Raw genomic sequence first — 72,089 nt, 5'->3', positions numbered from 1 at the left:
TTGTCATAATCAAAGGAAAAATATATAATTCTTAGAAGAAGTAGTTTCTAAGGAGAACTACTCCGATTACATCATCAGACTCTGTCTATGAAGCCTCTAATACTCTTAGATGGTGCCAATGACATGTCCATGGCTACCTCAAAAGAAACATCACACTCAACAATAATAAAAGGATAAGGAGTTCCTTCGAATAAAAGAAGGACTCACCAAATAGCTGAAAAGAAATGATCTTCAACGATGCGCCTGTTGAGGATCTCTAACACCTGTATCTGCATCATAAAACGATGCAGGTCGAATGACGTCAGTACGTGGAATGTACGAGTATGTAAAATGGCAGGAAGGTAAGGACAGATATCAAGAAACTCCTCTCAAGAAAACTCAGCTCAGAACTCAACATCATCTCAACATGAATATGTAATGCAAGTTTAAAATATAATAATAAAAATAATAGTAATAAGCAATGCTTACTCAGTTGGGAGTTTCTCTAACCGACAACCATCACTTATGAGCTAGCGATGATACAACGAAGCGATGTCGTTGCCACATCCATCCAATACCTTGCCAGGGTAAAGGACATCACCATCTTGGATCCACTCATCAAAGTCCTCTTTTTGGGACTTAAGAGGCATAGCCTCCATCCTACGCTGGCTACGTAGTTCTGGGGTTTGAGTCAATTAAACTCTTACCCAACTCGGTGCTCAATACTACTCCCAAAATATGTGCTCATATTAAACTCATCATCTAGTCTCATTGGACTTTAATTTAAATCATCAAACTCATCTCATTTCATGTTCATCAATCATTATACTTCCAAAAAACATCATTTACATCTCAAAAACATCTTGCTCAAAATATCATTTGCTCAAATTCATTCAAACTCAACTCTTTTGCTCTTTTAAAACTCAATAAAATACATATATAGTATTAATTCATATAACTTTCTTTTTATCAATGAAAATAATAAAAAGCCAACATCTTTACTCAAAACATATGTAAAAATATTCATGAACATCAAATCAATTAGGATTCATGGGAAAATAGCCATGAACAATAATTCCAATAATATGAGAGATAACAATAATAATAATATTAATGCATAAATATATCAAACTCAATAGAAGAAGAATTAATTCATCTAGAATTCAAGATTTGGATAAAACTCAACTATAACTCAATTATAATGAATTTAAATATTGGGCGCATGGACGAACTCAATCCAATGCTATGAAAGCCTTACATACCTTAAATCCGAAGGTTTACTCCGAATTTGAACACTCTTGGACCCCTAGCCTTTTCTTCTCGCCGGAGCGTTTTGTGTACTACCCGGAGTATAAGAATAACCGGAGTAGTATTTTTATACTACTAAAACTAAAACTATATTTGAGAAGAAGTATATAGAGAGAAGAAATGCTTAGGAAAGCTTGATGAATAAAATGAGGAAATAAGGTGGGTATTTATAGGTGGGAAAGAGGGACCTAACAATAAATAAAATAATTATAAAGAAAAATCTGAAAATTTAATGGAATATATTGATGTCATGGATGATGTTAAATGGAGGACAATTTATGTCATGCATGATGTCAAATGCATCTAGATGTTTCCATGGTAGGTAAGATGAGTTCTTTTTAACAGAATACTCATTTTCGAAGCTACGTTTGAATAAGATAAATTCCTTATTAGGATTTGGTTTCTTCATAAGAATTGTAGATATGGAAGTCTAGTTTCATATCGTTCAAGAATCAACCAATTTGGAGCAACCTACAGTGAGATATGAATTTTCTTCTATCAACACTCAATTTCGTCACAGCACTATATCTTGCACAGATTAATTTATTTGACCTACTTATACTCCGAATTTGAAGTTATGTTCTTCATGAAAGTTGTAGGTAAGGATGTTGTGATTACCCAGAAATTTGAATCACCTAATTTGGACCAACCTATGAAAAGTTATGCCCAAAATACAGAGGCTGTATTATTTTTGTCGAGAATTGAAATACCGACATACAACATTTTAGGGGTTGTTACAGTATTAAACTATTCTGTGGGATTGACTTAGCACCGAATGAGGCATTGAGGTGGGATTCGGTAAGGGAATCCTAGTAGCAACCCCTTGTCTCATTAACTATGTGCCAACATAGGAGCCCTTGTAGGCTTAGGCTAATGGATCCATAAATAGCCCTTAAAGTTAAAGTTAAAGAAATGAATGAAGTTGACGGAGTTCTACCTGACAAGTAGTCTCCCCGGCCAACGTAGGGGGTTATGTTGGATTCCATGTAATAGCTCGCATGGTCTTAAATGTCGGTTATGGTTAATTTCCCACAAAATGAATGTTTTAAAGGATAAATATATGATTTATTATGCATACATTAAATTATGTTCCATATTACATAAATGTTTTTAATGTTTCCTCAATGTTCATGCATCCTTACATACTTAGTACATTCAAAGTACTAACGCATACTCTTTTGCCTAAATGATATCACCATGTAGGGATCGGTGCTCTTCCTCGTTCTCTTCCACGTGGCTAGTTGATATTCCATTGAAGACTACTTTTGGTGAGTTCCCATGTTCTAGGAACAATACTCCTTTATCTTTCTTGTTTATGATATGTTAAGATATTTTACTATGGAATTTCCTCTATTATGATTGAGGGTGAACTAGGGACTTGTCTTAGCCCCATTAAATCTAATAGTTAGAGTTATTGTTGGACATATGTAAGTTGAAGATTTACTATTATGATTTACGCTTATTTATTTATCATCATTACCTATGAAAGGCTAAAAGAATGCTAAAAGGCTTGATTGAGGTACTTTCGAGTTCCTCATTTGCCATGTCACGTCTAGGCCCTAGGCTTGGGTCGTGATGTCACGCCCCGAGAGGGTACCCTAGGCGTGGCCGGCACTCAGAAACCATTTCTGACTTCTGAGAGAACCACTTGGTCTCATTTCTTATTTATTCATGAGCGGAAGACTTAAGAATACTAATGTGGGCTTGTCATAATCAAAGGAAAAATAGATAATTATTAGAAGAAGTAGTTTCTAAGGAGAACTACTCCGATTACATCATCAGACTCTGTCTATGAAGCCTCTAATACTCTTAGATGGTGCCAATGACATGTCCATGGCTACCTCAAAAGAAACATCACACTCAACAATAATAAAAGGATAAGGAGTTCCTTCGAATACAAGAAGGACTCACCAAATAACTGAAAAGAAATGATCTTCAACGATGCGCCTATTGAAGATCTCTAACACCTGTATCTGCATTATTAAACGATGCCGGTCGAATGACGTCAGTACGTGGAATGTACGAGTATGTAAAATGGCAGGAAGGTAAGGATAGATATCAAGATACTCCTCTCAATAAAACTCAGCTCAGAACTCAACATCATCTCAACATGAATATGTAATGCAAGTTTAAAATATAATAATAAAAATAATAGTAATAAGCAATGCTTACTCAGTTGGGAGTTTCTCTAACCGACAACCATCACTTATGAGCTAGCGATGATACAACGAAGCGATGTCGTTGCCACATCCATCCAATACCTTGCCAGGGTAAAGGACATCACCATCTTGGATCCATTCATCAAAGTCCTCTTTTTGGGACTTAAGAGGCATAGCCTCCATCCTACGCTGGCTACGTAGTTCTGGGATTTGAGTAAATTAAACTCTTACCCAACTCGGTGCTCAATACTACTCCCAAAATATGTGCTCATATTAAACTCATCATCTAGTCTCATTGGACTTTAATTTAAATCATCAAACTCATCTCATTTCATGTTCATAAATCATTATACTCCCAAAAACATCATTTTCATCTCATCAAAACATCTTGCTCAAAATATCATTTTCTCAAATTCATTCAAATTCAACTCTTTTGCTCTTTCAAAACTCAATAAAATACATATATAGTATTAATTCATATAACTCTCTTTTTATCAATGAAAATAATAAAAAGCCAACATCTTTACTCAAAACATGTGTAAAAATATTCATGAACATCAAATCAATTAGGATTCATGGGAAAGTAGCCATGAACAATAATTCCAATAAAATGAGAGATAACAATAATAATAATATTAATGCATAAATATATCTAATTCAATAGAAGAAGAATTAATTCATTTAGAATTCAAGATTTGGATAAAACTAAACTATAACTCAATTATAATGAATTTAAATATTGGGCGCATGGATGAACTCAATCCGATGCTATGAAAGCCTTACATACCTTAAATCCGAAGGTTTACTCCGAATTGGAATACTCTTGGATTCCTAGCATTTTCTTCTCGCCGGAGCGTTTTGTGTACTACCCGGAGTATAAGAATAACCGGAGTAGTATTTTTATACTACTAAAACTAAAACTATATTTGAGAAGAAGTATATAGAGAGAAGAAATGCTTAAGAAAGCTTGATGAATAAAATGAGGAAATAAGGTGGGTATTTATAGGTGGGAAAGAGGGACCTAACAATAAATAAAATAATTATAAAGAAAAATCTGAAAAAATTTAATGGAATATATTGATGTCATGGATGATGTTAAATGGAGGACAATTTATGTCATGCATGATGTCAAATGCATCTAGATGTTTCCATGGTAGGTAAGATGAGTTCTTTTTAACAGAATACTCGTTTTCGAAGCTACGTTTGAATAAGATAAATTCCTTATTAGGATTTGGTATCTTCATAAGAATTGTAGATATGGAAGTCTAGTTTCATATCGTTCAAGAATCAACCAATTTGGAGCAACCTACAGTGAGATATGAATTTTCTTCTATCAACACTCAATTCCGTCACAGCACTATAACTTGCAAAGATTAATTTATTTGACCTACGTATACTCCGAATTTGAAGTTATGTTCTTCATGAAAGTTGTAGGTAAGGATGTTGTGATTACCCAGAAATTTGAATCACCTAATTTGGACCAACCTATGAAGAGTTATGCCCAAAATACAGAGGCTGTATTATTTTCATCGAGAATTGAAATACCGACATACAATATTTTAGGGGTTGTTACACGTGACATCTATGATGTTTCAAAAGGAAGATTTATTTTTGAAAATAATGAAAAGAAGGATGATGTTTAGATTAATTACTGTGGCATGCCACTTTATTTTGGTAAAAAAAAGAGTTTGCTATAGTGACTGAACTAAACTGTCATCCTCCTTCTCGGCCCATCCCTGATTATAAATCACCAAAACAATTCCGTAAATGAAGGACCGATCAAAAAATAAAAGAATTTAAGAAAATAACAAATAAAGAAAAGCCGGGTGATAAGGATTTGGTGTCCCTTGTTGGTCCAAGCTTCAAAATACCAGATTAGTATCTCTCTTAAACGAGGAAAACATCTCAAAAAAGCACAAGGAGATTCAAAATACCAGATTGTTTACTTTGGTTTGTACATAATATAGTTTTGCCCAAAAATATCCACAACATCATACTCTTTAATTTGGTGAAGTTCTCGATTGATATTGAGGCTTTTAACAACTATCATTGGGGTCATGAAAGTTACCAATTGACTGTCCAATATTTGTTGGCTCCATTATTTTCAAATATAAGCAACTTATTTGGTTTTTCATGGACTTTCATGTTGCAAAACATGATTCAGATGTTGTAATATATGAGCCATAATTTATAATATATGGTTAATATATTGCAACTGATGACTCATATGTTGCAACATATGATGGAGCATATGAGTCAACTTACAACTAATGAGTGATATGTTGCAACTTATGCAACTCTGTTTATGTTGGTACAAGCCATGGATGCACAACCTATAATAAATTTGTTTGATTCAACTCCACCATTTTTTGGGTATGCAAATAATATTATTACCGATAAATGTTGTGCTTGTCAATGTGAGAAGTGCAAGGAAAAAGACAATAATGTTGCTAAGACTCTTCAAATATTGACTGAGGCTGTGAAAGAATGTTCATGATCCGATTTCTCAGGTAATGATGACACCTACTATTAACCCACCAGTAGGTAAGCCTGACCCCATAGTCCAGAATCATAGGCAAAGAACCATCACAAGTGGAAGAAAAGAACCGAATAACAATAATAATAATAATAATAATAATGAGAAAAAAAGAGTAATAACAATACAACAAGATAACCCTCAAGACCTGATATCTGTCAGTAGTAGAGCTACTAAACTAAATAAGAAAGTACAAGGTTTATACATTTACAATAATAGAAATGGTAATACAGACTGTCTCTGAATACAAAATAAAGACTAGTCCAAGTTGAAATAGAAGGAGATAGGTAACTTTGAACGCCAAGAGCTCACTCAATTCTCCAAATTCAAGAGTTGCTTTGCACGATATCCAAATCAGTAGTGAAAATCCATACTATGATCTGCAAGGTGCAGAAGTGTAGTATGAGTACCAACAAGTGACACTTTGTAGGCATCGACCGATTGAATTTCAAAGATAAAGTAAGTATAAAAAACATGTAAGCAGGAAATATATATCACAAGAATAATAAAGAATCCTGCAATAAGAACATTTGATACAAGGGGAAAGATAGGAAACAATCAAAGAAACAAAGGACCTACCTGGTGGAGCCAGCCCAAGACCTAAACATGACAACATACTATGAAGGAGGACAACTAAGTGACAACCTACTAACAAAAATAAATACAAATATCACATGAGGGCCCAAAGGACCGTATCACTAAATTCCTACACAAAAGATAGATAAATAAGAACAAAAGCAGTAACTACCTTCAAACAACAAACCACCCTTTTATACCGCCACAAGTTTGAAAATAAGAAGATAATACCTCTCGAGCCCCTGTGTGCCCAAGAAGTTCACTCACAAATAGGTAATCCCGCACGGCATCCCATACTACCGACAGGTACAAACAACTATGTTGGTGATAGGCAATGTATATATGAGTGAGAGTAATGCAGAAAAACCAGTAGTACCATCTGTGCCAAGCACCTCATACCAAGATATATACACCTACTTCCTATCCCGGCCCAGGAAGTAGGACGCATGCGTCTCTATGGGATCTCCATGGGGGGCTCGGGAACACCCCTATATATCGTCTGGTCCTGATCCAAGTCTTATATCAATCTGTAATATTAGCGCATCCTCGATGCCTAGAGTTAGTATAATAAAATGAGTGTATCCTTGATGTCTCAAATTAGTATAATAAAATGAGCGCATCCTCGATGCCTCGAATCATGTATAATAAAATGAGTTCATCCTCGATGTCTCCAGTTCACTGAAAATAGTAGTAATAAAGGTAATACGATCCTTATTCGAAAATCAGTATAAATAGTTTGGGTTGCAACTCAGCTTTCTCAAATCAATGCTATGCACCGGGGTCAACTACATCCGTGAGAAAATAATTATCTAATGCAATGCATGCCATCACCAGCACCCAAACAACACACAATCACATACAATAATGATTCCACAAGCACCTTACCCTCTATGGCATAAAAACAAGGCTCACAAATACCACCGACCTCTAATTAAGGCCTAAAGCTCGAATCTACTCCTTTAACTCAACCACAAGGCTTAAAAAATAGCTAACCCTAACTAGTTAACAAGAAAGAGAAAAAAAGGAAACAGGTGCTCCGCTAGCCAATTAATACCTCCATATTCAACTGAGAATACAACCTTGAGATTTCAAAGAGTTCTAGCCTGCTAAACAGCAAAAGGAGAACATAGGGTATTCTAGCTCTAAATCCATAAATGAAATCTAATAGTAATTCACAAGCCTAACCGGGTGGAAATCACTACACCAAGGCTCTAATGTAAGTACTTCAATAATGAAGAATACTAATTATCATTAACTTCCACCAACAACGGCTACAACAACTAAAGGACAAACAACAGCTCAAATCTAAGGCACAAATCACCTAAAATAGGTTAATCAAAGCCATACTAAGACATAATCCCCAATCTTACCAACTAGACGAGAAAATTCAAAACGGCAACCTAGCCTAAGGATCACACCGGGAAAAGGAACTAAAAATCAAGGAATCAAGCCTAATCCATCACATACAATCCAAACTACAAGTTATTTATACTAAATCAATACCTTATGAAGCTCAATCAAAAGAAAGGAGACCGTAACCTACCTCAAAGCTGAATAGGTGCGCTCCAAGTCCACTTTCCGATAGCTTCTCACTCTAAAAATGATTCTAAATGCCTCCATGCTATATGATCACCTCGTCAATTCGAACGTTTTGACACCAAAAATCTATTTTTCGGAGACGGACCCGAAATTGGGTCTAAATGGGATTATGGGACCCACGATGGGAATAATAAAAATAACTTCGTGAAAATGTTCTAAATGTATTGTTGATATTGTATCCCAAAATAGAGTACAAATCGATGCTCAAAAAGTCCCAAATCAGCCAAACAATTTAAAACTCCATTAAAGCCCTAACTAAGCTTGGACAGCCCATTTGGGCAAGAAATTACCTCAAACCGATGATCTTCACGCTTCTGTGAACCTACCAACACATAGACACAACTCCCAAAATCTCAACGCACTTAGAATCTCCCAAATCGGTTCTCCCTAGATCCCAAAATTGAAGAAATAAAATAGGGTTGGGGCTGAGTTAGCGTCAGTGGTCTTAATTAAAAGACCAGTGAATTGCCCTCCACGAATGCGGAGAAAGAGGTATGTGAACGCTGAGGCTAAGGCCTCAAAGCTCCGTGAACGTAGAGGGACTATCACGAATACAGAGGCCAAGCCTTCAATGCTCCACAGATGCGACATGGGCCTCGCGAACGCAGAGGCTAATCTGCTAGGCCTTCGCGAATAGGGCCTTTTGCCCGCGAACGCGAATACCAAAAACCATAGATTTCATGAAAATGGCCTGAGTGGCGCGAACGCAAAGACCAAAATTGGTCTGCAGCAGCGGATGCACATCAGCTGGTTTTAGAAATTTTTCCAACTCCAGTTGGGTGCTCGGAATCCCGTGCATGCAAATGGACTATACTACCCCATAAAATTTAATGTTTCAGACTCAATGGCATAGTTAAAATTTCCATCCGAGGTTGTCTCGACAAAATGTGGTTCCTACACTAAGCATAAGTTTTGTCATTTCCACAAAAAGGCTTGAAATGAGACCAAAAGCCTCGGAACATGAACGAAAGGTTGTTCCAGACCAAACTCAATATTTCGGAGCTAACCGCCTTGACAAAATTTCAATCTGAGCATATTTTCCAAGAATGTTAACCAATGTCAACCTTAGGTCAAATTTCAAAGGCTAAAGAGCTAAATGGCCTCAAATTCACACCGATCGCATCGATACTCATGTCAATCATGCTACTAGCCTAATTTGGCCATTTTGGAGCTGATGGAACCATCAGAATTCTGTTCTGAGGTCATTTTCCTTGAGTTTTGACCGAAGTCAACTATTCAAACTCTAAGAGCTCCAAAATAGAGAATTGAGCATAAAACTCAAATGAACGACTAAGCAACCAAACTCTCAGAGCCAACAAGTCATATATAGCTTGAAGTCACTATATGAAAGCTCTAAACGCTGAAAAAATTGTAAAAAGATAAAAATGACTAGAGAGGTCATTACAGAATGGATATCCAAGAGGGGTGTCATTCTATTAAGGAAGCTTCGAGATCTATATACTACTTCTCAAACTTAAAGGAGAAAAAAATTCTTTGCCATGGCATTATCAAATATGAAATAAAAAGCTATTGGACAATTGCCGATGGCCACAGAGAAGAATACGGATCTAAAGAAGGTAAATGTTTACAAGTTGGTGACCAGAGAAAAAAAGGCCAAATTATTAGAATTGATGAAAATCAAGGATCGCCAAATGTACAACATGCACTACTCTGATGGAGACTATTTCAAGAAGATGACTACTATGAAAGAAAGGTGGGAGAACTAGGTGAGTTTTTTTAATATGACTACCATTTTAAGAATATCACTACTTTGTTTTATCTTTTCAATCATTAGTAACTAAAACTAATTGTTATTTTAGTATATTGATTAAAAATTTTAACTCATGTGGGAGAGGCATATCCAATTCATGATCACTATAATATACATGATAGAATCATGGATCTCAACTTCTATACTTCCTTCAATATTGCAAAGATCTTTGCGAAGAAGCAATAACTCCTAGTGGCAGAAGCTTAAAAGAGTTGCTTGCTGACTTTAAATGGGACGAAGATCTTTTTTATTATGTTAGAGGAAAGAGACCATATCTTGGTTCCATGGATTGGATAGGGGAAAAGAGGATTCTAGCAATCATGTGTGTAGAGAAAAAATATTTTGTGACACTTGAGATCGTCATGAACGAGGGAGTCATGAATGTTTATGATTTCAACACACGAGTTTTTGAATATTGTGAGTTTCTTCCCTTAATACAACCTATGTTGAAGTTGTTCCCTATCATGTTGAGGCAAAGTGGAACATTGAATCATTTTTCAAAAAAAATTGCTCATTGAACCATCGGGTTTTGAAAAAGAAAATTGACTTATGAACCTCCCCAGAAATTTCAGTAGTGCAGCGTATGGATCATACTCACTTGCATTTATTGAGTATTTGATAACCAACATTACTTTGAAACTCAATAAGACTTTATTAAATGATAATTCTATTAATAGAATGCAATGGGTTTGGGCTTCTGAATAGTATTTGGGAGATTAGAGCCTTGATGTGTAACGTGATATCATATTTATAATTAATAACAATGTTTATGTTTACTAGTTATTGTTTATTTTATCAATTTGATGCAATGTTTTATGTTTATTAGTTATCACAGTTATGTTTATTAGTCATAAGTTGTAACAAACGACAGTAATATTGCAACACAAGACTCATATGTTGCGACTCGTGAGTCATATGTCGCAACATAAGGCTCATGAGTCGCAACATGAGACTTGTTGCTACATATGAGTCTTATGTTGCAACATATAGCTCACGAGTTGCAACATATAAGCCTTATATTGCAGTATATGACTCTCGAGTTGCAACATATGAGTCTTATGTCTCAACATATGATTCTTATGTTGCAACATATGATTCTTATACTGCAACATATGAGATACTACATTAATGTATAAGCAGTCATAGCCAGTCACCAAAAGTGAACTGTTCACTTATTATTTTTATAACTTATCAACAAAAAGTTAACTCCAAAGGTACACGTAACCATATCCAACAGATCTACATGTATTCAATGGTCATAAAATTTTAATCTGGCAGTATGTTGTTTTTTCTAGATAGTCTCTGTGGGTCTTTATTGTCACTAATATAGCCATTTTAAGCCTTTCTAATTCTATAATTTCATAAAAGTGATGCATATCTGATGTAAAAGGATTCAGGGACAATACCAAAAGATGGTACTTGTAGTTCATAACTTAAAAACTCAGCATATGCAGCAATAAAAAGCCCACAACCCCTACATTATTTATCATATATTAAAAAATTAATAACATCATGTAAATGGTAAAAAAAAGTGATATGTACAAACTATCACTTGTTTGCTGGGCAATGCCATCAACATGTTTAGTTTCAAATAGGAGAAATTTGTTATTGTCCTTGTAACATTCAAGGGTTGAATAATCAATTCGATCATTTTGCTCAAAAACCCACTATATTGAAGAAACATTAGCAATGTTGTGTAAGACCCCGTAAGTCTAAAAGTCGGAACCAAGGAGAAAATTCTCACATATTGAACTGAACCCAAGTTTATGACTTTCTCTACAAGTCATAGGAGTTTACACGACTCGTAGAAATGAGTCGTGGAGGTCTTACGACTCATGTTGACGATCCGTTCTCACTTAGACGATCCGTAGACACAACTCGTAGGAAGAGTTCCAAGGCTAAGTTCCAGAAGTCCCTCAAGGTCAAGTCTATGACTTGACAGGACAACTCGTAGAAGCTATGATGGGTCATAAGAACCACCCGTCACAAAACTTCAGAGACTTATAATTTGCAGGTTTTTGGGACCTGCAAGATGGGCCAACAGGACGAACCGTAGATAAGATGACGGGGACGTAAACCTTGCCCGTCCCTAAACTTTAGAGACTTGATTTTTAATACTTTTCTCAGACCTGCAGGATGAGTCGTTTAGATGACTCATCAACACTTCGACGACCCGTAGAAATAGATCCATCGGGATAAATTTCCACATTTAATGAAGGATAATTGTGTCTTTTCTAAAGTTTGGTTCAATGAACCTAGACACTTTTATGGACAAGTTCAAAGTTTATAAATATTCAATTCTTCAAATTCCCCTCCTATTCAATTCATTCTCCTAAAATTTTCTAAGGCAAGAACAAAGTCTCTCAAGATTTCCTCTTCAAGCTAAAGCTAGGGTTTCCAGATTTCTATAAGATTTCTTCTTCAATTCTTATTGAATTCTAGCAAGGTATGTAGGGATCGATTCAAGTCTCTTTTCACCCATTAAGTCCCAAAGATTTCTCAAATTTTCATTCAATTTTGATGAATTGCATTGGGCTGGTTTGATTTCATTTTTAAATGTTATCAATAATCTTTATATGCATGTTCTCATATGAATTACATGATTTCAAGTTGAATTATAAATGCCCATGTATAAAGATATATTTTTAAGCTATATGAGTTCATGAGTTGATCATGAATTAGATGATTTTCAATGAAAATTTTATATGAGTTAAAGTTGAGATTTACAATTCTAAAGTTAAAGTTGTGATGATGATCAAAGTTAAGATCAAAGATGTTATTATAGTGTTATAAGTCCAATTCTCACACAAGCATGTTTAAGATGGTGATAAGGATAATTCTCACCGAAGTTATAGATTCGTATGAATCACCAAGTAGATGAGCTATTCCTAATATGTTTTAAAAATGGATTGATAGAAAGTTACTATCTTTCCCTACTATGTTATGATCATATTTATGAATTTTCGTTGGGATATTAACTAAGCACCGAGAGGGCTTCTAGGTGGGGTTCGGTCCGATAACACAGTTAGTTACCCAAGGAAATCCAAGTAGCAACCTAAAGTCCCAAACTACGTTGCCCACGTAGGTTGCCTTCATGGCCTAGCTAATGGATCCACATAGCCCAGTTGAATAGTTACTTTTGGAGTATGCCCTAGCAAGGTAGCCTCCCCTGTTTTGATGCAGGAGCTATCGGCCTGTATCGATGCAGAAGTCGTTGAATTCCATGTAATATCTCACATGGTCTTAGTGGTCGGTTAAAGGTCCTATCCCACACAAATTGGAGTTAAGTTATGATATGTCAAGTTATGAATTTATGATAAAGTTTTATGATATACATTGACCAAGAGTTTCTTATGTTTTACATTGCTTTTAAGCTATACTCAAGTTCATTATGATTGGTCATGCATCTTATGGCATATTGATTATATTTTTTTATTGTTCATGCATACCTCACATACTTAGTATATTCAAACATATTAACACATATTTTGCCTATATTATCTCATAATATAGGATCGGACGACGCTCACGATCATCCCACTCGTGGCTAGAGATTTCTTTAGATTTCAAAAAAGTTGGTGAGTCCTCATTCTATCGAGGACAAAACTTTTATTCATGATTACTATTGTCTTCACTTTCTCCTACTGTTAGGGTGAGCTAAGAGCTGGTCCTAAGCCCCTGTCGAAGATTAGATTAGAGGCATGTTTACACGATACTCATTGGTGTAGTCCGGATTGGACGTTATAAAGTTGATTTCCTTTAGTCTCATTCCCCACTTAATGATTACTTCCGCTCATCTTTGTATTGTTCTTTACCTTATGTATGCGATGTATGCTAAGATGACTTATGGTTGGGGTCTCTCACATCCCGATCGCCGTGTTATGATAGGCCCTAGATCTGGTCATGAAATGTGTAGCCAACATTTGAATCTCACTAGATCTTCTGATTCTCCTTGATGAGAAACTCGAATCATGCATCTTTATGCACCTTTCCTTCAATACAACGACTATCAATACGAGTGAAACTATAGTTGACTTGCTTACTTTTGTGCATGTTGCTTGTGAAGACCCTCGTGTGTCCATTCCGAGAATGATGCCATTAGTTGAGTTGAACCCTTGCCAGAAATGGGGTAACCTTCAAATGGATACTTTTTTTGCACATTAGAAGTGACTTTCTCCTTGACTATTAAGATTGAGTGAAAATTTGTCAAATGTATAACAGATAGTGGAGTAGCATGAGTTGATAGTGATCTTTTTTTTAATTAATTTTTGATAGTGATCTGTAAATTAATTTTTTCAAACTCCTAAACTTCTTCTTCAAAGGATGTGTATTCTTCTTTGGTGGAATAACACCCCTATTATGTGTCAATTTCTTAATAATATTTGTCAACTTAGTAACACGCTCAATAAAATTCTCATGTTTATGTTGACATTTTTTGCATTGACAGGCAGACATTTGTTAGAAGAGTAAGCAACAAAAGATTGAGTGGATTGTATTTCTCCTGACATTTTATCCACAAAGTAAAAAAAAGGTTACTACTGATTCAAAAAAGTTCAAAAAAACTTTTTAAAAATGGGTTAGCTGTTGCAACACATGATCTATCTGTTGCCACATATGATCCTTATGTTGCAACATATGACCCTCATATGGGTCACCAGTTACCAAATGATCCTTCTATTGCTGTAACACACGGATTACCTGCTGCAACATATGATCCTTCTGTTATTGTAACATATGGGTTACCTATTGCAACATATGACCATCCCGTGGGAATTTCTACAACATATGAGTAATATGTTGCAATATATGACCCTTCGTCCCCCCAAAATAGGATTTTTGGGTTGCTTGAGCTTTTTCCATAAATAAGAAAACACAAAATTATTAACCCTATTATTCATTTTTCTCAAATACAGAACGAGTTCAACAGTGTTCTTGTTCACAAAATCATAAAAGTTTTTTAAAAAAATGACTTACGGTTGACGACGATGAGGCAAGGTTGTTTGTTGAACAAGAGATATCTTTTGAGTGTTTGGACAGAGTCACAGAAACGACGATATGAGGTTGTTGGTTGTAGAGGAGAAGTTTGAAAGTTTGAATGATTTTTATTTTTTAAATGGGTATATTTTATTAAATGTGATAGTTGAAAAATAGAGTGTCTTTGAATTTTAAAAAGATTCAGAAATTTTAATAAAATATTAATTTGGTCTCAATTTAACTTAATTAAATTTTAAAATGACTTTGACTCTTTTCTTGATCAAAATGTCACTAATATTAAAAAGAAGACTTTAAAACAACTCTTGTTCAATTTTCACTACAAACAGAGCCTTAAATTAATGAAGCAAAGTTTCAATACCGCGGACACCAATTTCTCTGAAACGACAGAGAATTTGCTTCTCTTCCACTATGTCTCACTGTGAAAGCAGAGAGGAGATCTGCAAAGCGTAATTGTACCTTCAAGTCTTTGTTTTACGAGAGAGATAGAGAGAGAGAGGGGTTTCAAAAGAGATGGCTTTGATGGCAGTGTTGGAGTCAGATCTTCGAGCTTTATCGGCAGAAGCTCGCCGGCGATATCCTGCCATCAAAGATGCTGCCGAACACGCTATTTTGAAGGTTCTTTCTTCATATTCGTTTTCAACAGAAAATTAAAAATGATAGTGTTTCAATTTTAGTTTGTTGCATATATGCAGTTAAGATCTTTGTCGAGCCCGAGTGAGATAGCACATAACGAGGATATACTAAAGATATTTTTGATGGCATGTGAAGTTAGGACTGTGAAAATGAGCGTCATTGGACTTTCTTGTCTGCAAAAACTCATTTCTCACGATGTAGTTGCTACTTCAGCTTTGAAGGAGATTCTCGACACCCTCAAAGATGTAAGTTCACATATATTTCTCTATCTTTTCCATCTAACTGGATATAAAGAGGTGAGATTGACCAATTGCCATAAGGTAAGATTGCTAGCGCAGTCAAGTCTATGGAAAGCATCTAAACTAGAGCTGACAGTCATTTAGATCTTGATAGAAGTGGCTTTCTCTTGATTGAGTTCATCTTCATTGCAAGATATCTATAATTGATTTTGGGTCCTCTCTGCAATCTTTTGAGCCTTGTCATCATTAGGAAGCATGCTGCCTTAAATCTCTCAGAAGGAGCCTTTGAGCACCTTATGTAACATAAAAGGAAGTCCCTGCTCAAGAAAAATGAAAAAGAGACTTTTTGGATCAAAAAAGTATTTAAAGCAAATTATGTTGGATTTCAGGTAACCTAAAATAGTGTACCTGCTAGTTCTTCCCATGCTATTTCAAGGTCAGGTTTTAAAAAAATTATCCCCTTTGGGTACCTAAGAATTAACTTCCAAATTAGAAACCAATGCCGTAAGTGGATTCTGAGTTCAAACATAACAAATTGCTTCTATACTCTATATTTGCATCATATAAAGGCTGCCTCTTTTTCTAAATCTTTTCACAGCACGGGGAAATGGCTGATGAGAGTCTTCAACTTAAGACCTTGCAGACAATCCTCATAATATTTCAGTCTCGTTTACAACCTGATAATGAGGTAATTGTTTATTTCTTGCCTATCTTGATTATTATAGTAATTGGTTGGCTGTTCCATATGTGTATCTGAAATTTGGCTGAATCAGTGCTATGGGACATTGAACAACTTAGTGATTGCCTGATTCTATCGAAGCAGAGAAGTGCAAAACTTCTAATTCATGTATGCTTAGTCTAGTTTTGTATGTTCCTTGAAAAGAAAAACTGGAATTGGTCAGACTTTTGAGGGCCTGTGATGGACAACAATATCCTTTGTGGGCACCTTCCTGTTGCATCTCATTTGTGAATGTTGACTCCATGTGTAATATCTTTAATTTTCTGTCTAATGTGAATGACAGTATTATAAAGCACATAACTTTGTTCTAACATCTTTTATGTGTGTATGGAGTGTTGCTCAAAACTTATGTTCGTGGTTAATGAATTCAAAACATTAGTTTGATTGTGAAACCTGATATGTAGAAGTATGTATAACAGAAAAACATAATGCTGTATATTAAAGAATGATAAAACCCTAGGTTATCGCTAGTGAGTATGTGATAACATGTAATACAAGGAAGGTAGGTAGAGAAATGAGGGAAGTGAGGTTAAGAAAAATCCTTATTTTAATTCCATCCACAGTTCCCAGTTTCCTCTTAAGGTGGGAAATGTTATTTTGAGAGAATTGTGGTTGGTCTTCCTTTTCGAAATGGATATGCATTAACTTTTCTTTAACTTTCAGGAATACACCGCTCAAGCTCTTGGTATCATTCTTCGCCTTCTTGAAAACAATAGATCCTCTGATAGTGTGCGAAAGTGAGTTTAAAGGGTGAAATTTTAATGCATTTCAGTTGGCTGTTCGTTTCTAGTCTTGTTTCATTTGGGTGCTCATACTTGGCAAATTGTTTCAGTACTGCTGCTGCAACTTTTAGGCAAGCTGTGGCATTGATATTTGACCGCGTGATTTCTGCTGAGTCACTTCCAGCTGGGAAATTTGGTTCTGGAGTGTACATTTCTCGTAGCAGTTCAGTTACTAGTGATGTCAACCGCAATATAAATCATCTAGAGTATGACGCATCCTGATTTCTTTTTTTTTAATGATAAGTACACGTCCTGATAGTATATTGGATTTAGTTTTTCGGTCCTCTTCTCTGCATGTCTAGCAGCTCATTACTATATTCCACTCATGGTGATTCAGCAACTTAATAGATGTCTATTGGGTGGTCTGGCCCATCTTTGCTTCTTGAAGTTGAACATACCTTCTGCGTTAACTGTGTGTTATGTTCCCTCTGTCCATGCCTGCACATTTAGTCGTTATTAGTATTGCACCTAAACTAGTCCATGAGTGATCATGTAGAATTCTATTCGTTTGAATCTTATATTTTAACTATTTTGCCTCAAGGACATCTTGTCCTCTTCTTGTACTCTTCCTTCTTATTGACTAAATCATCTTTTCTTAATGAAAGAACGTTTTTCTCTGTGCAAACCATGCTGTTCTACTGGCATTTACGAAGTGTATGTTAGTGGTTGATCTAGTTGGGTAGTTTAAAAAAATTGTGTACTTGTCTTATGAAGTCTGATGTTAGAATTTGCGAATTTCAATTTCTGCGACATACTTGAACAGGTCATTGGAGCAAGAGTTTTGTTCCGGAGGTCCATCACTAATGAGGGATATCCTAACTAATTTTGGAAAGCTCGCACTTCGGTTGCTTGAGGACCTGACAGCTCTTGCTGCAGGTGGATCTGTATGTGCCGATATAAGTGGTTCTTCTTCTTGTTTGAAAGATATTTAAAATCTTTGGACTGTCTGCTTTCTGAAAGTGATCCATTATAATTGTGGTTTCCGTTGCAAATACAAGTGTTAGATTCCTCCCTGATTTATGTCTGTTTTGTACTTCAGGCTGTTTGGCTACGTGCCAGTTCCATTCAACGGACATTTGCACTTGATATACTTGAGTAATGATCTAACCTTTTAGATATTATACTTCTGTCCCCTTAGATATGAATTTTGCTTGATGCTTGTGAAGTGTATCCCATGAATGTGGATACTTAATACTTCAATCCACTTAGATAAGTCTTCTGCTTGCTGCTTATGAAGTGTGTCAAATGAATGTGTAGCTTTATAATAATTAACTCTTGAAAAATTGCTGTACTTGCTAAGTTTAGCTTGTAAAAACTGTTGCTTTTTCAACTTTTGAGAAATACATTAATTTCCTACATCCCCTAACTAGAAGAGTATTGAAAGTCTCCATCCTCTTCCAAAACACATATTCAGCTGAGTTATTGACATAGGTTGTTCTGTGTACATTTCGAAAATCGGTGATCCCGTTCCTCATCCTTCTGCACTTAGCTGATTGATTTGATTCTCCATGACTGGAGAAACTTGAATCTATATAAGAACAGGCCATACTTTAGAGCATGAGTTAAAGTAGCAGCTGTAGTATTTTATCCAGCGTTTGTAGGAGGAGGCGGCAACTAAGGGAACATGTTTATGTAGATGGCCTGAATGAGTCTGAAAGAGTTTGCTGTAGCTGTTGACTAACTTATATAATAGTTTTCTATGATTTTGATTTTACTTATGTTGCTTATTTCTTTTCAGGTTTATTTTATCCAATTATGTGGTGTTGTTCAGAGCGTTGGTTCCTTATGAAGAGGTATAGGGTTATCGTCTTTTGTTCTAGTTGTATTGGTTTTATCCATTCTCAAATTGGTAAACTTCAAACTAGCAGGTTCTCCGTCGCCAGATATGCTCACTTCTAATGACATCACTTCGTACTGATACTGAGGTGATAGTTCTTCCATCTGGAATTTAGTCTCAGTGAAGCAGATTTAAGCATTCACTTTGAACTGCCATCTTCGCAAGAATCTGCCTCATTATTTTCTTTGTATCTTATACATTCTCCTGTGAGCAGCTTGAAGGAGAATCTGGAGAACCTTATTTCCGGCGTTTGGTGTTGCGTTCAGTAGCCAACATAATCAGGCATTACAGTTCTTCACTTATCACTGAGTCTGAGGTAGAATTTTAACCATTTTATGACATTTGCTGACCCTTGTAGTGGTCATTATGGATTTTTTCTGAGATGAAATTCCATCTATGCTGACAGGCTAATCGCCTTATGTTAAGAATATTTTAAAGGACATTATTTATCGTTTTTCTTCTAAAAAAAGAATATTATAAATGATGCTGTGTATCAATTAGGACAGCCTGTTTGGATTGGCTCATTTTAAGTGCTTTTCAGCCAAAATAGCTTTTAAGTACTTTTGGAGTGTTGGGGTAAATTAAAAAAGTGCTTGTAATGATAAAAATAAGCCAAAAGCCATAAGTTAGGATTTCTAACTCATGGCCAAAAGCCAATCCTAAAAGGCTCTGATTCTTTCCTGTAATTAGGTAGGCAGTACGTAATGTACGTTTTGTACATTCACTATTTGAAAAAATTACAAAAATGGTTCTTTTTGTTTGGGGTAGGTTCAACACAGTCCCTTAGATATACTCCTAAACAGTTTTGGTTCTTTGCCTTTTTGGTCTATAATGTCCACAGGTGCAAAAACTTGTTTGGAGGCTGTGGGACCAACACCAACCCCATTCTCCCAATACCCCTCCCTGCTCTTCAAAGCTATTAAACCCTTTCATTTTGCATTTTTTGTTTATACGATAGGTGGCTAATTGATATGTGTGATACTCTATCCGTCCCAATTTATGTCACACGTTAGACTTGACACAAAATTTAAGAAAGAAAAGAAAAAAAAAGGGGAGCCCGGTGCATTAAAGCTCCCGCTATGCTCGGGGTCCGGGAAGGGCCTGACCACAAGGGTCTATTGTACGTAGCCTTACCTTGCATTTCTGCCAGAGGCTGTTTCCAAGGCTTGAACCCATGACCTCCTGGTCATATGGCAGCAACTTTATCAGTTACTCCAAGGCTCGCCTTCCTAAGAAAGAAAAGAAGACTTAAAATTTGTGGTTTAGATCACTCCTCGACCATTTGTTTGGCTATAAATCATTTCATTAAGGGTAAAATGAGAATTTTAAAGTTAAATTGTTTTCAATTATAAAAAGGTGACATTCTTTCTGGGACGGATTAAAAAGAAGAATGTGCCACATAAATTGGGATAGAGAGTAACTTTTTTGAGAAAGGTAACATATTGTATATACCCACATCTATACTACAACAGTGTAGTTCCCCTACAGAAGTATTACAACAACATATTGTGGTTCAATCCATCTCTACAGAAGTCTAAAACATCAAAAATGTCTTCTGTTTGAGCTAATAATTTTTGCTCACATCAAAAGTAAAATAGCCCTAAGAAATTCATTTTATGATTCTTTAAGCTGCTTTGTACTCCTTCAAAACACCTCTTAGTGCCTGTTTGGATTGTCTTTAGGCTTATTTTTATTATTTTGGCTTAAAAACAAGTGCTTATACCACTTTTTTATTTTACCCAAATACTATAAAACTGCTTAAAAGCTATTTCGGCTTAAAAGCACCTAAATCAAGCCAATCCAAACAGGCTCTTATTCCTCTCCGATCAAACTGACCACCAGAGACAAGCGGGGACAATCTTCCATCTCTCCTCCTTACTTACAATGCCTTGCTTGTTCCAGCATCTTAGGACACCTGCTATGCTTCCAGGTTTCACCCATCTGATCCTTTTAGGCAGATAAACATCTTCCATAGTTAGTCTGTCACTTGCAATGCAAAAAAAGATGGTTGATTGTCTCAGTCTGTTCCCCACATAGAAAACACGTAGAGGTTAATTGATGATCCCTTTTACTTAGATTTTCCTGTGTCAAGACTGCTTCTTTAGTCAAAAGTCATGTGAAACAGTTAACTTTGTTAGGAATCTTTGGCTTCCATATCATCTTCCAGGGCCCCTCTTTTTCCTTCACCACTTCTGATTCAGCTCCTTGTATTCTGAGTTGACAGAGAACTTTCCACTCCGGTCTTTGCTCCATTCCAGTCTCTCCTCCCCTCCATTGAGGTTATTGAAACCTACTACTGAATTGTAAAATTCTGCAATTCTTCCCATCTCCGAGTCATTCAGATGCCTCCTTAGGAATAAGTTCCATTTCTGGCCAGTCCACATCATGACAACTGTGGCATGTTGCTGTTGACTTAATGTGAAGAGTTCTGGATGTTGTTGTTTCATAGTTCCTTGCCCTGCTCATTTGTCATGCCAAAATGATGTTTGTTGTCCATTCCTAGTCTTCACCTTTGTTCTGATCTGCATCAATGGCCATAGGTTCCTGATAGCTCTGCAAACTGAGCGCCCATAGGGTGTTGTTACAGTCTTATTCATCCATTTGTCTTCCATTCTATATTTTGCAACATTGGCTTCTTTCCACAACATTCCTTCATCAATAGCAAATTTCCACAACCATTTATGGTAAAGTTTCTTTTTGGTTATCAAAGACTTTGTAAAATCACTTTGATATAATAAAAAAAGAAGAGCTTAGAGAATGATGTGCAGAAGAGCAAGTAAAACTTCATCTTACTGCTATGTTTTTGGTGTAATCGGATTAACTCTAGTGATGCTGTGTCTATCATAGAGGTTCTAGATTCTTTATAGCTAGAGAGGGAAGACACTGGAGCTCCATTGTAAATATGGTTTCGGTACTACCCAAGTACTGTTTTGATCCCTGATGTAATACAAAGTTACTGATTTAAAAAAAAAAGAAAAAAAAAGAAGAGATTATGTGAAGAAATTTAAAAACAAAAGATGGTAAGTTTAATGAAGGTAATATAGCTGGATTTTCTTCACTCAATAATTTAGGAATAAATATAAATGAATGGGGTGCACAATATTGATATGAAAAATTGAGAGTTCAATAATTTAACAGTTTATATTAAAAAGCAATGTGATTATTTGGTAGCTTTTTCCTTTATTTTCTGATCAGGTACATGGTATTAAAGCAGGGATAGTATCAAACTTTGAAGAAAAAAAGAAAAATATATATAAGTGAAACTCCTCCGATCATGTGTTTCTATTAGCAACAAGGCAACAAATCAGAAATCCCAGAGAGAAAGGATAATCTCCTATAGCACTATTATAATTTATGATAACTAAGGAGTATTGTACATTACAAGTTTCATTCAATAGTCATCATATATCATTCATTCAAAAACGCATGCTAAATGGAAAAAGAAATAACTATGTTGCGAATTGCGATCAAAACAATTATTTTTGACAGTGTGATTGGACCCGTGCAGTGCATGTGCTTTCCTTTTCTAGTACTATTTAAACATAATAGCTTGATGGAATCATCATTTAAGTTTTCTCTTAATATTCTTTCCCATGTTCTTTGTTTCTCACACATTAAAAGAAAGATAAAAGGATAATGCTGATACTGGGATACTCAGGAAAATCTAACTGAGAGAATACAATATTGATAAAGAAATAGAGAGTATGGAAGGAAGTAGGAGGTTAGGACTTGGGTAAAGAAAAGAGGGGATAGGAGGAAAGCATGGAGAACTAATGTAGAAGATGAGTGGCAAGATTTTGATTTTCACCAACTTGCAGTATCTTCTATAATCCTGAATACTGTCCTACAATTGTGATGCATAATGTTAGATAGTACGGGAAAGATGAAAGTAAGTTACATTTAACCTTAAATCCGTTATTGGAAACAAAAAGTAGAACTTCGAACCCTAACCTAAATCCTGGTAAATCTTTTTGATGAAGTATATCCATTAAAAGATTTGTGACGTGTTATTACACAAATTACGAGTACTTGTATTTCTTTCTTCAGATCTCTACTCCACGCTACTATAATACACGTTTTTCTCCTCATTCTCTAGTTTCGCAGAGGGCATGCTTACTTTATCTGATGCCAAATTTATGAACAAATCTGCTAATCTTTTAGTCTTGCTTAATATAAGATGTTTTGCTATTTATTTTTTATTTATGATTGGCGACTTTATTTCCTATTTATGAGTATCTTTCACCGCTAAACTAGTCAATCCTCTTCATGACAGGTATTTCTCAGCATGTTGGTGAGGGTTATATCTCTAGACTTACCATTGTGGCATCGGATTCTTGTTCTTGAAATCTTGAGGGTATTTCCCAAATCTTCTTCTTATTTTTTTTGAATAATTCTCCTGTTGTTATTGCTTCCAACCTTTACACTGAATCTCGGTTCTGGCCGGGGACCGTATACTGTACTAATATGTGTAGGTTCCCGTAGTCAAGTGAATACTAACTTCTATCTAATCTAATTTATAAGAACTTTTCTTATTTGGCAGGGTTTTTGTGTGGAAGCACGCACTATGCGAATTCTTTTCCTAAATTTTGACATGTAAGGTTGCTCAACCTTTTTTTTAAATTTTTTATAAAGGTAACTTGTATTATTAACAAAAGAATACATGGGGAGTATTCTAATAATACTTACATCCAGAAGTTGAAGAAGAAAGAAAAACTCCTATGTAGGTCATAATTAATCTAAAATACTAGGAATATCCTCTACATCTTGAGGATATTCATGTTTACACCCAAAAAAAAAGGACCAGACAATTCAGTTTCAGATTCCGCATAGAGCATCTCTTGTTTTTAAAACATCTCTTGCTCACCCTTTTGATGATTGGATCTTTCTTTGTTGATAATTTTTGGATGAAACATACTTTTTGCAAATAATTTTTTTGGCTGAAACCTACTTTCTGCAGATAATATAATCAAATTTTTTTTACTTCACCCCTAGATTGTGAAATTATGTGAACTACTTGTGTTTTTTCCGTCCAGTAAAGCATGTAGGATGCGGATGTGTGGGCACACTAGGAGAGATAAGTTAAGGTACGAATATATATGGCGCAAGATGGGAGTGGCGTCCATGGTGGACACGATGTGGGAAGCAAGTCTGAGATGGTTCGGACATGTAACGAGAAGCACAAATGTAACGAGAAGCACAAATGCCCCCGTGAGGAGGTGCGAGAGGTTGACAATGATTGGTCTAAGGAGAGATAGAGGTAGACCGAGGAAGAATTGGATAGGGGTGATTAGATATGACATGACACTTCTTCAACTAACCGAGCACATGACCCTAGATAGGAAAGCATGGGGGTTGAGGATTAGGGTAGAGGATTAGTAGGTAGTCAAGTGATTTCTCTTTTTTCCGTGGGAGAACATGGTTCTAGCTTAGAGCACCTTGTCTGCTCACTTTTCCACTTATCAGTTTCAATATTTTTATTCTATTATATTACCCTATTCTTCAATTGTACTACTATTGTTGTTTCTTTTAATTAGTCTATCTTTAGTATTTTTGTTGTCAGTACTTCTCTTAATATTTTCATCATAGCTTTTACTCTTGTAATTGTCAAACCTGTTTTCGTAAACACTTTTCTTGAGCCGAGGATCTATGAGAAACAACCTGTTATGGGGTCAACCCTTCCGGATCTAACCCACTTAGACAGTTTAGCTCCCTTAGACTCAACCATTTATTTTTCTCTCGATCTAGTTCAACACTTAGCCAATGCCTACGAAAGTAGAAGAACACAAACATTTACAGGAACAAGTCCCAACTTTGTATTAAACTCGTGCCACAAAGAAAGCACACAAATATTTCAGCCTACAAAATTCGACCTAGTCCTCTATGCCTGAGACCGATCTGCCTGTGCCAATAAATAGGGCACAACACCCGGTCACATGCCAAGCACATGCCTAATTAATTCTGTTGACATCCCCAACTGATAGGCCAACTCAAATTTCAAATAAACAAGTCTTATCTACAACGCTTATAAGCCATAACGGATAGAAACTGCCTTAACTGCCCAACTGCCCAACTGCCCATGCATGTACGAGGCATACGCGGGCAACCTTCAAATCTAGCGCCCAAATTCGATCTACTCGCCCAGCTTCGCGCGTGCCCATGTGCCTGCACTTTGTGCAGGTTCTGCCCCGCACAGCTTGCCATGGGACCAGTCTCTTGAGTCGTCTGCCCTTGCCCAACACTTATCCCTCTAGCTTGTTTAGCCACTGACATGATCACAACCTTGCCTTGCCTTAGCTTCGCCCAGCCCTTGCCATGTCTTAGCCACGTCAATGCCAAGGTCAATCTTCAATTGAACTAGATATTGACCGAAGTCATTGAGCCTTTGCTAGGTTCATCATGTAAATCCCTAGCCAAGCCCGAGCATCTCGAACCATCCAAGCGGAGGGTCTAACCCAACCTCTCTACCTCACACAAGGTAGGGATAAGGTTTGCGTAACCCCCCACCCTTTTTTTTGTTGGATCACACTAGGTTTGTTGTTATAAAGTATGCAGGTTTTGCATTTGTAGTAACTAATCACATTCTCTTTTTGATGAAGATGTTTCACTAACAAAAAAATCATCAGGTATCTACATGGTTGCTCGCATTTGAAATGCACACACAAAGAATTTGGTCCCTTTACAGTGTATCAATCTAACACCAGGGAGCTGACAAAATCCAAATATTAGTCGTTACTAATAATTGCAGTAGCTTACTTAATCCAACAGAAAAGATTGTAAGCATTTAGCTTTGAGATAGTGATTTGGAGTTGAGTTCCATCAAAACGTCTACTATTCCTCTCATTCCATAAACACCAAAAGTGGTTGCAGGCATCATCAACTAGATATTTTTGATGACTTATCAACTCTCCACAGGCTCAAACTCATATGTGCCTCTCTCATATTCTGTGGCATGACCCAATTCAAACCAAAAATACAGTAGAACAAGCACCAAAGATCAGTGGCCATTGTAGTGCAAATACAGATTGTGTAGAAGTTCTGTAATTCTATGCACCTACTTGGTGCTAGCTTCCATCATTAATACTAATGATTTTACCTGTCTATAAAGTTACCATGTTCCTCTATTCTTCAGTTCTCCTTTTTACGTATGTGTGTGTGTCTTTGATCGTATGCAGGCATCCAAAGAACACAAATGTGACTGAGAGTATGGTAAAATCTCTTGCTCGTGTTGTTTCTAGTATCCAGGTACACAATATGGGCTCTACACTCCCTTTATTCCTAATCCATTTTATTTACTTGTTTTATCTTTCTAAGTCCACTATCCTTTAAAATAAAAGAATAATGGTTTGAATCTACTAGTGCAAATTTGTGGTATTTGTTTCCATTACTGTTGCTGTGTCTTCCTCTTAAATTTGCAATAGGCCTAGCAATCTCTTCGAAGAGCTTATTTTAATTTTATAAGTAATATGTGAGAGAGAATGGATTCTAGAGAGAGACTCCTACTTCTATCTAGAAGCTAGGAAGCTCAAGACTCATCCTTATAAGGAGATTCTGTTTGCTCCAACTCTGACTTTGGACGGGTGGTGGGTGGTGGGGTGGTGGTGGTGGTGGTGGTGTAGAAGACTGAAGGGGAGAGGAAAGCTTTCATTGCAATGTACTTGGTGTGAAGGTTTGAGAAGAGGGTGACTTCGCCAGACTTTACAGGGAAAAAAAAAGAGGGTGACTTCGCCAGATCCAGAGCGTCTTGGGCAGTGAAGGCCTGGGATGTCAACCCATGGGTTGCCCAACCTTTATAGGTTCAACTTGAATTTTCGAGCCGATTTGAAGCAATTCAGATAATACAATTTGAATTTGGTTTACAAATTTAATTATAAAATATTATGGTTTCCTGGTTCGGATGTGGTTGGGTGTATTTACAATCCCAACGGACCCAGAAACCGAATTGTGTAAATGCTGTTAAAAGATACTAGTACCAAAACGTGTGGGTCAACATTTGTGAAAACCCCGATAGCAAGAAGTATTCATTGATTTATTTTGAGAAGGGTAGTAGAGTATTTTTGAGTGTGTAGAAATATACAGGGCGTGCCTCAATAAAATATGCTATTATGCTTGTAAGCTTGGAGTAGCACAAGTTTTCAAGCTCTTGTTTTTGCCATTTACATGCTATTATGTTTGCAAGTTTATGATGTTTTTGGGGTTAATATCTTGGTTATTCAAGGCTGAAATTTTAAGATTTCGTTACTTTTGGTTATGTTTGCTCGAAAATTCAAATGAAAACAGTTGTTTGTTTAAATTTTGAAACCGAACTAACCAATTTGTGTCACCGAATTAAAATAATAAAAACATGAATCAAATTGGACCTAGAAAGGATCGAGTTTGGAAATCAAAACTTGAAATTTCAAACTGACGATAGCCAAAACTGAACCGAACCAATTTGTGCACATGCCTAAGTGAAAGTGAGTCTAGCCGTGTCTTGAAGGAGGGAGGGAGATGGTTGGATGTCAATTTTGACTTTATTTATGGTCTGAGACAGCAACCCTGGAACTCCAAATAAAGGGAGAATGAACTGGGGCGGTGGTTGTAATAGGATTACCTTTACATCTTTGGTGTAATGAGCTCTTTAAATATATAGGTGATGAGTGTGGGGGTTTTCTTGAGGTGGACTGCAATCTTACTGATGTGTCTAGTGCTAAGAGTTTTGGTGAGAAAGGGTGGGAGAGTACTGGTGTCTATAGTGGTAGGAGGGGGAGGTGGACAAAATATTTAGGGCCTGGTTAACACCTGAGTTTAGCCCTGAAATTTTTAAAGGGGGCCCTGGTTGTGGAGGAGAAGAGGAGGGTGGGAGGAGAAAAAGAGGAGGGTGGAAGAAACTCGCACAAGGGAGTTAACAGCTCTCATCCACCGGAAGCTATGGAGGATACACAGATAATGGATAGGGGAAAAAGAGTCAATGGCCAGTTTGAATCTGATAAAGGTTAGGCACTGAGAAATTAGAAGAAGAAGAAGAAGAGATATTGGGAATAGAATTGTTGATTATTCCCTCAAGTTGATAGGATTAAATACTTGTTACAGATAATGTGAATAAGGAAAGAAATTAATAAATTATTACACAATCTCCTAAATGCTTAATTAAAATGATCAGGGAATATTCTCATATATTCTCATATCTACCCTATCTAATTATACCATAATTAACACTCCCCCTCAAGTTGGAGCATATAAATCATATGCTCCTAGTTTGTCACAAATATAGTCAATTCTGGATCCTTGGAATGATTTTGTGAAAATATCCGCTAGTTGATCTTTTGAGTTGACGAAACTCGTGGCGATGTATCCCGACTCAATTTTCTCTCGAATGAAGTGACAATATATCTCAATGTGCTTCGATCTTTCATGAAATACGACATTAGAAGCGATATGTAGTGCAACTTGGTTATCACAAATCAATGTCATCAGTTCAACTCCTCCAATCTTCAATTCTTGGAGAAGTTGTCTCAACCATATGAGCTCTCACGTCGCTAGTGCCATAGCTCGATGCTCTGCTTCTGCACTTGATCTAGCTACGACATCTTGCTTTTTCCTTTTTCAAGATATTAGATTGCCTCCAATTAGAACACAGTAACCTGAAGTGGACCGCCTGTCACAAGGAGATCCTGCCCAATCTGCATCTGAATATCCAACAATGTTGGTGTGTCCTTATCTTCATACAATAAACCTTGTCCTGGAGAGCTTTTGATATATCACAAGATGCGAATCACTGCATTCCAGTGACTATCACAAGGTGATTGCAAAAACTGACTAACTACACTAACAACAAATGAAATATCTGGTCGCGTGATCGTAAGATAGTTGAGTTTGCCAACAAGTCTCCGATATCTGCTAGGATCTTTTAGAGGCTCCCCTTGTCCAGGAAGAAGCTTAGTATTTGGATCCATGGGACTGTCCACATGTTTGCAATCCAACATACCAGCGTCATCCAAAATGTCTTAGGCATATTTCCTTTGTGTAATAGCAATACCATGGCCAGGCTGTGCTACTTCAATGCCTAGAAAATATTTCAGCTTGCCCAAATCCTTGGTTTGAAAGTGACTTGAGAGTGTTGTTTGAGTTGAGCAATACCTTCATGATCATCTCCTGTGATAACAATATCATCAACATAAAGAATTAAAAAGATATGCTTGCCGTGAGATGAATGCCTATAGAATACGAAGTGATTAGCTTTTGTTCGAATCATTCTAAATTGTTGGACAACAGCTCAAAAATGACTAAACCATGCTTTAGGAGACTGCTTGAGACCATAGAGGGATCGGCCTAGTTTACAAACTAGTCTGCACTCTCCTTGAGCAATAAACCCTGGTGGTTGCTACATATATACCTCTTCAGCAAGTTCTCCATGTAGGAATGCATTTTTGATGTCCAGCTGAAAAAGGTGCCAATGATTCGTTGCTGCCATAGAGATGAGAAGACGGATATAGGCAATCTTGGCAACCGGTGAGAGAGTATCTCCATAATGATGCCATAAACATGAGTGTATACCTTAGCAACCAGTCTCGTTTTGAGACGATCAATAGCTCTATTCGAACCTACCTTAATTGTGAATACCCAACAACAACCAACTATGGTTTTGCCTTTGGGTAAAGGAACAAGCTCCAAGTACCATTATCATGCAAAGCAATCATCTCCTCAATCATAGCCTGACGCCAAACTGGATGAACCAGTGCTTCTGCCACAGTCTTGGGAACTTTGACTGTTGATAAGCTAGTAATGAAGGCATGATATGAAGGTGACAAACGATGAAAACTTAAATAAGCATAAACAGGTGCTTGATTGGCAGTGGTTCTAGTGCCTTTGCATAAAGCAATGGTAAAATCATTGGGGAGATCATCTCATAAGTGGTCGATCGTAGCAGAAGACATTGTTGAAGTAGGCAATGAGTCACCAGGATTGATTTGTGTACCTGTATCAGAGTTAGAAATACTAACTGGATTATCAAGCTCAGAAGGAGGTTGAGGTCGTTGGGAGTAGACCTTAAGAGTCGGAGGTGGAGCTAGGGTTGGAATAATTGGAGTTGGAAGGACTGATATGGCTTTCTGATTTTCCGTATTAGGAGAAAAATATGGAGAAGTCTCGAAAAAATTAACATCTGCAGAGATCAAGTACTTATTGGTAGAGGGATCAAAGCATTTGTAACCTTTTTATAGACGAGAATACCCAAGAAAGACACATTTAAAAGCCTTTTGCTGAAGTTTATCTTTTCCTGGGGTAAGGTTATGAACAAAACAGGTGCAACTAAACATAAGTGGAGGAAGAAGAAACAAATTTTGGTCTGGATAGAGGATTGAGTGTGGACTTTGGTACTACAAAACAGATGAAGGCATGCGATTGATTAAATAACAAACAGTAATAATGGCATCACCCCAAAAACGTAAAGGGACATGATTGTGAATGAGCAATGTCCAAGCTGTTTCAATTAGATGTCTGCTCTTTGCTCAACAACTCCATTTTGTTGGAGTATGTGCACAAGAAGACAAGTGCAATATGCCATGGGATTACATAAAAGAAGAGAAAGAAGTAGAAAAGTATTCTCGGGCATTATCACTGATTAACTTTTTAATGGAAATACCAAATTGATTGCGAATTTCAGCACAAAATTTCTGAAAGATAGAAATAGCTCAGATCTATTTTTCATTAAAAATAGCCACGTGCACTGGGAATAGTCATCAATAAAAGTAACAAAATAATGAAAGCCTAAGGAAGAACTGACACGACTTGGACCCAATATATCCGAATGAACAATTTCAAACATAGAGGTGGCCCTATTATTGACGCGCTTTGGGAAAGAGGCATGAGTGTGCTTCCCAAGCTAATACGACCCACATTCTAACAAAGATAAACTAGGGACCATCTTTTGCAATTTCAAGAGACTTGGATGACCCAATTGATTATGGAGCAATTCAAAAGAAACAACGGAAGTGAAAGCAACAAGTGGTGTTGGGATGGAGAGCAGGTACAATCCTTGTGACTCATGTCCTTTTCCAATCATCTATCCCGTACTCCTATCCTGCACAAGAACAAAATCATCAAAGAAAGTTACAACACATTTCAGGGTTTTTGTTAATTTGCTAATGGGAATAAGATTATATGGACATTCAGGTGCAAAAGGGACTGATTTAAAGGTATGGAAGGCAGAGGGTGAGCTATACCTATCCCTTTTACAATAGTCTTTGATCCATTAGCCAAAGTAACAGTAGAGAGGGTAGAAGAGGTAGTATGAATAGAGAGAGTATTTTTGTTATTAGAAATATGGTCAGAAGCACTAGAATCAAGGATCCATTGTTCCTGAGATGAAGACTTTGCGACATAAGCAATGGAGTTACCAGGTTGTATTGTGCAAACAGTTGATGATTGTTGCCTTGATGTTTAGTACTGAAGGTAGTCATTATAGTTTGCTCCAGTTAAAGTGATAGAATGAGATGATCCGTCCTTGAGACCTTGACATTAGGTGTAGGCAGAATACCATCTCCATTATGAACCACATTTGCTATGTGTCGAGGACGATCATTGTTGCGTGGAGGCTTACCATGAAGAAGCCGACATTCTTCTCTTACATGCCCTCCCTTATGACAATGAGTGCAATGTAAGAGGAAAAAGCAACATTCCTCTCTTGCATGTCCTCCCTTATTACAATGAGTGCAATGTTTATTGTTCCTCCATTTTCCTTTTCTGTATCCACCTTGAAAATTGTTAGTTTGGACAGCCATGATAGACGCATCATAGGAATTTACCTCTGTGGTGCAGATGTGATGCGTAGTAATCTTGCAAATACTTCTTCCAAGGTAGTAACAGATGGGCTAGAATGAATTTGCTCACGAACTAAGATTAGGTTTGCTTGCAACCTAATCAAATCCAAGACCACAAAGAACCTGTCTCTTTGTGTCTCCTGATCATCCAATTTGTCAGTAGAAGGCATAAGAGAATCAAATTTATCCCTTAAATATTCTACCTGACCCAAATAGCTTACCATGTCTTGTTGATTTTGTTGTAGATGAACAATATCTAACACAACTTAGTAGATGAGTTGTATATCAATTGTATACAAAGTTTTGGCTTTGTTCCACACTTTGCAACAAGTCTTACAAGACTGAAACAAATTTAACAACTTAGGATCAAGTGAATTCCACAGAAGACTACACAATTATGCATCTATTTTGACCCAAGCAGGTCTATCAGCTTGCCCAATGTTACTACTGTTTTTGAGCAAGTGATCTTCAAATCCTTGACCTATAAACCACAATTCTACAGAGGCTGCCAAGAGGTGTAATTACCACTACAATCTAACTTTACTGTAGTAATTGCAAGTGATCGTGTAGAGGAAACAATTGACTTAACAATCTGATTTTCAGTAGTCAGATTATCAGTTTGGTTAGGAGCCATTTTTTTTTGGTCACAAAAAGGACTGATGAAAGAGAGCGGTGAGACACTTTAGACAAAAGAGAGAGGTGAGACAATTTTCTGATATGGTTCAGTTTCTGTTACTAAAAGAAAAGAGCATTCAAAGAGAATAGCTCTGATACCATGAGAAATTAGAAGAAGAAGAAGAAGAGATATTGGGAATATAATTGTTGATTATTCCCTCAAGTTGATGGGATTAAATACTTGTTACATATAATGTAAATAAGGAAAGAAATTAATCAAATATTACACAATCTCCTAAATGCTTAATTAAAGGGATTGGGGAATATTCTCATATCTACCCTATCTAATTATACCATAATTAACAGGCACAAAGGAGAGTAGGGAAAGTCGCAGCTACCCTTGGATTAGTGAATCGGTGTGGAGATACTTTTTTTTTCTTTCAAAAAGAGAAGACTGCAAGACCAGTGCTCAAAAAGAGATACAATTTAAACCGATTCACTAATAGATCTAGACCAGTTAACTCTCTTAAAAAACAACAAACCCACTGGTTTGGCTACAGAAATCAGTGACAACGTGGAGATAATAATCGACGATTCAGTGCTCATCCTAATAAGGAGCCAGTGCACAAGCTAGCAAAAGACGATGATTTCTCCTCTTTTGGGGTTCCAAAAACACAAGCACAACACAGTGCGACGAGGATTGAAGAGGGGGGAGAAAGAGAGGTCACGAATTGACTCCTCCATGTCCGGCGACCTGGCCCAGTAAATTTATTTTAGTCGTAGGGAAAAAAGAGACGGTTGGCCCTTCTCAACATCAATGTGTGTAACTTCCTTTTCGATGTAATTATAAAGGTTGTCTTTGAGTCTTTTTTATTTTAGATTAAACACTCACATTGTTTGATTTTGGCTTCATTCTCCTTTCTTTGCTTTATCTCTGATCTCATCTTGTATCATTATGGTTTCCTTGGGAATAAACTTAAATTAATTTTCTCTCTTCTATATCCAGTTTCAAGACACATGTGAGGAGAGTCTTGCTGCTGTAGCTGGAATGTTTAGTAGTAAAGCAAAAGGTAATTGCATCATCTGCTTTCTGATTGAATAATTGGTGGAGAATGGAACATAAATTCTTTTGGACATTAACATATTTTGACTCATCTGGCTTGTTGATAAGTTTAAATGAGTTATTCAAGATTCCTGGCTACGTCAATTACCTTTAGCAGCGATTAGTTGACTCATTGATTTAATGATTGTTGTAAATGATTACTTAGATATGGTGAAGTAAAATGCTGGAGTACCTGATGAGTGATCTTTTTTTTGACAAGGTAAATAATCTTATTAATAATGGAAATATCTCTCATATACAAGCAGTAAAAAGTAGAGAATCTACAACATAATATGATTCTCCACAAATGTTAACCAACTTATATACCCTAAAGAGTGATTTTTTTCAGTGGATTATGAACTAAAATGCTTAACAGTAAATATAGTGAAATGGTAGCAACTTTTTAAAATAAAGCTTGAATGATGCAGACATATTTTGTGGCAGATTTGGTTTGATGGTGGGTATTAATTCTATTCCCAAGAATGTGTTGGCTTTCGTTCAAAAATGTCATGCATGGTTATCAATGTTTTTGAAATTAAAACATCTGGATCAGGCATGAAAATATATTAATCTTCCCATAAGGATGTATAGTATGGACTGGAAAAAATAATAGCGTGGTCAGTTGATGGTAGGGACAACTATAAAGGCTTTTCCATGAAAAACCTGAACCAGGAGAACATACAAAAAAGAGTACAAAAAAGAGACATAACATGGTCAGCTGATGGTAGGGAATGACTAAACAAGACATACCTGAGAATAGAGTAAGAAAGAGATGAGGAGAATAAGAGCCCGTTTGGATGGACTTAAAAAAAATAACTTTTATGTATGAAGTGCTTTTAGAACTTTGAAGTGCTGAAAGTTATTTTTATAAATAAGCAGTTGAGTGTTTGGATAAAAGTGCTTATGTTGAAAATAAGTGTTTGAATTTTAGGGTTAAAAGAATAAAAAGGGTAGTTTGAGAATTTAGTTAAAATATAAGGGATATAAAAGTAATTTCCATGGTCAAACAAAATGACTTTAAGCACTTAGAAATCCTAACTTTTCATTTTTGGCCGACTTTAAGAACTTTATGGATTAAAGTTAGCATTAGACAAACACGTCCAAAAGCTAAAAATGGACTTTAAGTTGGTTTTGACCAACTTAAAGCCCATCCAAACGGGCTCTAAGACTGAGAAGGTGACTTGTGAATAGTTCTAGTAGTTTGGCACTCAGCATCTGGTAACTGTATGGATAAAAAAAATAATTACATCTTAAATTTGGACAACTAATTCTATTATTTTCACTGCAACATGAACTCCTATATGCTACATGATGCCTTTTACTTCCAACAGTATATTCAATCTTATTATCATTTCTTATTCTTGTGGTATATTAACTCTTCTTATATTTAATGACACATCAATTGCTAATATCATGTCCCACACCCTATTTATTGGATAAGTGATTCTTGGCAGAGTAGTTCAGAGATGGAAAATATGAACTAAATTGTTCATACTTTGACCAGTAACCCCCCCTCCCTCCCTCCCTCCCTCCCCCCGCTCTTTGTTTTAAGAACATATCTTTTAGCATTTTTGAATATTATAGGAACTCAATGATAATTGATTTTCATCTAAAGTAATCTAAACTACTCCTTCAGTTGTTGACTTGTCAAATTGTCATGATAATCCATTTGTTCCTTGTTTTATTAGAAGGTCTTAGATATTTTAGGAGAATGCCTAGCCACATAACTCCTATCTATATTATCTTCTTATCAACTGGTGCACAGTTAAACTAGCATGCTCTCTGTACTTAATTGTCAGGTTTTCTAATATGATAGGCTCTATGATGACACCTTTCTTCACTAACTTGATAGAATGTTTAGGTACATCTGCTTTTTTACTTTACTAACTAGGTCCTTCTCTTTATAGAGAGCTTAAGCACAATTCATTTTTTGATAATATTGGGAGTACCCAGGAGACTAGCTGTCGACAGAAAATAGAAAATCTCGAATTGTAAAATATGTGTTCAACAGGCACACTGTCAAACCTCCTTAGCCGAGAAACCAGTGTAGGTTTTTTCCTACAACAAAACTCCATTAATTTTGTTCTTATGTATTTGTTTTCAAATAATTTACATTATTTTATCCTTCCTTTCTGTGACTTATTGCTAGTCCCTCCTTGGTTTGCTAGGTGGAACTCACTGAAATGCAGTGCATCAATGAGAATATAGCCACTGATTATTGTTTCCATTGGATTAAGAATTGTAATAAAAAACTGAATTTTCAACAGATGTTATGTACCTATGCTCTCGAAGTAGAAATGCTGAAGCTTTGTTCAAAAGACGATATCACTCAGACTTTTATGGTTGCAAGCTCTAGGGAGTTCAGATATATACCTAATTCTGTTGGATGGGAAAAGGAAATGAATGTAGTTGTTACCTTCTCAAAAAAAGAAGAAAGGGAAGTGAATGTGGATTTGGTTGAGTATCGTGGTGCTTAGTGATGCAAAAATGCTGTGTAATTAAATATCATTTTGTGTCCTCTATAGAAACAATAATTGATGTATTAGGTTTTACTTGTCTGTTTTCTTCCTCCTTTTGATAGGTGGGTAGACTTAGGAGCTCCATTTTGAAGGTGGGGCGGGGTCGATTCCTTCTCTTGTACTTTGCTAGCCTTATCACTGTCTTAGAGTCATATCTTGCAAAACCTTTATCACTAGGATATGTTAATTTTAACTAATAACACTAATCACTGAGCAATTTGGCTTATAGGGATTGAGTGGAGCTTAGATAGCGATGCATCGAATGCTGCCGTTTTAGTTGCAAGTGAAGCACATGCAATAACTTTAGCAATTGAGGGCATACTAGGAGTCGTCTTCACTGTGGCTACTTTAACAGATGAGGCGGTTGACATGAGTGAGGTAATTAGTTGAGTTGCTATCCTTCTCTTTGGCGGTTTTTTATATATCTGAAAGGCAATTAGTCACATGACATACTTTCTACTTCATATTTTGTCTTGGAGTGACCAGCTTGACTCTCCGAGATGTGAGTCTGATCCTCCAGTGAAATTGACCGGAAGAACTGCACTTCTTTGTGTATCGATGGTTGACTCAATGTGGTTGACCATTCTTGATGCTTTATCATTCATCCTAGCAAAGTACGTATATTTTACATATATATGAATGCTTAAAAGATGCTGTACGTATTCACTTTCATCTGTGATGTACATTGAAGGTCTCAGGGGGAGGCTATTATTTTGGAAATACTAAAAGGCTATCAAGCATTTACTCAGGTAATATTTGGTCAATTTTAGATCTCCACCTATTGTATTTATTCCTGCAATATTGGCCTTAAGTTGAATTATATGCAACTTTTGATCAAGAGAATTTGGTGTTATGTTCTTGGCAAACTACTTAGTTTGCTACAATTTGTGATGATTACCGGAACTTCTTGTTGCTCAGGCCTGTGGAATACTTCATGCTGTAGAGCCTTTGAATTCTTTCCTTGCATCCCTTTGCAAATTCACAATTGGCATACCTGTTGAAGTAGAGAAGAGGAGGTAATTTTTTTGTTTTTTTGAGAATGGTAAAATTTTTCTTCTATATATCCACAGGTATACTACAACAAAGTTGTCACTTTACAAAATCCTAATATCTCTAATTACAGCCAATCAATTGCATTAAAAGCATCATCTGTGCTGTCTAATACATTAAGGTGTGGTACAAGACACCTTGAGAGACCTGAACATACAGTAAATCCCCATAATTGACAATTAACACATGAGTACATTTAGAAAGCAGTCTTGTTCTGCTGCTCTTCTCCAACAGGTAACTCCTCGAGTTCTTCATATAGTTAGCTTGGCATTTCCGTGGTACAGGCCAGAAGCACGTCAAGTATAAACTATTGCTTTCAGCTCATCGACAATTATTTTATTCACTAGCCATTGATAGTGCATCTCAATTTATAGTAAACTCATGTCCTTAAACGATTTAACGTTGACTGGAAATTGCTCCATTACAGCACATCTCAAGCAAAATAGATCACCAGAGCTCTTGCTCTATCCTTTCAGTGCTTGTCCTGGAAAAAGCTTGCACTTGACCATGATTTGACGTCCAGTGCTTTGCTCAGTACTCCTACAAAAGTGGACAGTCAGAAACTTTCTCGTTGTCAATAATGCAGAAAATGAGTCTTCATAAGGAATCAAAATTTGGTCCACACTGCTTCAGCTGAAAATTATTGGTTGGACCTCTGAATTGGTGTTCATACATACACTAAAGGTTCAATGAAACAACCCATGTCAACCAGTGTTCTCAAGCAACAAACATGGATCCAATCCTTCTAGTCTCTGTGCCACAATAAAAGCATGCACCTTGTCTTGAATTTGAACCTTCTTGAATTTGAACCCAACTACATACAGGATTTTTCTTCACTTCCCTCAGCTTCATCAACTCTCTGATACTATCAGCTTCACCCCACCGGCCTGCTTCAGCGTACATGTTTGATAGAAGAGCATAGTACCCAGGATGATGTGGCTGCAGCTTAAATAAGTGCTCAGCTGCCCAAGAACCCAAGTCCACATTCCCATGGAGTCGGCATGCTCCAAGGAGCGCAGCCCAAACATTGGAATCTGGTTTAACTGGTAGACCAGTAATAAGATTAATGGCCTCATCCATAAGCCAGAACGACCAAGAAGATCAACCATGCAAGCGTAGTGCATCTGTGATGGTTCAATGTTACGTGCAAGCATGTCATTAAAGTATATCTTCCCCTTATTAAATAATCCTCCATGACTACATGCTGATAGAACTGCAATAGAAGAGACTGAATCGTGTTCAACACCATCCTCTCGTATGGCTTCAAACATATCAATTGCACTATGTAAATCACCAAGCATTCCATACCCTAAAATCATAGTATTCCATGATGCTACATCCCTGTTCTCAATCCTATCAAAAACCTTTTGAGAAAGATCAATCAGTCCACATTTGGTATACAAATCCAAGAAAGAATTTGAGACAGAGAAGAGGAGGTAAATTCCAATGCAAGCTTTTCCTGTTTTGGCGACGACGTTCCTTGTTACAAAATGAATTTTACTGAATCTTCTCTGCCGTCATCATTATTGAGGGGGCATTGGATCTTGTGGAAGTTATTTTTTCATACATCAATCATGCTTTTGTTATCTTCTGTAAGTTGTCAAGGTGCTTGCTGACACTTGCACTTGCTATATGCTTTTTCTTCAAAGAGTCGTATGTCCATCCTAGTTAATTGCTTCCTTTCTTCTGTAATTGTTACGCCCAAGCCCAAGGGTCTCAAAGGTGACTTAACTTGGAAATTGCTTATCTTTAACTTCAAAATGTCTTGCACAATATCCCCCAAAGATGAATTTCCATAGTAGAAGAGGTGAAAGGAAGAACAGAATTGGGGATGAATGTACAGTTTGCTTATCAATAATGGTGGAAATTGGGATAGCCTTGTGAAATGGCCTCCCACCTTCAACCACGGGGTTTAGAGTGACCAAGGGAGCACAATAAAATGCTAATATTTGGCTCCATGGAAGGAGGTCGAGGGTGGGTTTTATCATATTAAAATAGGGGTGCTCTGTAACTCTTATAACATGTAAAAAGTCAAAATTAAGTTTAAGTCCGCATAGACCCACACCACATTATTTTAAAATGTTACTTCAACCCGCCTCGCCTCCATCTTGCACAGCCTTAAACCCACACCTCCCCACATAGCGTTGAACCCCCCCACCTCCAATCCGTCCCGTTGCCATCCCTAAGATCCATATACATCTGGAATTCAATTTTGGAGAAATGTGAGAAGTTGTCAAGGTGGAGATCACTGTATTTGTCGGTGGGAGGCAGACTGACTTTTGATTTATTCTGTCCTAGATGCTTTACCAACTTATATGATGTCCCTATTTCATATACCTCAGACAGTGGTTCAAAGGCTGGATAAAATCAGGAGATCTTTTCTGTGGCAATTTACTAAAGGGAAAAAGGTTGTCTCCTGGTTAAATGGAATAATATTATCAGAAGCAAAAGGCAAGGTGGATTAGGCATCAAGAACCTTAGTAACCAGAGCAAAGCTCTTAAGGTGAAATGGCTATAGAGGTACCCACAGGAGACAAACTCTCTGGAGCAATATCATCAAAACCAAATAGGGGGAGTGAGACAATTAGGTAAGCAAAGAAGTTACTACTCCTTATGGTGTTAGTCTTTGAATATCCATTAGGTTCTTTTGGCCTTCTCTAAAGAAGTCAATCTACTATCAAGGTCCACAATGGCAACAGGACTCTCTTTTGAGCAGACAAGTGGATGGGTCCTGACAGTTTACAAGTCTTTTTTCCTGATATCTTTGTTTTGGCTCAGCACCAGTACAAGACTGTTGCTGAAATGTGGACACAACAAGTATGGATTTGATCCTCGGAAAACTTTTAAATGACTGGGAAATTCCAAGAGTGACGAACTGTACAAGTATTTGGAGAATTTTCATGGACTGCAAAGTGGAGAGGATTGCTTATGGTGCAATGGGCATAGAAAAGGCATATATAAGATGGAGGAGGGATACAAGATGACAAACCATAATGAAGCTCAGATTAGTAAGTGGCCTTGGAAGCACATTTGAAAATTCAAATTGCCACTTAAAGTGACATGCTTCACTTGTCTCTGAGGCTGTTTTAACTCTTGATAATTTGCAAAGAGGGGAATTTCACTATGCAGTAGGTGTTTCCTATGTGGGAGGGATGCTGAGACAGTTAGACGGCTCTTTCTACACTGTAAAGTCACTGAACAACTGTGGCAGATTTTTTTCAATCTCAGAGGCTTTTCACGTACAATGCGTAGTAAGATTGATGACACTCTTTCAGTTGGGAGGAAGCTGGATTTGGTGCTAGGAACAGGGACAGATGGAGGATAATTCCTGCTTGTATTTGGTTGACTATATGGAGAAAAAGAAATGACAGATGTTTTGAAAATAGTAGCATCAATGTGCAGGAGATTAAACTTCAATGTATTTTGCTGTTCTGCTTTTGGTGTGCAAAAGTTTACTCTAGTGAGACTGAGTCAATTCTAGATGTTTTAGAGTCTATTTTGATAGTAGGCTCAGTTTTGGAAGTCTTTTTACCTTCCTCTTTTGTAAAATTTGTTTGTCCAATACTACCTAAGTACTGATTTTAATACAAATGTTTCTAGTTCCAAAAAAAAAAACAATTGGTGTGTAAGTTCGTAGAATTGTAGTGTTCTCATAATCAATCCTCATAATATAAAATTAAAGAACTGCTGCTGGATAGGAAAGCTGATATTGAAGCACTGTCCTGTCACAGTAATCCTTTTCATATTCTCCTACCTTAATCTGGATGTTAGTATCCTTGCTATCTTAGGTGGATATTTTCTTTATAATTAAATCAGAAAATATTTTTTTTCTTTTATTATCAGAAGGCCTAGTGTTTGAGGCTGAAAGCATTTATCATGTGCCATCCATTGACCCCCTCTGTAGATTGTGTAGGCAGCCAAGCTACTTAAAGATAATGATGAACTATCCTCTGCCTATCCTATGTTGTTAGAGAAACAGTTGATTTTAGGGATTTATTGGAACCTACACTAATGGAGTTTCACTTTGTAGCCCAAATACTACAGCTCCTCAACTAAGTGCACAAGTTCGTGCAGAAGTGGTTACTTATTTTATATTTTTGGTTGGCTAATCTGCACATTAAGCTGAATATAATTAGGATGATGTTCGATCATGTCTTAGTTTTTCTTTGAAAAAGTTATGTGCAATTTGTTGGATTAACATGCTCATTAATAATCTACAGTGTGGTACAATCTCCTGGGTCTAAGCGGTCAGAAGCATTGCTTGAGCCAAGGGAAACTGTTGTTCTTACTCCTAAGAATGTGCAGGTTTTTGTTATTTGTCGTGTTTGTAGTATCTATTGCACAATTTCTCAAATTTTACTTTTGAAGGGCCAATTTTATTTTACGATATATGGTTTTGAGCTACTTATGACATTATTATTAATGCTTCTGTATCTCAGGCACTAAGAACACTATTCAACATATCTCATCGGCTGCATAATGTTTTAGGTCCTTCATGGAGCTTGGTGAGTTAGTCCTCTATCTGCATCTACCGAAAGATTAGAACTATATGCACCTAATATTTGCTTTCTCTAAATATGTACAGGTACTGGAGACGCTAGCTTCGCTTGACCGAGCTATTCATTCTCCACATGCAACTACACAGGTACCGATGGGTTTCAAAAAGAAAGGGCTAGTTGCACTTCAATTATAGTTTTGAGAGAACAATCTCTAAAATTAAATTGACCTTCTTCAAAAATGATAGGCTAGTGGCCTTAAAAAGTTACTAGAATGCTATAAAGAGCCCGTTTGGATGGCTTATAAGTTGGTCAAACCAACTTATAAGCCCTTTTTAGCTTATTGTAGTGTTTGCCTAATGCTAACTTTAAACCATAAAGTTCTTAAAATCAGCCAAAAATGAAAAGTTAGGATTCCTAACTTTTTTTTTTCAAGTGCTTAAAGCCATTTTCTTTGACCATGGAAATTACTTTTATATTCCTTATATTTTAACTAAATTCCCAAACTACCATTTTTATTCTTTTAACCCTAAAATTCACATCATTTTCCTCATTTCTTCAGCATAAGCACTTTTATCCAAACACTCAACTGCTTATTTATAAAAATAGCTTTCAGCACTTCAAAATTCTAAAAGCACTTCATACATAAAAGTTATTTTTTTTAAGCCCATCCAAACGGGCTCAAAGTCAAGTAAGAAGGGGAAAACGGCAGATTTCGTTAGCTTTAAGGTTCTCTGTCTAGTTTTTTTTTTTGAAATTGGCAGTGTTATCAAAATTAAAAATCACAAAAAGGCTCTAAGATCCGTTGGTGCTTTAGCGCAAAACATAAATAAAGTGTGGGCTTTAATGAAAAAAGACCCAAAGGGAGAAAAAAATGAGTGACAAATACACAAACAAAGAACTTGAAAAATAATTATGATAAAGTGAAATATCAATTGATTAGTGTTGTCTCTTCAAAAGAGGTTCATTGGCGAGGAAAAGTATGTCTTAGAACCTTGATGACGACACTGAAGTGCACATTCAGCGAGGCGAAGCACTCAACACATTTTGAGCCTTGCTTCAGCGCTTAAGCGCACCTTTGATAACACTAGAAATTGCTACTGTTGTATTCCTCAATATTAAGGAGTATGCTAGTATGCTGGAGACCACCAAAAAGAAACAAAAGTATGACAAAGGATAACAAAAGACTACAAAGACCCTAATAAATCTATAATCTCATCGACATCGTCAATACATTGTTCTTTACACCAAAAGTAAAAAGATACAATACAATTCCACTTTACTCTCTGATTGAATTGGACCTATCTTCAAAATATCCCCCATTTCTTTCTTTCCACACTGTCCACCAAACACACAAAGTAATTATCCTCCGCCATTTCTTTTGGTTCTTACTCCCCCCATTCTAATCCAGCAGCTCAGTTCTGGCATTGTCCTATTCACTTTAGTGAGACTAAAAAAGATTGCTCAGATTTGGATAGTGAATCTGCAATGTAGAAAGAGGTGATTATTTGTTTCTGTAGCTTCCTTACACATGAAACATCTGAAAACAAAGGGCAGACCTTTTTTCTGCAATACCTCCTGAGTAAGGCAGGCCCTTCCAGCAACTAACCTAGAGAAGCGTTTTACCTTGGTAGGTGCTATGTTTTCCCTTATATCCTCCAGAGAACCAAGTTACCTCAGCACCAGCCTTGACACCTCTCTTGTAAGCCCCGTTGACAGAAAAAATCATCACCGTTATGTCTCCATTTAATAGTGTCGGGCACATCAACTATTCCTGTGAAAGCCTCAATGTCTATCAAGTTTGGCCACTTTTTCTACCTTCCAATCATTTAAATATCTCCTAAAGTGTAGGTTCCATCCTTGAGGAGGTCAGCAGTCATTCACTGTTTCATTCTTGTAGAATGAATGGAGAAACAAATCATGATAAGAGTACATCTAACCAAACATCCTCCAGAACAGAATTGTATTGGCATTTCCCACTATTAAAAAGATGTCTTCTTTCAGCTTGTCCCATAACTTTCTGATGAATTTCCAAAACCCCATCCCATAGTTACTAGAGACCTCATATGTGCACCAAGGATTTTGTTGTCCATATTTACACTGGATTCCAAACCCCCACCCCATAGGCATCCCTATTAGTGGTCAAATCCTATTATCCTCCCCGGATGGTAGAGAAAGGAACTTCTGCTCCAGATCATCTTCGTTATCAGAGTCCAGACTTGAAATCACTGCCATCTTCATGAATGTTTCCAAGTCTTCCAAAATCGACGTGAATTCAGATGGAAAAATAGATAAACCTTGGGTTATATTGATCTCAATAATGGTTCCGAAGTAGGCTTTGGGCTGGAAGTTAAAACAACAGGACCAAAAGAGTTTTTTTGACTGGTCCGGATCTGGTAGCAAAGGTGGATTTAAAAGAGTTGGGTTTGGCCCCACAAGCTCTTTTAAATTTGACAACTCAGCACTACTACTTGCCACTTGACCTGTATCCATCACTTCCTGCTGAGTATCGAACAACAATATTTGTTGGATAAAACCTTCAACCTCTTTAGGACATCACCAACCCAACACCTAACTTTGCACCAAATCCTATTTTGGTGTAAAATTTGGTGGTTTTCATCTCCAACGCAACACTAAATTTCACACTATTATAGTGTGAATAGTATCACACCAAATTTGGTGTGACACTATTCATCAACACCAATTATATTCATGATTATTTTTATTATATAACATTTTTGATTTAACATATTATAAGTTGTATGTTTTAATTAAGTCCATAATATACCTAGTTATTTTTTATGTAATATGGTTATAATATTAATTTTTAAATCTTAATTTTGGTGTATAAATTTTATAAATTAATTTCCGTATATATTATTTTTATATTAAATATAAGTTAAATTTTATTATAAATTATAAGTGTAAAGAAAAAACATAACATTCACAATAATGAAAAGTGCATAGATAATATGTTGTTAATAAATAACACAATGGACTTTAAATAACATAACAATAAACATTCAATAAAGTTGTGACTAGCCAGTGTTATGAAAGGCGATCGCCTAGTCGCCAATGGCGAGAGGCAAGGCGAGGCGACCCTTCATCGCCTATTAGCTTTGTGGCGTGGTGATCTTCAAAAGGCGACGCCATGGCGACAAAGGCAAGGAAGGCGTTGCCTTTTGTATTTTCTTAAAAAAAGGTGACCAATTTACGATTTTAAAAGTTAAAGGTAATTTTAGGATTTTCTTTCCAAATTTTCACAGTTGCACTCTTAGATTGCGACTGCGACTCCAACCAATCGACTCGACTAGACTTCTCCGGCGACCAGCCAGACTTTTTCGGCGACTCCAAAGTCCAACCAATATGCATTTCTTCTTTTGTTCTTCAGATTTCTTCTTCCTTTATTCCTTTTTCCTTTTTCTTCTTCAGGCTTCAGAGTTACTTCCACCTGTTTTTTTCTCACTGTTTTGACTTTTGTTCTGTTTTTTCTCATTCAAGTTCTAGACTTTTAGTATGTACTATCTGTTTTTAGTTTTTGAGTTGAAATATTTGCTAATATATTATTGCTATTGAGATTTTGATTATTTATATATGCAATTAAATATTTTTCTTTTTTGGTATTAATTGGCGCCGCACTTCAAAAAGGCGAGCACCTTATTGCTCGCCTCACCTTGTGGCGAGGCAGACTGTTGTCGCCTTTTGGCGCCTTTCGTCGTCGAAACACTGTGACTAACATATATCAAAATTGAAAAATACAATACATAACATTAATTTAGAAAATTACAACAATAATTTAATAATCTGGCAAGTCCTTTCCAGATCCACTAATATCAGTAAAATATTGAGTGTATGGGGCAGAGAATTGTTGTGGCTGTGGTTGCGGCGGTTGAAATTGTCAACTTCTTTTATCCATTGTTCATTTTTGTTCTTGTTGAATAAATTCACGAATATTTGGCTCACCAATAGAATCTAAATTTGACGTCAAAATTTTATTTTATTTCTTAAAATTCTTTTACTTTCAAAACTCTATCTTTTATCTCCCTGTCTAGCTGCTTGTCTGCACTTGACTTTGTCAATAACTCAACCAGCCAATTATTTTCTGATTGGACAATTTTCACAGCAGTTGAGATTTTTCTCTTCATTTTTTCTTTCTTCATCCCACTAGGTCATTTTGATTATGTGGAATCACTTGCAACATCCTCATTTAATTTTAGTGAAAATGATGATAAATTAGGAGTTGATATTATAGGTGAATCAAGAGAAGGAGTCTCAGACTACGATGATATAAGAGAAGAGCTTTATTTTCAAACTTTTTTTCTTCAAGCATCAATATCTTTAACTTCAAAATCTTTCATTATATCCCATAAATTTAAAACCTTTTTTTTTAAAGTTTGGGTCTTGCATAAGTAAATATGTTGCTTGATTAATATGCAAAAAATTGTAAGTAAAATATATACAAATAAATATAAGTAATTACAAAATAAATACTCACAATAGCTTTATTTGAAACACCAGTAGGATACAAATTTTCAACTTGTCATACACAACCATTTAATTTTCTTACTACCCTTTGAATAACTTGGATTTGAGATTGCACCGATGTGCCCAATACTCCTCCTTTGCATTATTGTATGTTTCTTTCACCCGACCCCAAAAATGATTTTCAGATTGTTATACACCCGTTGTTGGATCCTGACGAATTTCTAAATTAACTTGGCATAATCGTATATCTTCATTGATAGAGTATCCTGCAGATCCATAAGACATTTTTGCAATTAATTAGAGAAAAAATGAATATGGATAAATAAGGCTCTTCTTTTATATCATCAATGTCTGATACTCCTATAGATTCACCTATAGTATGATCTTTTAACTTATCATCTTTTTCACTAAATTTAAATGAAGATGTTGTAGGTGATTCCACATTATCAAAACGACCTAGTGGGGTGAAGAAAACAAAATAAAGAGAAAAAACTCATCTATTGTGAAAATTGTCCAATCAAAAAATATCCGGCTTGTTGAGTTGTCGACAAAGTCAAGACCAAAGAAGCAGCTAGACATGGAGATAAAAGATAAGAGTTTTGAAACTAAAAGAATATAAAGAAGAAAATAAAATATTAATATCAAATTTAGATTCTATTGGTGATCCGAACATTTGTGAATTTATTCGCACGAACAAAAATGAATAATGGATGAAAGAAGTCAACAATTTCAACAACTATAACCACAATAATTCTCTGCCCCATACACTCAATATTTTAGTGATTTTGGTGGATCTAGAAAGGACTTGCCAGATTACTAAATTATTGTTGTAATTTTCTAAACTATTATGTTATGTATTGTATTTTTCAATTTTAATATATGTCAGTCACTATTTTATTGAATGTTTATTATTATGTTTTTAAAAGTACATTGTGTTATTTATTAACAACATATTATATTTGCACTTTTTTTGTGATGGTTATACTTTTTAAAACAATTATAACTTATATTTTATATAGTAATAATATATACAAAAATGTATTTATAAAAATTACACAGATATTTAAAATTAATATTATAAAGATATTACATAAAAAATAATTAGGTATATTAGAGACTTAATTAAAAATATACAATTTTATAATATGTTAAATTAAGAATGTTATTTAATTAAATAATCAAGAATATAGTTGGTGTTGATGAATAGTGTCACACCAAATTTAGTGTGACACTATTCACACAGTATAATAATGTGAAATTTAAGTATCAGGTTAGATATTAAAAACACCAAAATAGAATTTGGTGTTGGGTTGGAGATGCCATAATAGAGCTTCTAGTATTTTCCATACAATATAACCAAAATTCTGAATCTGATGAGTACATAGTAATGTCGTATGACTTTCCCCCGATTTGAAATAAAGCCTAAAGTCCATTGAAAAGGTAACTGGAACAAAGTAAGAGGTGTAAAAAAGGAAGGAAAGGAAAATCCCGGTGTGCAAATATCACCGTAAAAAGGAGTATAAAGGCCCAGAAGGGACTTCTAAAAAGTTACCTTGGGGAAAGTGCCTGGGAGAGAAAAGGAAAAGGTCAATTTTTTTCTTATCTATGTTTTCTCTCTATTATTACGAGCAAACATTTCCGAGTAAGAAGGGAGTGAATTCTGGAAATAACATAGTAGCTAATAAGCATATTGTATGAGCTAATTTACAACTCGAGCCTTTAGTTCTCCGTATCATTCAGGCTTAATCTTCATTTGTCACCACCGAAAGTTGAAAAATCTACTGACTTATCCACTCTTATATACCATGATGCAGGAGGTCTCTACAGCTGTGCCAAAGCTCACCAGAGATTCTTCTGGTCAATATAGTGATTTTCATATTCTTTCTTCCCTAAATTCTCAGGTGCTTGAGTTTCCCTTTTTCTTCTTATTTTCACTGTTAACCTTTTTTTTTGTTATGTTTAAAGATAAAACTTCACTTCTTTATGAAGCTGTTTGAGAGTTCAGCTCTGATGCATGTATCTGCGGTCAAGTCACTGCTTTCTGCTCTACGTCAGTTATCACATCAATGTATGTCTGCAGCTGTGAGTGGCTTTGGTCCAACATCAAGTCAAAAAAGTGGAAGCATCAGCTTCTCAGTAGAAAGAATGTTATCAATCCTCGTCAATAACGTGCACCGTATGTCCTGAAAACTATTTTCCCCATGTTTGTTGTTTCCTTTTTTTTTGTTACACATTGAGGTGAAAATATCCATGAAACATGCACTTAATGGTGTGAGTTACTTCTATCTGTTTCAATTTTTTGGAAGGTAACATCAAATATAATATCTCACTTATTTATTACTCTATTTATTATTCTGAATTTGTCTAAACTGAGAGGATGCATTGCAGCTGAAATGCTATAAGATCAGATATTTTAGTTATCTGGTAAGCTGTAAATGATTTTGACTTCCGTCCCTATCACTATCTTGGTTGTTGAATATATGGTTTAAGTAAATGGAAGTGTGTTTTCTTGTAATAGTTTTAAGCTTTTGGATAACATGGTCATTCAATTTTAAAGTGGTGATAACTTGAATGAAAGGATAATATATTATTCAATAAGTACCTGCATAATTCTATGGAATATGCAGCTGTTTCAAACTTCTGCCTCCAAGTTATTACATGTATAAGAAAAACCATAATAAAGCATACCTGATCTATGAGACACATCTCTCGGAGCCTACTTTGGAAATGTTCAGACTACACCCCTTTTAGCTTTCTAAATTATTTTCTTATTCACAATCATGACTGCCCGATTCACTTGAGTTGGCTTAATAGTTGAAGACTAGGATATATTTCGAAGAAATACAAAGTAAAAAATGGGAAGTCATCGATGGTCCCATAAAGTTGTCCACAGAATTCACTCAGACACTTCAAACCAGCCTTACACCTATTAGATACTCCGTCTTAATAAATGTGTGCCTATTAAACTCCTCATGCAGACTTGGCAGTGAAATTCACTTGTTGTTGAGTTCATGAAACCAGTGTTATAACAGCTTTTTTCATTTTTTTTCCAAAGCATTCCTTTCTTCTTCTATCTTATTTTTTAAAATTTTGTTTTACCCTACTTCTTTCAAGAAAGCCGCCTCTGCCACCACTCCACCACCACAGGTCCATCATTTCGTTCCACCTTAATCTCAGTTCATCCACCAATTTTCGATCCAACAAACACTACATGAGTTATTTTTTTCAAAAAAATAGAAGTTGAAAGAAAGAAGAGGGAGAGAGGAGTTCCGGTGGTCCTCGTCACCGTCTTCCTCTTTCACTCTCTCTTCTCCGACTTTTCAATCCCTTTTTTGTTACTGATTTTTGAGAGGAGAAAGGTATGCATGAAAAGAAAGGACATGGACGGAATGAAAATCCATTGCAATATCCGGCCAAAATCCCCAACTACCGATCTAACTGGTTTTGGTAGAAAATTATTGGTTGGCCAGGTCGGTGAGGTGAGGGAGAAGGGAGGCTGGGTGTGGTTCTGTTTTTATGACAGTTGGGTTCGAGTAGGGAAGACCAATAATATTGTTTTTCTTTGTTGATAAAAAAATGGTTGGCCATGACCTTTCACGGTGAAGTTGCTGGCAGCAATGAGGTGAGGGAGAAAAGAAGTGGGTGTGAAGAAGAAGGGATGGGTTGTGAACATTAGTTTTTTTTCTTTTCATTTTTGGTTATTGGTATGGCTACATTATGATCGTATTCTATAACAGGGGTAGGGCCATTATGGGATGAAGTTATTGGCCACTTTATTGAGGTAATCTATGCCCAAATTTCATAAAATATTATGGTTGTACTTATTATACATTTCCTAATATCTTCATTTTTTTGTAGCTCGCCGATAGTTCAAATCAACATGTGAGAATGATTGCACTAAATGCAATGGATCAATCTATTTCGGCTGTTTTAGGATCTAATGAGTTCCAGGAACATGCATCATCCAAGCTCAAGGGTGCATTCAATGATGTGAGAATTAACCTTTCCATTGGGAGGTCATGAGTTTTTGCATGCAAGGTGGTAATATTCCTTACCTTTGACAAACTCTCTAGGTACAAACTGAGAATACAGAGTTGAGGTCACTGGAGTGTTCTGTCATATCTCCTCTGAAAGTGCTATTTTCTTCAGCTCAAAACATTGATGTTCGTGCTGCATCTCTGAAAATTCTTCTTCATGTTTTAGAGGTAATGTGATCCAAGTTACTAATATACTCCATGACATTGATACAGAGATGCAGAAATCTCCTCGTAATCCTCTTTCACTACTCTTTCTATCTTTCTGATGATATATATTCCCTCAGAGACATGGGGAAAAGCTCCATTATAGCTGGCCAAATATTCTTGAATTGTTGAGGTGCTCATCCAGTATTTCGAGTTGCTTTTGGTCTTTAAAGCCATAATTTTTTCCAGGTAAGAGATCTCTAAAATCTTGGAATGATGCTTTCAGGTCTGTGGCAGACGCTGCTGAGAAGGATCTCATTACTCTTGGATTTCAGGTGATAATCCTAAACATTCATCAGAATTGAGGGTGCAAGTGAACTAGGCCATCTTATGAGATATGCGAGCCTGGTCGAATTTAGCTCAATCTGCTCTCCATTTATTTTGCTTAGTGTTGATTGACTCAAGCCAGCTCATGTAGCAAGACATCCACCAGACATTTTATTCTTTTACCAAAACCAAAAAGAGGAGTGTTGATTTAGTCCCTATGGATGTCATTGAAAAATATCATTAGGAAATATTTTAGTGACCCCGGCCATGTTTGCATAAAGTGGATTGTGGATCTTGTGTAGAGGTTTACCAAACAAACGAAATATTAAGGACAACTTGATGTTTCCCGTTTTCCCGTTTTCTCTTTCTTTGACTAATTTCCTTTTTATTGTCCTACATCTTTCAAAGGCATTTCGAGGAATATTGAAACCTCAACCACAAAATGATCACTCTTTCATCTTTTCTAAAATACTGCTTGAAATTAGATGGTTGGTATACTGATTTCCCTTTTTGTGAATGTTTAGTTTATGTTCAGTGCATATAATCTCAATTATATTGCTGTTGCCCCTACTCTCTTCTTTTTGGGTCTGATTGAAGGAGAGGAATAGGGAGCTTTCGATGGAGTTGGGACTACTTTGTACAGTTAAAGAATAGCCTCTAGTTTCTAATTTCTTTTTGATGCACCCTTGAGGTTCCTATATGCATAATAGAAAATTTGTTGAATTTTGTAGAGAACCATTGTTTTGTATAGGTTATTTACCTATTAGTATACTTCTTGTACTCAAGAATTTTGGCACATTATGAAACTGCTTTGTAAAAATAAATGGGTTGGACGGAGTGCTTCCACATAATTGATGGTGGCTCACTGATGCAACAATCAGTATTGGCTATTTCGACCTTCTTAACGTTTATAATGTAAAATGGTGCGACATACTTGAACACGAAGCTTTAGTTTACATCTGTATATTGAATGTGGTTTGACTGCTGTAATTCTTGCACAGAATCTTCGTGTCATCATGAATGATGGCCTTTCAACAGTACCTGCTGACTGCCTTCACGTGTAAGTTACTTTATGTTCCTGGACTTTGTCTACTTCTCTTCTCTTAGTTTTTGCAGCTTTAATAGTAGGTTCGAACATAACATGTGCATAATGTCTAGAAACCGCTATCAATATGCAAGCTGTGGTTTATGTGTTTAAATGAGAAATAAGAGGCACTCGATCAAGAGGCTCTCAGATAGCACTAGAAACAAACTTAAAACAGAGGAATGAGCAAAAGAAAACCAAATAGTAGCAAAATAATACTATATAATAATGTTATTTCCTTTGCAGATGCATTGATGTGACTGGGGCATATAGTGCTCAGAATACTGAACTGAATATCAGTTTGACAGCAATTGGCCTTTTATGGACTTCCACTGATTTTGTCGTTAAGGGGTTTCTGTATAGACAAAATGAAGAAAAAGAATCAGGTAGAACCACAGGTTGTGTATAGGCTGTCGGTTCCTTCTCCTATTAAAAGAATGTACTTGGTTCTTTCTTCTCTTCTAACTGCTTGATGAAAACTCGATGTTTTATCTTCCTCCAGATATTAATGGAATGAAGGAAGAACAGGCTCTCAGTTTCTCTGGGGAAGTTAATGACCAAGCACTCCAAATGAATATTGTTGGCCGTGACAAATTGCTCTTTTCAGTTTTTTCTTTGTTACAAAATCTTGGTGCTGATGAAAGACCAGAGGTATTTATATTTTCTGTGGAGTTGGGCTAATTTTTCTAGCAAATAAGCTGCTGTGCAACTAATTTTTAGGCTTTCAAGACCATTGCTCTTAGTTTAGTTTGGTAATAGTTTCTTCTCAATCATTCGTTGGTGATTGACCAGAAACTTAGTACGTAATAACATTGGGGAAGATATGGGGGTACAAAGATCTACTTTGTGGCAGGTTTTAAATCATATGAAATCAGTAAAACAGTCACGAGGAATGAAGCCTGGTTCGGATGGGTAGAGAGGAGTAGACAACAGATGTGGCGAGTGTCTTTTAGTGCCAAAGTAATGCAGTGGATAGTGGGAGCATTAAATATGGCATGAAAGGTACAGGGGGAAGCAATTAAGAGATGGAGGATGAACGATCACTTTGCAGACATACTGTTCACGGAAGAATAACGGACGTGGAGGGTATACTAGGAATGAGGGTATTTGGGATGCATGCTGCGGAAATGAGGATATTGAGGTGAATATGTGGGCATACAAGGAGTGTTAGGAATGAAGATATTCAGGATAAGATGGGAGTGGCCTCTGTGGTGGACAAGATGAGGGAAGCGAGATTGAGATGGCTTGGACATGTGATGAGTAGATGCGTAGATGCCGCTGTTATGAGGTGCGAGAAGTTGATTATAGTAGGTACGGGGAGAGGTAGAGGTAGGTCGAAGAAGTATTGGGGAGAGGTGATTAGACATGACATTGCTCAACTTTTGGTTACCGAAGACATGACTTTAGATAGGAAGGTGTGGAGGATGCATATTAGGGTAGGAGTTTTGTAGGTAGTGGAGTGTTGATTTGCTTTCCGAGAGTTTAGGATTATTGGTGTTTTGTCGTTGTACTACCGGTGTTATTGTAGTTCTTGGTTGTGATATCTGTCATCATTTATTATTTATTGTGTTTCGGTTATCGCAGTATTTTGTTGTTCTTGGTCCTTTCTTGTAGGATCTGCACTGCTCTCCTTGTTAGTTGCTAAGCTTTTTCCGTTGTTTTCTTCTTCTTGTACTTGGATTTGCTGCACTTAAGCCGACGGTCTTTCAAAAATAGCCTCTCTACCTCCACGAGGTAGTGGTAAGGTCTGTGTACACTCTACCATCCCCCGACCCCAGTTGTGGGATTTCACTTGGTGTGTTTTGTTCTTGTTGTAGTTAGAGTTACATTAGTGTAGTGGTGATCTAAGGTGAACGTAAATCAATCCTGAAAGTGCTGGAGACAACATTCAGTGCAGGGTGGAGGCATACAACATTAAAGATCGGAAAATTAATTAATACCAGAAGAAGGGGTCCATTACTCCCTGAATCATTCCTATCTAGACCCTATCAAAAGGAGCAAATGGGTAACAAAACAAATTCAAGGGTCGACTATAAAATCCTAAAAGTCAAGAATCTTCATTTCTGGGAATTCTTATTTACCTAGTGGAGATTCTTGGCAGATGCTTAGTGGGTATATATGAGGCTGGATTCTTGGAGATTCCTACCTTGAACCAGGTCCATAGATGGGTAAGCACAATCTGGAAAGCAACACATGGGGTGAATGTCTATGTGATGAATGACTTCACATTCCTATTCAACTACTATCATAAAAGGTGGGAGAACATATTCTCACTGGGGAGTGGATATGTAGGAAATCCAAAGTGAACATGGAGTTCTGGTCACTTAAAGTGGGATGCTGGCCAACAAACATTAAAAGAGACTGGGTTTGGATACGCCTGCTGATTCTCAACTTGTGGTCACAGAAAGTCTTTAAGGATATAGGAGATTTTGTGGATGGAAATAGCAGAAAAAACTTCACAGAAGAACTATCTAAGGTGGGTTAGGATTAAAGTAAAAGGAGATGGAGAGTTTATACCTAATGAGGTGGAAGTGGAGAGCGACAAAATTGTTTACAAAATACCTATTTTATGCAAAATTCCGGCACATGTGATAGTCGGAGTGCGACTGGCGACGTAGTAGATGCAGCAAACATGAAGTTTCTAGCAGGCTGGACAAGTTTTTTATTTCCTCAGAATGGGATGAGAAGTTCGGGAATATCAAAAAGCTGGGGTTTCCATGAGTTACCTCAGATCATGTTCCTATTGACTTACAGCGTGGGAACTGGGAGCCTAGTAGATCCTATTTTAAATTTTAGCTAGTGGTTGGAGGTGGAGGGTTTTAAGGAACTAGTGAAGAACTGGTGAGAGTCTTTGGATTTCTCAGGAAGGCCAGATTTTATTATGGCTAACAAACTGAAAGCTCTGAAACGGAAACTGAAGGGATGGAACTATTCTAGTATGGACAACTTGGCTAATTAGAAGAATAGCATCATGTGTCAGATTTCAGACTTGGACAGACTACAGTAACAAAGACCTTTATCTGAAGATGAAATAGCAGTGAAAGCCAGCCTATGTGATAAGAATCGGGTTACTAGAAAGAAAACAAGAAAATAATACGGAAGCAAATATATTGAGATTAAATATAGGAATTGAAAGATATTTCGAGAATAAAATTCCCAAATCTCAAAATTACGTGTTAAGAATTAATTGTAGTATTAAAAAATTAGTGGATTAAAGCTAATAATGATACTAATAGAGTCAATTCAAGAAATCAGATCAAACGGTGATCTAGACCCCTATTTCAAAGAAATTAGAGACAATAATTAGTATGAGGCTAATTAGCTTCTTTAATTTTCTTTAATAGATATTAACGATACCAAGTTAAGAATTTAATCTTACCTCCTAAAGAATGTTTCTTGTTAGGTTGCAAGATAAATCCATAGACCACACATTAAGGTGTAAAAGAAAGAAACCTTTCAAATAATATTAATCTCAATGTTGTTGTTTTTAAAAATAACAAAATCCACCCCTATATATAGGGAACCTATCCAAATAGTGTGGGATTCGAATCCTACTTTTATGGAAATAATAAATACTACCTAGGAAAATATATAATAATAATACCAAAATTCTTCCCTAAAGAAACAAGAAAAGTTGCCAAAACTTCTACTGAAACAGAAGAATGGTTGTAAAGGTGATAATGTTAGATTGGGAATGAATAATGGGCCTCTATGGTCCAACCTATCTATATAATGAGTATCACAAAAATGCAATGTTAAATGATATGTGCAGTCCTATATAATTAGACAAAGAAATGATCATATTAAACCATAGATTCATATAGCACATAAAGGATAAAATGAAAGAAGGTCAGTTGAGAATTGAGATGGTATGGTCATGTCCTATGTAGACCTCCAGAAGCACTACGGTCCGTAGGAGTGAAACCATGATTCAAGATGTTAAAAGAGGATGGGCTAGACCTTAAATTCACATGAAAGAAAGTTTTCTTGAAATGTATAGATCTGTTGGAATCCATGCAAACCTAGACCCAAAAAACACACACAATGGAAGCAAATAAATCGATACCAACTAAGTGAGATTAAGGCTTATTCTTGTTGGCACTAACATTAAATCAATATTTACTAGGGCCTAGGAGTATGTTTATCTTGTTTGGTTTTTGTATGTAACTTAGAGAATCCATGCAAACCTAGACCAAAGAAAAACCACACAATGGAAGCTAATAAATCCTTATAGGCGATACCAAACAAGTGAGATTAAGGCTCAGTCTTGTTGGTACACTTTCACTAGGGCCTTGGAGTATCTTTATCTTTCTTTTTGAGAAAGTTAACTGGTACTATAACAAAGTACACCAATAGTGAACTTCTGTAATAATTACATCAAAAATATAGAGGGAAAGTAAAAAAGAATCTAAACACCTATCTCCGTCATAAACTATCTAAAAATAGGGTGATGTCCCCTGGATCCTTAGGTACAGTGTGGATACACCAAAAGTAAAAGGTCACTAAACAATTCAATTTAATGCTTTGGAATGGGATGCTCTTGTTCTCATATTATCTCTGATTTCTCTCCCTCCATATTGTCTACCAGATGCAGGCAGGGACAAGGACAATCTTCTATCTCTTCTTGTGTCCTGACTGATTTTCATTTCTATTCCAACATGCTAGAACTTCGGCAATATTTCTAGGCATGGTCCATTGAATACCCCTCCGGTTAATGAAAAATTTCCATAGTTTCTCAGTCACTCTACAGTGCAAAAAAAGATGGTTTATTGTCTCTGTCTCAGATTCATAAAAAAAAATATCTGGAGCATAACTGTCATCCCCTTTTCATTAAGTTGTCCTGACTCAAAATAACTTGTCTTGCAACAAGCCATGTGAAATAGACCACCTTATGTGGTATCTTCCCTTTCCAAATTATCTTTCAAGGTCACATCTCCTTGGTTTTGGTTGTAATGTCTAGTAGTTTATAGGCTGATTTCACCTTGAACTTGACATCCTTATCCAACTTCCATATCAATTTGTCTTCCTCATATGTGAGGTTGTTGGCTTGTTCCAAGGTGTTGTAGAATTGAGTCATTCTCACCACTTCCCAGTCATCGAGGAACTTTCTAAAGGTCAGGTTCCAGCCTTGTTCATTTCTGACTTCTAGAATTGTAGCCATTTTCTACTGATTGAGAATGTAAATGTTTGGAAACTGTTGTCTCAGAGGTGTTTGTCCCACCCATATATCATTCCAGAACAAGGTTTTCCTCCCATTTCCCACATTTATAGCAGAATTACTCCACATTCTTGGCCACTGATTTCTAATAGCCCTCCATAAACCCACACCATAAGGAATATTGACCTCCTTAGTAGTCCAAGATCCTTCCTTACCATATCTTGCAATGATGATTTCCTTCGACAAGCCATGATCATTTGTTGTTAGTCTCCAAAGCCATTTTAACAAAAGGCTCTTATTGTGGGCTTTTAAATTCTTAATTCCTAAACCTCCCTGATTTTTGTTGGTTATGCAAGCATCTCACTTAACCAAGTGAAATTTCTTTCCCCCTTCTCCATTACCTTGCCAGTGAAAGTTCCTTCTCATAGCATCCAAGTTTTCAATGATCTTCCCAGGCATTGGAAAACGAGACATCATATAGGTTTGCATGGCCTCAAAAATACTGTTGATCAGTGTGACTCTACCACCCAAGGATAAGTATTTGACTTCTCCAAGTAACCAATTTCTTTTCGCATTTTTCCACCACAGAGTTCCAGATGCTCAAGGATTTACTCTTTACTCCCAAAGGCATGCCAAGATAGGTGGTGGGAATCTCTCCTGTCTTGCCACCTAGAATGTTTGCCAGTGAAGTGATCCCTGGTACTTCATTCACAGGGTAAATAAAACTCTTTCCCCAATTTATATGAAGTACAAATATTGCTTCAAACAAAATGAAGGTAACCCTTCGGTGTTTTAGTTGTTCACTCTCTACATCACAGAACACTAATGTGTCATCAACATATTGTAAATGGGATATAGACACTCCCAGTGCATCCCCCTCACTCACCTTGAAACCCCTAATTCTGTTATTAACTTGAGCAGTCTTCACCATATCACTTAGACCTCCCATAGTTAGGATTAATAGAAAAGGAGAAAGGGGGTCTCCTTGTCTCAATCCTCTCTTAGAGGAAAAGAAACCAGATGGTGAACCATTGATCAAAACAGAGAACTTCACTGTGGTTATACAAAACCTCATCCATTTTATCCCAGTGTTTCCAAACCCCATCCTCCTAAGTGTGCTCCACAAATATTCCCAGTTCAAATGATCATAAGCTTTCTCTATGTCTAGCTTACAAAGAATTCCTGGATCTTTGGATCTGTTTCTCACATCTACACATTCATTGGCCACCGGAATGGCATCCATAATTTGCCTACCCTTTATGAAGGCCATTTGTTGGTCATCAACTAACTTTGGCATAGCCCTTTTGAGTCTTTCTATTAGGATCTTTGATATGATTTTGTAGAAGCTCCCAATCAGGCTAATTGGCCTAAAATTTTTCAATTCAGATGCTCCCACTATCTTTAGGGATCAGGGCAATGAAAGTGGCATTAAAACTTTTTTCAAAATAGTCCTGATCATGGAAATTCTGGATGGAAGCAACCACTTCCTCCTTAATCACATCCCAGCACGGTACGTAAAAGGCCATTGAGAAACTGGGGCCTTATCCCCTGCACATGAGGACACAATGTCTTTGGTTTTCTGTTCTTCAAATTGGCCTTGCAATGCTATATTATCCTCTTCACTGATCATAAGTTGGAATCTAGAGTTGAACTGAGGTCTCCATACTTCTGTTTCAATATGTAGTTTCTGGTAGAATTTAGAAACTAATTATTTCATCTTTGATCCAGCTGGTTCAGTAACATTGGCTCCATTTATAGTTACTTTGTCAATGTTGTTTTACCTCTTGCGACAGTTAACAATCATATGGAAATATTTTGAATTCCTGTCCCCTTCCTTGAGCCAAATGGCCATCTTTGCCTCCAAGCCACTTCCTCCCTCTTGGCAATTTCCTCCAACTCCACTGTCAGTACTGCTCTCAAGTAGGATTCATCATCATAAAGTGGTCTCTGGTCTTGAATCAAATCTAGATCAGCTAGTTGGTTGAGAGTACACTGTTTTTGCATAACAAGATTGTCGTGAAGTGTTTTGGTCCATTCTTTCAGCTTGACTTTCAGTAACTTCAGCTAGCAAGCTAGTATATAATCTGGTCTTCTCACATAAGTTACAAAACACCACCATTCTTTAATTCTTACCTTGAAGTCTTGAGTGTGTAACCACCAGTTCTCAAACTTGAAATAACAGGTTGGTTTCTCCCAGTTGCCGCATTCCAACAACAAAGGATTATGGTCAGATGTTACTCTAGGTAAGATTGATTGCTTAATCTGTCCATTCCTCAGATATCAAGAATCTGTCTAGTCTTGCTGCAATATCCTGTCTGTCCCCTTTCCTCCATGTGAATCTACCACCTGTCCATGGTAAATCTTGTAATTCTATATCCTCTATAAACTCAGAGAAATCTTCCATCACCTTATTAAATCTTTAGCAGTTCTTTTCTGATGGGTACCTTCTACATTGAAATCCCCAACCACCACCCAAGGTCCACTAAACAGACTCCTTACTGTCCCCAATTCACCCCACACGTCCTCTCTTTCGTCTCTACTATTAGGAGCATAAACACTAGATAGATTCCATTCAAAAACCTGCGTTTTCCTTGTGAACTTACATGTGATACAGTAAGCCCCTACTTTACAAACTTTTCCCTCCCAAATGCTGCTATCCCGTAGAATAATGATACGCCCTCTTGTTCCACTAGCCTCTAATTGTGCGTATCTGACCCTTCTATTTTCCCATATCTGTTTTATAACCCCTCTTATATCTCCATTTTCTTGTAAACAATACGCATCTGCCCTCCAGTTGTTTACACGTTTTTGATCAGTAGCCTCTTCCTTGGATCATTGAGGCCCTTTACATTCCATGTAACTATGTTAACTTGCATTTAAAATATCTAAGAAGCACCCCCTCCCCCCCTCTACTCCTTGTACCATAGCTCACAAAGTTACTAGTTGGTTCCAGTTTCTTGAGTTCTCGTGGAATTTTTCTGTTGGAGTCATAGGATAACTCCAGCCACCTTCTCAATTGCTTGTCTCTTGCCATCAATTGTCATGAAGAGGTTTAGAGCTACTTCTTCATTACCAATAAAATGCACCCCAAATTCTTTACTGAGCCTGATTATGTTCCGTTGGACCCATGAAAGAATTTTGTTCTCTGTTGTTGTGCCAGTTCCATGCTCATCTGAATTTAGTGGCATGATATCTTCAATTATACCTTCCCCCTTGGCCTTCTTTTCCAATAACATGTTTTCTATTTGTGTCTCCGTGGTTGTTCTTTCCTCTGTTTGGATGATCGACATATCGTCGTCATCCCTTATAGTTGCTGCAGATACAAGATTTTCATCCTCATCTCCCTAAATTGAATGGAATGGATCGCCTTTGCTGTTTGGTGCCATTAAAGCCCTGTAATTTGCTTGAATTTCATCGAGCACAGGCTCTGAAGTCCAATCTGAAATATTGGGCTGCTTTTCATTTAAATAAAAAGCTTGTTGGGCCAAAAGGTCCAGGCCCAATACTTCAATTCCTTTTCCTTTCAGCTGCTGTGTAACACGTGCTCTATTTTTAAATTCAAAATCGTTTGAGCACCCCATGTGGGTGTTCCTGTCACCAGCTGTCAAAGGCGTGGATTTCGGAGCTCCACCCTTGTGTAATAACCACTGGTTTGAAGCCTGAAGCCTCTTATCTCCTCCGACAACACCGCCACTCTCTCCGGCGAAAAACCTCGTTGGCATATCATCCCACACTTGTATATGTAACTTAGAGAAGTTTTGAGTTAAGGAACCTAATTTATTGATTATTCGAATGAGATGGGTCTACATGGAGAGCAATGGATAGTGAGGATTCATATTGCTGTCCTGACTAACTTGGATTGAGGCTCAGTAGTAGAAGTAGTTATTATTGTAATATCAAAAATAAAGAGTCCACTGCAGTAAATTATGGTACACAATCTTCTCATGTTATCTTTTTGTCCTCATCAGCCATTTCTTACTAAAAGCTCTTTGTGACGTCTTTAAGAATGTTAAGAAAAGATGATAGTGTGCAACTGTTTTTATGTTTCAATGCAGCTAATTGAAGGTTTCTTTCCGTTCCTGTGACCTATGTTGCTTGGACTCTTCAAAAATGTCACCAGGTGCGTGTTAGATCCTTCAAAAGTTGTGCATTTTTGGAGGATCCGTCACGGATGGCAAAATTTTTGGAGAGTCCAAGCAACATAGCCTGTGACCATGTTAAAGTTAGATTATAATATAATAGTTGACTTCGTAGATGGGAGCTGAAGCTACTCCTAACCATGATGAAAATTGTGTGGTCCTTTGATGCTTTTGCAAGTAGAGGACATAATTATGTGTTTGACCTAATCCATTTTTTAGGTTAGGAACTCTGCTGTTCGGACACTTTTTCAAATTCTTGGCAGCCATGGGCAAAAGCTTTCAAAGAGTATGTGGGAGGATTGTCTATGGAATTATATTTTCCCTACACTAGATCGCTCTTCATACATGGTAGGTCGAAATATCTCCAATCTTTTTTAGGGACTTTCCTGTGGCTTTTCTTGACAAATCAGATAATTTTGCTTAGGCTGCAACATCTTCAAAGACAGAATGGCAAGGAAAAGAACTAGGGACACGTGGAGGGAAAGCAGTTCATATGCTTATACACCATAGGTATGCAAATTTTGGAATGAACATTCGCTGTCTGTATTTTTCTATTTGTATTTATTTTGAAGCTATCTGTCGAGTGAATTAATTGGTTCTGCAGTCGTAATACAGCTCAGAAACAATGGGATGAGACACTTGTGCTTGTACTTGGGGGCATAGCTCGAATTCTACGCTCCTTTTTCCCTTTCTTGAGAAGCTTAGACAATTTCCAGTCTGGTAATATTCACAATCCTTTTAATTTATTATTCATGACGTCTTTACCTGGTTAGGACATTTTTCAGCGATCATAGAAAAATTCCGTGTTTATGCAGGATGGGAGACTTTGCTTCTCTTTGTAAGAAACAGCATATTTAATGGTAGTAAAGAAGTTGCTCTTGCAGCTGTGAATTGTTTACAGTCTACCATAGTTTCTCATTCCCCAAAGGTAATCATGTGATTCACTGTATTTGTGTAAATAACATTTCTTCACACAAATAGAAAGAAGGCTACGGAAGTTATTAGTTTGATGAGTATTACTAAATACTTACAGGTTTTAACTTCTTTTCATTGAATAAATCCCATATGAAGCAGGGAAATTTGCCTATGCCTTATCTTACTTCGGTGCTTGATGTTTATGAGCTTGTGCTTCACAAATCACCAAACTACAACGGGAATATGGCATACAAGTTGAAGCAGGAGATCTTACACGGTCTTGGTAAGTCAGTTTACGTGTAATAATTGACATTACTCAATGAGGGTCCATTTGGGAGTTTAAGGGCAGATTAGAATTTGATCTGGTTCTTCTATGAAATCTTAATAGAAATTTATCTAGAATAGTTGAATCTAGTGTGCAATTAGTGTCTTGTTTGATCAAATTGGATGTTAATCAGGATTTTATATGATCTCTATTTGGAGAATTTATTACTCTACATTAATTTTAAAAATACTTCGATGTCAATAGTCATAAATAGTTATAGTTCTATTTTATGTTGTAAATGATGTCGATATTATATGCGTATGTATAATAAATCAACAAATATCAGAATAGACTTTTAAAGGACCACTCGAGTTTGACCTGGAGTAAATTAATCTGTATTAGGCTTTTTTTAGGGTCTAAAATGAACCAAATTGGAATTTCAACTTTTCTCAAAACAAGGATTTGGAATAAGATGACACTAAATTCAGATTAGGTAAGTTCTCAGTTGCTGCAATGAATTTGAGTAACAAGAGTTTTAAGATCAAACGAAGTTAGCCGCTGAGAAACAGTGTCTATGACGCTTAAAATTGTATAAGAGAAATACTGTAAATAGTATAGTGCATCCTTTCATTCCCAGGCTAAAGAAACTGAAAAAGGCAGACAATTGTTTTTGTCCCATGTCCTGGTTTTTGTAAGTCCCTCATACAGCAATTCCTTTGTCCTTTGTATCTGTAGGTCAGGAAACCTGGCATACTTATTGTTTGAGTTCATTAAGTTAAAGCTTTTATTTACTTATTTATATTCATGCAATATTTGTAGTGGCTGACTGTTGGTATCAGTCTGATCAAGGAGATAGGAGCATCCATATCACGAATCTGTGACATTTTTGTAGTCTTTCTGTAGTTTTCAATGAGTACCTTTTATCGGCAGGTGAATTGTATGTTCAAGCACAGGGGATGTTTAATAATGTCACATACCTGAAGCTGCTGTCAGTTGTAGATTCAGGGATTAAACAAGCCAAGGTCGACAATAGTAACTTTGAAGCTGAATATGTGAGTCCTTGCATTTCATGTGATATAATTGTCATGCCCCAAAATCCCCGGGCTTGTGAACAGAACCCGACAACCCTCATTGACAAGATAAACAGTAGCAAAAAACCCAAAACTGAATATAAGTCCAAGATAAAGACGATAACATAGCTAATCCAATAACAGTATCTAAATACAACGCTGAATATGGAAGTAGGTCCAGACCCACCCCAGCTTATGAGCATCTTACCACATATAAGTACATGACAATGTCTGAAATGGAATTTGACAAAATATTGAAGAAAACTCCTAGAAACCACACAACGAAGTCGTTGTCTCATCACTGAAATCAGCTGTTCCTACTATCAATCAACTTCCGATGCTCGCTAGTGCTTGAATTTTTACCTTCAATAAATGCAGGGAAAGAAAAGGAGGAGTGAGGACAGGGAGTTCTCATTAAGTATAATTGGCTCCCAACAAGTTAGTGGCGAGAGTCGTGATACGAAAGAAATCTTTTGTGAATAACCTGTGTATATTTTATACTCAACAATAATAAACATAATAAATCATATGAGAATATGCATATAGTCCAGCATATACAATAAGGAGGCATATGACAATATGCATCATAAAGATCACAACTTTTCACAATAATCGGCATGCTCAATAACCTGCGACCTGCGTGCGCACTGTCCTTTGGTTCACCTAGTCTAGCGACTCATGAGGGACGATCCAATTCCACACGTCCGAAGCTGAAATAACTCAGACATGAATCCATCAGTGTTGTCAAAGACTCATTTAAGCCGCACTTAACCCTGAAGCTCGGAAAAGCTTAGGGAGGGCACATCACCTCGCTTAAGCTGTAGGTAATACACTAAGGAGTGTGTTCATTGCCCATGAGTTTTATCTTTAATCTAGCAGTACTTAACAACAACTATAATCGAGAAAAAAGTATATTAGTTAAGGAAAATATCATGAATGAATTTGTTACCGTTTTCTTGAATTACATATATGTCTTTTCCCTTTATTGTGCCTGTTTAAACTAAAATTCACACGTAAATTGTCTTCGTGCTTAAACCCCAATAGGCCTGGACCTGGAGCGTTTTTTTCCTTTGACAAAATGGGCATGACAATGCATGCAGTACAACCATGTAAATCTGCATGAGTACCATAATGGTATTCTAGCATCTACCATATGCATAGAACATTATACTAGCATATTATACACAGATAATCAATTAATAGATTTAACACACATGCACAACAAAGTTGCAAAAATACAACCTGTATCTTACCATAATTTAAGATTTGGTCAAAGTCAAAGTCAACCCTTTAACTCTACCACGGGTTAACATGGTCAAACCTCAACACAAATTTCAAATCCAAGTTACCCATAACCCCAAAAGTCCAACTCTAGGCTTAGATTTCCATTTACAGTCCATTTAGTCCCATCAAATCCTTAATTTAGTGTTTCTAGGGCATAGACCTAAAATCCCCAATTTCCACCTTTAGGTTCCATGTTTAATGGTTAATCTTCAAATAAAAGCAAGTATAATCACCATGAAGGAGTTAAGAATCATTACCTTGAAGTATTATGAGGTTCCCAAGTCGAAATCCCTCAATTACCGTTGTTAATGGTGAAACACCTCGCTATCATTAGTATACCTGTTAGGATCGTCACATACCTCGCTATTGTGGTACTGGACCTGGCCCACCTACATTGCTATCGTGAGAACTCACCTGGTCACAAAACTTGCCATCTTGGCATTGACCTCACAATCACAATGAAGGTCAACTGTCCCAGGTGAAAGATTCCTCCGCAAACGTAACATAAGCCACCACAAATGCAACCCCACAATCATGACACTTCCTCTGTGAACACGAGATTGCACCAGAACACCAAAAATTACACCAGCTGCATTTTTCAATTTCAATCATTTTTGAAACATGTCCAAACACCTCAAGTCTCAACCCAAGCCAACCCCACAAGTCAGAAATGACTCTATCAACATATGTGCATGCTTAAAAAGCAACTTAGAATGCAATTGGGCAAATTGAGGGGTTGGTTATTACAATATTTAATAAGTATGTGTAAGCCCTTAGAACGTCTGGACATTTTAATATCATATAAACATATGCGAACTGTGTGGGTTGTTCTTAAGTGTTGAGTATATATATGAGTAGATCCAAGTGACTTTTTTTTTTAAAAAATAAATTTTTATGACGAAAAAGAAGAATACTTTATACAATATGAGTTCAACAAAAACCCTATAGGCTAGAGGTTCTCTTGTTATTAATTGTATGAAGGGCCATCCTTACTTGATTATCAGAAGCAGCACAATCAGAAAGGACCGCACCTTCTTTCTAGTAAACTCATTTGGCTATTCTAAAGGGGCAGCCCGGTGCACTAAAGCTCCCGCTATGCGCGGGGTCCGGGGAAGGGCCTGACCACAAGGGTCTATTGTACGCAGCCTTGCCTTGCATTTCTGCCAGAGGCTGTTTCCAAGGCTTGAACCCGTGACCTCCTGGTCACATGGCAGCAACTTTACCAGTTACTCCAAGGCTCCCCTTCATTTGGCTATTCTATGCACCCATAATTATGGCGATGAGTTCCACCCCTCACCAAGGTTCATAATCATTCGTCTGGCAGATATCCAAGTTTTAGCTAATTATCAAGTTTGCCACAAGATCCAGATATCTTAAACTATCTTGTGTTTTATTTGAATTTGGATTCCAATTAATGTTCTGTATCATTTCTAGAACATTCAATCAATCATTTCTCAATCTCCCAATACCAAACTAGTTGGAGTCAGTTATATGAATTCCCTATAATGTATTCGTGTCCATTCCATTCTAATACGAAATAATTTTCCTCGAAAGACAAGTTTGGTTTCTCTAACTCTGATATCTTTCTAAAACATTGAAGACGGAAAAATGTTGAAGTGCTCAGCTGGATAACGCAACAAACCTTGCTTTTTATCTTTTTGATCATGATTTTAAATTTCTTTGCAATGACATATTTCTTTCTCTAGGGTCATGTTTCACCTGTGCAACGTACTGCACTGGAAATACTTCCTCAATTGCGTCCTGCAGAGCACCTTTCTTCCATGTGGTCACCGCTGCTTACAAAATTATTGTTGTATCTTCCAAGCTCTGGTTCCTGTATGGGAAGCATTGACGATGAGAGCGACCACGAGATCAGTGAGAGTAGTTACTTGTTTGGAATCAAGACATTTCTTTGAGATGTTTTATATTCTTAAACAAAACTTATTTTGTTTGATATTGTGGCCCAGGAACCAACGATAATGCTAAGATCAGTAATGGAATTGTTTCAGATTCCCAAGGGGAAGTAGAAGCTTCACCTACAAATCCTGCAACTACAGTGATTGTCTCAAATCATCTTTTCGCGGAAAAACTTGTCCCCGTGTTAGTGGATCTCTTTTTGCTGGCTCCACCTGCAGAGAAGTACAAAATTTTGCCTGATATTATTCAATCGTTGGGAAGGTGAGAGTTGATCAGTTATGAAATATCCTCTAGTTCCTTTTCCCGCCTATCATTACAATCTGATCATGAATGACGGACCCTCTTGTACCTTTTCCCACCATCATTGAAAGCTGCTCATAGTGTTTGATTAAAAATACTACTTGGAAGTATATTCTTTTGACAGAGGGGAACTATCTTTAAGAGTTGGCTGGGAGATGCAAGATATTGCAACCTGGTTATGCAGTTAAAAAAATGCTTCTAATCCAATCTTGTTATGAAGTTTGGGGAGAAAGGGAGCTTATAATACCATTCTCATGTTCTCTTCAGTTAATCATACAAAAGTACCAAGGAAGACTGCCATTAGATTATGATAAAGATAAGAAGTGATCTACTTTTGACATAATCCTTTCTCGTCTCTTACTGCATTTGTAGGCTTCTATTGTATTTTGTTTTGTTTTATTTTGGCTCACATGTCAATGATACATAAGTAATTCTGTATGGATCACAGTTGGAAGTGCTTACATAATACTCCTTTTATTGATTGTGTTCATCTTTCAAGGAAATTACCATGCTTAAAGAATTCGGAGCTTCTTATAAACTGAGTTCTGCATTTCTTTCGTAGATGTATGATAACAAGAAGAGACAATCCTGATGGCTCACTTTGGAGACTAGCAGTTGAAGGTTTCAGTTGCATTCTGCTTGATGATATGAGCAAACTGACCGAGAATGCAGGGCAGCCTGCATTGACTATTACCAGACCTGCAAGAATGTGTATCTGGAAAGAAGTTGCTGACATTTTTGAGATATTTCTAATAGGCTACTGTGGTCGTGCCCTTTCAGTGATGGTGGACAGTGCTGATGAATCTCTCGAGAAGAATCTCTTGGATATTCTAGGAGACAAGATTCTCAAATCACAGATTGATGCGCCTCTTGAAGTAACTGTCTAACCATGTCTTTTTAGATATTGACACTCTAGTTCTTTCACTTTAGCTGCACATAATTAGTAACTTTTCACAAACCCTTCATCAAGATTTTGTAGGGGAGATAGTTGATTTAGTTGACTTTATAGGAAAATTATAAAGAATGCCCTTTTTGGGGTGTGCCCACCACTCTGTGGGATATAAGTGTCCAATTCATTATTTTTTGGATGATGAATGTTGTGTGAATACAAAGTTGCCCTTTTCTCAAAAAATACACACTTCATTTTGGGCCAATTGGTACCGTCCCATGTTAATGAACCAAGATGTGGTTGTGTGTTTCAGAAGTTCCAAAGGTGTAGATCTTTTATTTCCACTCTTCTATGAAAGAATTAAATGCTATCTATCATGGGTTTCTCTCAATCTATTGCGTGCCACTAGGCATTAGCCAACAAAGTTCTTCCAAGTGTCCCCAATTTCTCTTTGGTTTTCTAAATACCAAGTCCAATGAATAGCCAACCACAACCATCTTTAGGACCCTTGTTTGTGTAATCAATTTAAAAACTAATAGTTGCCTTTGCAAAACTGAATTCTCGAAAATAGGCTACGGGAAAAGAACATATGCATTTCAGGTGATGCAGCTCTGGTCAATAAGATGTGAGATAATATGAATTATTTATGGCCTTCTGCATAAATATCGAAATCAGCTATGAATTAATAACCTAGATTGGTGCTTGAGAAGTTCAGCAGACTATAAAATATGATGTTGCTTTCATATATTGGCCTTAAAGTTGTATGTCTGTCTGTTTCCTTTCATATATTTTAGTTATGCATTGAAGAAGCAAATTTCGAGATCAAGTATAATGCTGATGATCATGTTAATTGCAGATTCTGGAACGTCTAATCACCACTCTGGATCGGTGTGCATCACGTACATGTTCCTTGCCGCTTGAGACTGTCGAGTTGATGCCTTCACATTGTAGCAGGTTCTCTTTGACCTGTTTGCAAAAGCTGTTTCTTCTGTGCAGGTACATATATAGTACTCCGTGATCTTACCTATCCAGGTTTGCGGTGATTGTCATTTCACTCATTTCACTTGGTTTCAGTCAAGGAACTGGTAAATGGAATTCAACTAGATGTGAAGTAAGCAACATATCAATAAAAATATTGATAAGCAGATGTGAATTCATTCTGGAAAGGTACTTGATGGATGAGAGCAAATTAGGTGGGTGATCTATTTCTGTTGAAAGGAATTTCAAATGCTTCTCTTTTTGTTATGCTTGTTTCCTTCGGTTATTTCTCAAATCATACAACTATTGTCAGGAGAAAATCCATTGCCAGCAGCACGTGTGGAAGAAGTTATCTTTACCCTCCAAGAGCTTGCGCTTCTTGTGGTTCATCCAGACACTGTTTCCCAACTTCCTTTACATCCTTACTTAAAACAATGTCTTACAAAAGAGAATCAAGCAAGGCGTTCACATTTACTTGTTCTTTTCCCATCCTTCTGTGAACTTGTCATATCAAGGTAAGCAGGTGAAACGACAAAAGAGAATGTGGTTAAAGTGGTTTAACTTTAGATTCTTCTGTCTAGGCATCTTTTGGTTAAAAGGAGCTATTGTAACTTAGAACTTTTGACTCTTCCTTTCTATTGTTGTTTTATTTTAATCAAGAATTAGATATCTAATATGAGGTAATTCATTATTTGCAGGGAAGCTAGAGTGAGAGTGCTGGTGCAACAATTGCTAAGATACATCACAACTGAGTTAGGATTACGAAAGTCTAGTTTAGCAATTTGAAAGAAATGGAAAATAGTTGCATTGGCTCCTAATATTTGTGTATACATGAGGAAATTTTTTATCTTCCTCCAATTTTCGGTGTTTTATAATGAATAACTGTGTATCATGCTAAAATAATATCTTGTACATTATTGTATGCATCTTTTCCTTTACTCAAATGAGGTGGTATCCTTGTTCTACCAGCCTTTAGCAAACCTGAGACTTCATCCGATTGAGTTGCTTTTCGTCCATAGTTTCTGTTCTGTTGAAACTTCTTCGTAATTTCAACTTTAATTTTTTAACCAACTTGTTCTATTTGCTTTTTTATTATGTGCCTCCCTGTCGTTCAAATGGTTTGTGGATGAACAATTTTAAATGAGGAAGGAGTAGGGGTTTCTCAAGAATAGACAACTATTGTGTGAACAATAAAAGGTCCGCCTTTACAGTTTGGCATTTAGCGTGAACATCTGTACCGACATGTTTGCCTCTTAATCTTGATCCCCCAGCTCAGGCAAATGCTTTCACCAAAGGAATTCTAAAAAAGCTAAGCTATGCTTCCACAATGACCTACCGAATCAAGCTTGACGCCAACTAACCATGGCAATTTCATTGTTCAAATTCGAACTACCACTAATAATAGAATGCTTGTTCTCGTCTTTATTTGTATCGACAATTATGAAGTTGTCATGATCCAAAAAAATTGGGGTTGTGATGACATATTATAATCCGTAAGCCAATCCTTTACGCGAAACAATCTCATAAGATAAGTGTGGAAGTAAATTGAATAGTAGTGTAACTAGTTTCAAATTCAAGTATTTCAAAAGTTGGGTAAAAATAGAAAAACAACCATTTCAAGATTCAAATTCAAGTATTTCAAAAGTTGGGTAAAAATAGAAAAACAACCATTTCAAGATTTACTGTCTTTTATAAAAGAGTTCACTAATACAAGGAATAATGTCAAATCTAATACATCATTGTCCAAAAGCTAGAAAGACAAAATCGATGAAAAAGAGGGAGATGGGTCAAGCCTCTGAATGGAAGGAGCTCAACACAAATTTGATCAATGCTAACTACAAACGAGTGGAAGGACAACGTTGGAAACTGGTATGAAGATTTGCATAAAAAGTGTATAGTGAATACAAAATAACTAGTACTTAGTAGGCGTTGTAGGCCGATTGAGCTTAAGTAGTCATTATAACACATAAAGAGTGTTAAATAATTTTGCATGCAGAAAAGCCCCAGTAGTTCAAATGATACGAGTATAAAAGGCAACGAAACAAATAATAGTATGAAGTGTGATGCAATGATCCTACCAATAAATACCCAACCTTCTCCAGTCGATATGTTGTGAGGTGGGACCCTTGGTGAACTTGCATTGTCCATATACCCATCTGACACCTTACCTCAGGCTCGTCCTACATCTTTCCAAAGACACACAAATTGCAGGAAGAGACCTCGATATCACATAATATCAAGTACTCGAAATCAACCTCGAATTTTTATAATATTGACTTGTGATCCATGAGAATGAATATGCATGTATGATCATAGAAATAATGAAAAGATATAAATGCAACAAATGTATATAAAAATGCCTTACTCAACGCATAAACATAGGCTACAAGCCTCGTCAATCAATAACTTTACCCTCAACTTGTGCAACTAGGGGACACTTCCTTAATCAATCAAATTACCTTCCATATGATGACCATCATAGCAAAACAACCCCTTATTTAGGATAGAATCTATCAAACTATTTGCAACACAACAAAGATACAATTTTCAAGTCTGAAGTCATTTATCGACTAACACCCCATTTCAAATATCAAAATATCAAATTATCTCAATAATATACTTCAAGCCAATATTCATCCAACTCATAACATGCTTCACACAATAAGTTAACACCCAAGCTAAGTTTGAGAAAGTAAGACATAACCCAGCTCGAAGATGAACCATAGCCACGAACAAGCATACGACAACCTCTCATTTTCATAAGACTTTAGAATGCATCCAATCTCTGACACCCATATCTCAAATAAGTGTTTGGGTCAAAAATCAACCCTTGAGATCCATTGTCGAAGTGAAAATTTTCTTTCATAATCCATTTACCCATAAGATAAGAAGTTCAAATCTAATAATTCATCAAAATGGAGTTCAAATCAGACATCAAATTTCCAAAATACATTATTTTAACTTTTAGGAGAAACACCCAAAAATCCTTTTTTAAATACGGTGAATGGTTGATATTAGCAATAAATCAATGGAACAAACCCAAATAAAAGATTAGAAACTTATCCTTACAAAGAATCCTTGAAAAGTCCTTAAAAATTACCTCAATCCATGCTCCAAAACTCCCAAAATTGAAACTAAAATTATAAAATTGGAATTGAAGAATCATTGTTCAAGTATAGTTATGAGAAGCAAAAATCATAACTAGGGTTATGGTACTTAGAGTAGGGATAAAGATAATGTATTATTTACATTAAAGTCTACTCATGAAGGGGTGATCATTGTGTATTAAAGATTACTTTTTAATGCTTGCAAATACGAAGAACTCACCTGTATTCTGACTTGCTTGACAAAAGAAGTTAGTATTA

The 72,089-nt window shown here is 36.6% G+C and overlaps 1 protein-coding gene across 6 annotated transcripts; it reads left to right on the top strand.

Annotated features, from left to right (window-relative positions):
* The first annotated feature begins 15,256 nt into the window (after positions 1–15,256).
* LOC129876149 (uncharacterized) lies at positions 15,257–69,795 on the top strand. Of its 6 annotated transcripts, none has more exons than XM_055951494.1 (44): positions 15,257–15,538; positions 15,616–15,801; positions 16,394–16,483; positions 17,198–17,271; positions 17,367–17,522; positions 18,080–18,200; positions 18,356–18,411; positions 19,055–19,109; positions 19,185–19,241; positions 19,368–19,469; positions 23,427–23,507; positions 23,694–23,746; positions 26,326–26,395; positions 33,572–33,635; positions 36,416–36,564; positions 36,673–36,800; positions 36,878–36,935; positions 37,105–37,202; positions 41,457–41,541; positions 41,676–41,741; positions 41,822–41,881; positions 48,032–48,118; positions 48,207–48,393; positions 49,955–49,998; positions 50,076–50,207; positions 50,291–50,422; positions 50,539–50,591; positions 50,685–50,733; positions 51,727–51,785; positions 52,056–52,195; positions 52,312–52,460; positions 61,326–61,454; positions 61,531–61,616; positions 61,711–61,826; positions 61,922–62,034; positions 62,178–62,304; positions 63,217–63,338; positions 66,347–66,521; positions 66,608–66,818; positions 67,420–67,732; positions 68,603–68,742; positions 68,821–68,939; positions 69,038–69,239; positions 69,423–69,795. In XM_055951494.1, exons 1-44 carry the CDS (start codon positions 15,434–15,436, stop codon positions 69,508–69,510), a joined length of 4,887 nt encoding a protein of 1,628 aa, XP_055807469.1. In that variant the 5' UTR covers positions 15,257–15,433; the 3' UTR covers positions 69,511–69,795. The 6 variants fall into 6 exon arrangements, with proteins under 6 accessions (XP_055807469.1, XP_055807468.1, XP_055807466.1 ...); XM_055951493.1 differs by having other exon boundaries at positions 52,056–52,207; positions 62,181–62,304; positions 66,347–66,515; XM_055951491.1 differs by having other exon boundaries at positions 52,056–52,207; positions 62,181–62,304.
* Positions 69,796–72,089: the final 2,294 nt, after the last annotated feature.

This window comes from Solanum dulcamara, chromosome 12 (genome assembly GCF_947179165.1).
Source record: "Solanum dulcamara chromosome 12, daSolDulc1.2, whole genome shotgun sequence".
NCBI lineage: Eukaryota > Viridiplantae > Streptophyta > Magnoliopsida > Solanales > Solanaceae > Solanum > Solanum dulcamara.
The sequence above is the reverse complement of the archived record's forward strand: the minus strand, read 5'-3'. Positions and strand labels throughout refer to the sequence as shown.

What these genes read in the sequence shown, in the direction of transcription:
- LOC129876149 (XM_055951490.1), top strand. Translation starts at nt 15,434, where the DNA reads ATGGCTTTGATGGCAGTGTTGGAGTCAGATCTTCGAGCTTTATCGGCA. An exon ending in CGTTGGTTCCTTATGAAGAG is followed by an intron (nt 19,110 to 19,184) that starts GTATAGGGTTAT and finishes TCAAACTAGCAG; the next exon opens with GTTCTCCGTCGCCAGATATG. An exon ending in TGTGAACTTGTCATATCAAG is followed by an intron (nt 69,240 to 69,422) that starts GTAAGCAGGTGA and finishes CATTATTTGCAG; the next exon opens with GGAAGCTAGAGTGAGAGTGC.